The 57502-nt window shown below is 45.3% G+C and overlaps 3 long non-coding RNA genes and 5 other non-coding genes across 10 annotated transcripts; 4 read left to right on the forward strand and 4 right to left on the reverse strand.

Moving 5' to 3' along the window:
- Positions 1–2360: 2360 nt before the first annotated feature.
- On the reverse strand, positions 2361–2434 carry TRNAN-GUU (transfer RNA asparagine (anticodon GUU)). The gene has a single exon. It is a non-coding gene; the product is annotated as a tRNA-Asn (tRNA).
- Positions 2435–23989: 21555 nt separating this feature from the next.
- On the reverse strand, positions 23990–27016 carry LOC125096744 (uncharacterized). 2 transcript variants are annotated; one of them, XR_007126375.1, is made up of 4 exons: positions 26890–27016; positions 24654–24735; positions 24278–24347; positions 23990–24189 (listed from the first exon to the last, which is right to left on the reverse strand). It is a non-coding gene; the product is annotated as an uncharacterized LOC125096744 (long non-coding RNA). The 2 variants fall into 2 exon arrangements; XR_007126374.1 differs by having other exon boundaries at positions 23990–24347.
- Positions 27017–27306: 290 nt separating this feature from the next.
- On the forward strand, positions 27307–27470 carry LOC125099591 (U1 spliceosomal RNA). Its single transcript, XR_007127297.1, has one exon. It is a non-coding gene; the product is annotated as a U1 spliceosomal RNA (small nuclear RNA).
- A 1368-nt stretch (positions 27471–28838) lies between these two features.
- Positions 28839–28910, reverse strand: TRNAQ-CUG (transfer RNA glutamine (anticodon CUG)). The gene has a single exon. It is a non-coding gene; the product is annotated as a tRNA-Gln (tRNA).
- A 1300-nt stretch (positions 28911–30210) lies between these two features.
- LOC125099034 (uncharacterized) lies at positions 30211–35566 on the forward strand. Of its 2 annotated transcripts, XR_007127011.1 has the most exons (4): positions 30211–30697; positions 31483–31602; positions 33202–33335; positions 35303–35566. It is a non-coding gene; the product is annotated as an uncharacterized LOC125099034 (long non-coding RNA). The 2 variants fall into 2 exon arrangements; XR_007127010.1 differs by having other exon boundaries at positions 30211–31602.
- Positions 35567–40441: 4875 nt separating this feature from the next.
- On the forward strand, positions 40442–40605 carry LOC125099592 (U1 spliceosomal RNA). The gene has a single exon (XR_007127298.1). It is a non-coding gene; the product is annotated as a U1 spliceosomal RNA (small nuclear RNA).
- A 5457-nt stretch (positions 40606–46062) lies between these two features.
- On the reverse strand, positions 46063–48824 carry LOC125097922 (uncharacterized). Its single transcript, XR_007126646.1, has 2 exons — positions 47552–48824; positions 46063–47329 (listed from the first exon to the last, which is right to left on the reverse strand). It is a non-coding gene; the product is annotated as an uncharacterized LOC125097922 (long non-coding RNA).
- Positions 48824–48897, forward strand: TRNAN-GUU (transfer RNA asparagine (anticodon GUU)). The gene has a single exon. It is a non-coding gene; the product is annotated as a tRNA-Asn (tRNA).
- The last annotated feature ends 8605 nt before the right edge of the window (positions 48898–57502 follow it).

Raw genomic sequence — 57502 nt, forward strand, 5'->3', positions numbered from 1 at the left:
TCTGCCTCCCCAGTTTTCTTTGCGTAATACCTGCCAGGCCCTTGTTTTGGCACCTCTTAATTCAGCCTAACTGAACTACTTTCTCCATCAGGATTTCTTAAGCTCATAACCATCCCTGTTGAGCCATAATTATTCTGAAAAGACCAGATTTGATGATGCCCACTTGGGTGTCACTTTGATACACCTTTAACAGTTGAATATCAACTTAAGGTAATGGTTGTGAGCAACACAGAGGAAAGATAGCACAGGAAAGCCAACAATCTGAGGACAGCAAAAATATCACAATAGATACTTTAAATTTACTTTGCCTTGCTTGCCTCAACCAAACCAGAAGAAGTATCAGCTTCACTTTAGCATAGCCCAGTGGCTTTGAACTTTTTCCAACCAAGGCCTATTAAATATAAAGTACAAAACGTGGACCATTAAAAAGCCTTTACCAATATAAGCCAACCTGAATAAGCACTGATGTAGTACCAACTAAAGTTCAGAACATTAGCAGAGCACAGAAATCTTCCTCATGACTTTTCCCACCCAAGAACTCACGGAGTCATCTCCATCCCAAAGCCCCACAACCCCCCCCCCCATTTTATCAGTATGTATGTGTGTGTGTGTGTGTGTGTGTGTATTTGTCTTTGCTTTCACATAAATTAAATCATAAAGCATATATATATATTTTTTTTTTTTTTTTTTTTTTTTTGCGGGGGGAGACAGGCATGGTCTGAGTCCTTCACTCACCATTATGTCTGTGATATTTATCCATGTTTTCCATGTAGTGCTTGTTTTCATATTCCTTGTATGAATTATATTCAGTATACTTATTGAGCTCTTGGACATTTGAGTTGGTTCCAGTTTAGGATATTTTGAATTGATATGAACACTCTTTTCTACATCTTTTAGTGGACATATACATTTCTCTAAGACAGCCCGTTTCAATAAAAATATAATGGCAGTCACATATAGTTCTAAATTTTCTAGTAGATACCTTTTAAAAAGTAAAATGAAAGAGGTGAACATCTATTTAATATCGTACTAGACCTACTATATCAAAATATTGTCATTGCGACATGCGATATTAACAACATTTCAGGTGTTCAGTAGCTGCATGTGGCTTGACCTCTCATATTGGAGAGCACGGGACTAAGGTATGTAGCTAAAAGTAGAATTTCTGGGCCACAGTATACAACCATGAAGGCACGACCCTTAGCTGACACTGCCAAATTTTTTTCCCAACAGTTTTGGAACTTAATTTTTACCGTTTCCAGAATTAAGAGTCTCCAGTGCTCCTCATCCTCTCAGCATTTGGGATTGTCAGTCTTTTTTTTTTTTTTTAAGTCAGATTTATAGAGATGTAATTTACATACAGTAAAATTCACGAACATTAGATTATGCTACATTCTCTTCAGTGATACTTGTACATGAAACTGGATTTTGGTGGTTGCTGTGATAAAAAAAAAAAAAAACAAGCACCTTCCCCCCCACCCCAAAATCAGTGTGTGACAAGGAATGAAGCTTGAGAAGGTCTGAGAAACTGTGCAGTGCACAACACCAAGGCATACGATTTCGAAATGTCAGAACACTGAAAACAACAAATGATTCTGTTGAACTTTTGCAGGGAGTCAAGAGAACACCCAAGAATATCCACAGCACCACCCACATACCCTCAATATACAGAAATATATATGTGAACCACGCAAACAATAGCATTCCCCAAGTACATACCAGAAAATACCAACCAGAATCCTCAGGACAACAGACAATCTTAAGAGTCTCACAGGCTATATTAGTTGTCATTTACGACCTAACAGGGAACAGAGATCCCTGGCAACTACCACTCATCAGAGATTAGTCCCAGGAATTCACTTCATAAAATTAAACCACAATCACACACTGATGCCCGCGGATAGGGGAACATAATGATGCACAATGAGAGGAAGAGAGAGAAAAAGAAGAGTTTTCCAATCACCCCACTTAGTATGTAAAAGGCAAAGAGCTCACTTTCTGCCCATGAGATTCAACAGAACTGAGCCAACAGCACTAACGGTCCAAGTGTGCAGGAGGAGTCGGTCAAGGGCAGGATTCTATTGGCTCCACTGAGATGTCTGAGCTAATTTTCATGGACATAGCAGAAAACAACAACAACAAACTGTCATGGAATACTGCAGTTATACGCATGCCAGATGATAGGCCAGCCCATACTCTAAAGAGAATCAGGTTGGGGAGATGGGGCCGGTGGGTCTTATTTAAGAGCTGATGTAAATTAGATAGGACCCGGAATCCAGTAACATAGATTTTATGTGAGGAAACGGGCAGGTGGTAAACAGCAGGAAAGACGCTGAACTCAAGTTAAAACTTAGGCACGCCGTCCCTGGGTGGGCTCGAACCACCAACCTTTCGGTTAACAGCCGAACGCGCTAACCGATTGCGCCACAGAGACACAAGCTCCCCGTCCTCCCCCGCCTTCTTAGGTAGTCAGTAGCTCCTTACCTCTCGACGTGCCGCGCACTGGACAATAGACGTTCCAAAGCCTTGGAAAACCAGAGACTAGGATCGGAGCGGATGCCGCGTGCTCATCACGTGAAACCTCGGCGCCGGGCGATTCTGAAGACAAAAGGGCACCCCAACGGCCTCTCCCCCTTTGCTCCCCACCCGGTGCCTTAAACGCTAGGGTCCTCGTGGTCTGAGGCGAGTGGGCTCCGCGGGACGGTGCAAGTCGGTGGGCTCGCCTGATGGCACTTGCCGTTTCTCCGCCTTCACCAGACCGCCCTTCGTCGCCACCTGTCCTCAGGGGTGCGGGGGACCTGCACCAGGACCGCTGTGCGGGCTGGAGGGGGTGGGAAGAATACAAGCGGTCAGAAGGAGAGCATCTGTCCACATTCGGGGATGCCTTCGGGGCGGGGGGGGTGGGGGTGGGGGCGCTTCCGCTGCCTTCTTCGGTTTCCCGTGCCAAGCAGGGAAGCTCTGCGCGGGCAGCGGTCGTGGTGATGGTCGCTCTAACGTCCCCACGCCGAGACTGGGGGTCACACACGCACCAGGACGCTCTCCTGGCACTTGTCAGATTCCACTGTCGTCTTTAGCTCTTAGGCCCTTCGTGAATGGAAATCCTGAAAAACTTTTCAAATGGAAATTTCTTTTTTTCCAAACTCCTCAAACTTCTAACAGTTCATGGTGCGGCATCCCCAGCGGACGCCCCAGAAAGGGCCTACGTACGGCGGGCCGTCAGCTCGCTTCGGCCGCGCGCGCCCAGCCCCTCCCCACGCGCGCCGCGGGCTTTCCGTGGGGGCGGGCGTGGGCGCCTGCCGCCGGAAGGCACCGAGAGAAAGGGGAGCGCCGGGGGTGGGGGGCGAGAAGCCGCGGAGGCACGTGTCCGGGGGCAATGAGACTTCCTAGGCGGCCTGGGCAGCGGTGAGGGCCCGATCCTGGAGAGAGGAGAATGCTGCTTTTATCCTAGCCGGATAAGGAAGGAAGGAAAAAGAGAACCCGAAAGAAGGAAAACCGCGTAGACCTGTAGCTCTGTTTAAAAAAGGGGGACGGGGAGCAGCAAAATACCATCGAGGCTGTTAGAACGACTTAGAACACAGCGGTTGCCAGCCGGCCCACGGCTCTCGGTCATCGTACAGTGCTCAGTACTCTGCGTTGCACTCGGCTGCAATCGCCTCAAAGCAGAGTCTGGTCAGGTTGTGGCGAGTGTTAAAATTCTGCAGAGTCGCGCCACTTACCAGCGGCTCCGGAGCACGGTTTCCCGAGACCCCCGCGCTCTGCGCTGAGAAAAGGGGAAACCGCACAGTGCGCGCTGGACTTACAGGCATCTCGAAATGCTGGACTGCCCCACGTCTGGAAGGAGGTGAGGGAGGAGTCACCTTGTATTGATATCTTTCTAAAAATCAGTGGTGAGGCTACAGCCATTTTTCTGGTTGAGGTATTTCAAACATCAGTAGGGCCTTTTTAGACCAAAATAGGAACGAAATGAAATGAGACTTCGCACTTTAGCTGGATACTTTAAATAAAATCCAACGAATAAAATGAAATCTTAACATTTTTTTCTTCGAACAGTAAATGACTGAACATAGAGTGCACAAATCTGAAGCGCACAGCCCAGTGAATTTTGCTTAAAGTAACTGGTATCTCGATCAAATTAGGGAAAATTTATCTTAGTCCAAAAATTTAGAGTTCCTTTCCAGTTGTTAAAAAAGAATCTGAAAGATCGAATGAAATGGGGCCTCTTGCGTGAAGGGGTTTTAAAATGAAGCCGGGGGGGGGGGGGGGGGCGCCTTGGTGGCGCAGCGGGTTAAGCCTCTCTCTTTGGCTGGGGTTGTGATCTCAGAGTCCTGGAATCCTGGAATCGAGCCCCACATCGGGCTCTCTGCTTGGCGGGGAGCCTGCTTCCCCCTCTCTCTCTGCCGGCCTCTCTGCCTACTTGTGATCTCTCTCTCTCCCTCTGTCAAAATGAATAGATAAAATCTTAAAATAATAATAATAATAATAATAAAAAGAGAATAAATAAAATGGAGGCAGGAAGCCATTAAGGAGATGGGCTTTTACGCATGCCTCCACTGGGTAGAATCAGGAATTTTTGAGTTGAGCCAAACCCCAAATATTACAAGGACTGAGCCCGAAAATATGTAACTTGCCACAGGAAGAGACTTTGCTTAGTGATAACCCTAGCAATCAATCATAGTCAAGATTAGCTTTCTGCCATCAACCCCAGTGGAAAGTCTGCTAGGGTCGCTCTGGCGGCTTGATGGGTTAAGTGTCAGATCTGGGATCTCAAAGTCTTGAGTTCAAGAAGCCTCCTATTGGACTCTGTACTCCGTGCCACTTGGGACTCTACCTGGAAAAGTTTTTAAAAGGGGGTGGGGTGGGAGTTCTCGCTAAGCAACTCTTTAGGTTGTTATTCAAGTATGTGTGCCGAATTGCAGTTCTTTGATCCCAAATAAACAGTCTTATTAACCATTGCCTCCTGACGCCTTTAGGTTGCATGCCTGCTGTCAGAAGCAGGACCTGAAGCGACTTCACAGCAGGGCCAGTGGCTCCTGGAAGCCGCTGCAGTACCCATAGGAGACTTCTGTGCTCAGGGACAGTGTATGAAGAGCCTTTCACTTGTACTGAGTCCTCTTAAACGTACCAACCTCTCTGCTTCCGGTTGGGGTCGTTGTCTTTCTTAGGGATCGGGTGGGTGGCTGCCCAGAGAGAGAGAGATGCTCATTATGCCACTGCAGGGTTTTCACTATTGAGGAGTACTCTTTGTTTCAAAGGCTTGCAAAACTTGTGATGCCCAGGGTTTTACAACAACTGTTGGATCATTTAAAATTGCAGTGACCATTCCAGGAAACCTTTGGGAGCACCCTTAAAAAAGAGGATTCCAAACCTCTCTGAGACAATGGAATGCATTCTTTGAATAGTATACAAAGGACAAAGTAAGTCCAAAACACCTCTGAAACTTTCCTTACACGGAATGCATAATAATGATAAAATCTTAATAAAGACTTTGGTCATCAGAGCAGGAAGCCTTAAATTAGTCCATCTGCTAGAAACGTAATTTGGATCCATCTATTCTCTTGAGCTTTCCCCTGAGACATAGCTAAAATTAAAACAAAACAAAACTATAAGATCTCTGTGTTTGTGTGCATATATGTATGTTACAGATATGGTATGTTTCTACCTTAGGATGGTATCGCCAAATTAATTTTAAAACAGTTCTGCTTGGGCGCCTGGGTGGCTCAGTTGCTTGAGCAGCTGCCTTCAGCTCGGGTTATGATCCCGGACTTCCAGGATCGAGTCCCGCATCGGGCTCCCAGCTCCTTGGGGAGTCTGCTTCTCCCTCTGACCCTCTCCTCTCTCGTGCTCTCTCTCACTCATTCTCCCTCAAATAAATAAATAAATAAAATCTTAAAAAAAAATAAAACAGTTCTGCTTAATTGGCTTAGGGAAAATTAAGTGTTTATAAATTAAGTATTCCTAAAGTTCTCAGAAATAGAATAAAGGCTAACCCAAATGTTTTCAAGTTCATATAATTTAGGATAATCTTCGGTAAATAAAAGCTAATTCAGGTTTGTTGATTTAATAAAAACAAGAGCATCTTCAGTTGTCTGCATTAAATATAATGCAGATAAACAACTTCTTCTACTTGGGTTTACTAATCAAATAAGCTTGTGTTATCTCTGTGTTACAAAATTTGTGAATGAAAGAAATAAAATGATTAGTTTCGGGCCCCTGGGTGGCTCAGTCAGTTAAGCTTCTGACTCTTGATCTCAGCTCAGGCCCTACTTTGGGCTCCAAGCTGGGCGTAGACCCTACTTAAGAAAAAAAAGAAAGAAAGAAGGGTGATTAACTGTTCAATGTCGAATCCAAGTATAAATTGTTAAAAACAAATAATTTAAATAAATATGAATGAGACCGTTTGTACTGTTAAACTAAATAGTGGATATTCATTGAATATCTAAATCATTTCCAAAAAAGATGAACATTAATTGCTAAACATAGTTTATCTAGCTTTGGCTTTTTAATTTTTACCAAAAAATTATTATGAGAAGGAATATATCTCTAAAAATTTTGAAATGTTTTTATTAAGTTTGCTAATATACTACAGGATGCTAATTTATAATGGACAGTTGCCTGCCTCTTTTTTTTAAGTTTTTAAAATTTTTTTATTAACATGTAACGTATTATCAGCCCCAGGGGTACAGGTCTGTGAATCGCCAGGTTTACACACTTCACAGCACTCACCATAGCACACCTTCCCCAAAGTCCATAACCCCACCACCCTCTCCCTAACCCCCTACCCCCGGCAACCCTCAGTTTGTTTTGTGAGATGATCCCATCTTGTTTCATTTATTCTTTTCCTATCCCCCATAACCCCCGACGTTGCATCTCCACTTCCTCGTATCAGGGAGATCATATGATAATTGTCTTTCTCTGATTGACTTATTTCGCTAAGCACAATACCCTCTAGTTCCATCCACATTGTGGCAAATGGCAAGATTTCATTTATTTTGACGGCTGCATAGTATTCCATTGTGTGTGTGTGTGTGTGTGTGTGTGTGTGTGTACATACATACATACACCACATCTTCTTTATCCATTCATCTGTTGATGAACATCTAGGTTCTTTCCATAGTTTGGCTATTGTGGACATTGCTGCTATAAACATTCGGGTGCACGTGCCCCTTTGGATCACTACATTTGTATCTTTAGGGTAAATACCCAGCAGTGCAATTGCTGGGTTGTAGGGTAGCTCTATTTTCAACTTTTGAGGAACCTCCATGCTGTTTTCCAGAATGGTTGCACCAGCTTGCATTCCCACCAACAGTATAGGAGGGTTAGTTGCCTGCCTCTTAATAGTCACTAAAAAGCAAAGATTACAAGTGGTTAAAAAGGTTGGAAAAGGAGCTAAAAATACAAATGAATCAAAGAGAAAAATGTCAAAACACTTAGAACAGTAAGCATACATGAACTCTGCATATGTCATGTGCATTGATGTGCTGAGAGAATGCACACAAGGGAGCAGGTGTGCCTTTGGAAGAGGAAGAATCCGTGAACTTTCCTAAGAGCTTTCTCCTACTGTGGAAGGATTTATTGTAAATTCTGTTTTTTCAAACTGCTGTCATAGACCATTAATGAGTTCTGATGAACGTTTATTTAAGTAGAAAATACAAATATTATCTCTATCTGCTTATGTAGTTGAATGGATGATATATGTATCTTCAATTTTATCTGTAATTTATAGATTTTATTATAGGGGTATTTATCCATATAGAATAAAAAAGAAAAAATTTTACTTAAAAAAGTAGAAAGGAGAGTACATGCCTGGCCTATATGGAAAATAAGCAACACATGGCAGTTTATTAAACTTTTACTTCAGTTACTTATATGGTTTTATACGTGTATGCGCTGAGACATAATACACAGACTATTTCTTGCTGTGAAATGATGCAACATGTTTGAAAGCCGCTGCTTTTGTACCGCAGTAAACTGAACGACGAAGGTTCTGTGTGGCCAGTAGAAAAGGCCAATATGGGAGCAGTCATCCTTTCTGTCCTGTACATGCACCGTGGTCACTCCTCAAAGCCAGGCTACAGCCGCTCTTTGGTGGATTCATAACTTTGTTGCCTTGTCTTTTATGATTTATAGCCAGGCAGCAACCTTTGTTTGAAAGAACTTCTCCTTTTTCAATCTTAAGCATGAATGCTGCCTGACATAGCTTTACATCACACTTCAGTGAACCAGTGGCATCTGGAGCAAGGAATCCTTACGCATCACTTCTTCCTTGTTTGGTTACACAGCTGTGCTCGAGGACCGCTTTCTCTTCTTGGGAGCTTTAGGATTAGCCTGGCCTCTGCACCAGTCTTGGACCTCCCTCCTGGGTATTCTGCTGGGTGCAAAAGCCCCGCTGTGCTACCAGGCTTCGCTCGATTTAGCTACTGCACAGATCCAGCTTTCGAGTGTTGTTGCCCCAGTACAATGAAAGGGATTCTGAATGGTTTGTTCCCTGTCTAGATCCAGGCTCACCCACTTCTCTTCAATAAATGGCATACACATGAATTTCCACCAGCGACTAGGGTCTTAGAAGAAGTACTGGCGAGTCAGCCTTTAGTTATCCTTCACCTTTAATCCTTTCTTCCCTCCCAAAAGCTGGAACAACTGTCTGTTCTGAATTTATTCAATCCCTAGTCTTTACTGATGGTTACTTATCCTACCCAATGAACCAATCAAACACTCTCAGGACCCCTTTCATGCAATACCATCAGTGCTGACGCACATACACCACGCACACGTGCACATACCCACTTATACACATAGGTACATACGGTTCCAGTAAAGCCGAGAACACGATAAGCATATTTTTCACAATTAATTATCATTGTTCTGGAAAGTCAGTGCAATTAGGTGGGAAAACAAGACCAGCAGTATAAATATATTTGCAAAAATGAGGTCAAAGTATTTTATGTAATAGATCTATAAATGCAAGAAAATCAATGGTAAACTATAGGAACTAGTAAGAATTAATTAAAATCACCATTTATTGCTGAGTGGAACACATTTTAAAAACTGGATGAATATTTTGACCTCCTTTTAATTATTTGAAATGATGTCTGTGCATGTGTGCACACGTGTGTGGGTATATGTGGTGTGTAAGGAAGAGAATGTTAAAATGGTGACAGTGGTTCTCTCTTTGGGTGATAAGATTATAACTACTTGTTTTTTTCCTTATCTATAGTTTCCAGATTTTCTATAATGAACATACGTTTTTATAATAAAAAGGTAAGTTTTAAGGGGCGCCTGGGTGGCTCAGTGGATTAAAGCCTCTGCCTTTGGCTCAGGTCATGATCCCAGGGTTGTGGGATCGAGCCCCGCATCGGGCTCTCTGCTCAGCGGGGAGCCTGCTTCCCCCTCCTCTCTGCCTGCCTCTCTGCCTACTTGTGATCTCTGTCTGTCTGTCAAATAAATAAATAAAATCTTTAAAAAAAAAAAAGGTAAGTTTTAAAATGGAAGAAAAAAAAAAAAAAAGAACCTCCCCCACGTTTTAAAACTACTTGCAAGGCCGGGATTCTGGTGATGGCTTCTTTGATATTGATACCCTCTGCCGTCTGTTGGGAACCTGTTCCATCTTTTAAATCTTTATTCTGCCTACTCAGAGCAACCCTCTTCAGCAATATGGGAATCCCGTTGTGCCTCCTTGTTCTGTCATTCCCAGTCTAGCAGAACAATGTCAGGATGAACCTATAAAAATTAATGGATTTCAAGAAAAAAAAAAGAATGGGTTTCATACTGTAATTTACTTATGTAAGACAGAAACTTAATATCCTTTCATTTGCTAAAAGGACAAAGATTTCCTGTACTTTTTTTTAATATTTTATTTATTTGACAGAGAGGGAGAGAGGGCGAGAGATATCACAAGTAGGCAGAGAGGCAGGCAGAGAGAGGGGGAAGCGGGCTCCCTGCTGAGCAGAGACCCCCCCCCGCCCGACCCCCGATGTAGGGCTCCATGTAGGGCTCGATCCCAGGACCTCGAGATCATGACCTGAGCTGAAGGCAGAGGCCTAACCCACTGAGCCACCCAGGCGCCCCATTTTCCTATACTATTGGTCTGCAACCTGAGAGGAGATTTAAAAAGGAGCAAAGATTTCATGTTTTATCAAAATAATTTTCTGTGCTTTATCAGGTCTTTTATGGGTTTTGCTCAACTATGTAACCTCCTGGTATTGGCCTTTAAAATCTTTTGTTGTCACTGTGGTCAAATACATAATTAAGTATTGATTCACAATCTGTGATCCTACTTAGTCTGGTATCTAAAACCTTTTGGTATTTTTGACAAACTTGCATCCACCTTGGCCACTTTCCTTCTTTCTTTTCCTTTTTTTAAAGATTTTATTTATTTATTTGACAGAGAGAGATCACAAGCAGGCAGGCAGAGAGAGAGAGAGAGAGGAAAACAGGCTCCCCGCTGAGCAGAGAGCCCGATGTGGGGCTCGATCCCAGGACTCCATCCCAGGACCCTGTGATCATGACCTGAGCTGAAGGCAGAGGCTTAACCCTCTGAGCCACCCAGGCGCCCCACCTTGGCCATTTTCAAAGTTCTTGGACATTCAAAATTAGACTCAGGAGAAGCAAAGACAAATTCTTGGCTGATTAAGCAGCAAGGACCCCCTGCCTTAAAATTTATCAAAACCGAGGCCCTCATAGGCAATTATGTCCTGAAGGAAAATCTGAAAGTCCTTTTTAAGGATGTTCAATCTAGGACATCCCACAAAGAAAAACCTTATTGGGCTGACCACAGTTGTAGTATCAGTCCACTGACTGATTTATGGTACGGCCCAAACAAGAAACCTGTCTTGCCACAGTCCATGAAAAGACCCCTCATGAAAATGACTCATCATCAGCTGACCCACTGGGCAGCTGATAAACTTAGAAATCTCGTGAAACAATATGAGAGGAGCTGTATTTCTAGGACCACCAATGAAGCACAATTAACTGGTACAGTATCTTTTTTTTTAAAACCAATAACTTGTTATTTTTTTTTAAAGATTTTACTTATTTATTTGACAGGTGGAGATCACAGAGAAGCAGGCAGAGAGAGAGAGGAGGAAGCAGGCTCCCTGCTGAGCGGAGAGCCTGATGCGGGGCTCCATCCCAGGACTCTGGGATCATGACCTGAGCTGAAGGCAGAGGCTTTAACCCACTGAGCCACCCAGGCGCCCCTGTAATTTTCTTTATAACACTTTTCGTAATCATTTTATTGGGGAACCTCCTTTGTCTATTTCTCTATGAAGTAATATGGCAGTATTTGTAATGTGTCCTTATACTCCTTGTGGACCTCTCTGCAGGAAATGAAGAATTCCACGAATGGGCTTATACTTGGCATTTTAACTTGGAGAACACCCTTCAGATTCTTTGGGGAATTAATCATGAAGGACTGTTGGATTGAGGTATTGGGGCTGTTACTTGTCCTAATAAGTATGCTAACTCTTGTTGCAATATTACACAGTAAGTAAGACTCCTTAGTTGGTGGTAAAACCCTGTAATATTGAAAAACTCACTGCTTTCATAGGTTATTTGCTGTACAGACTGAATCTCTTACTTGTTCATTCCTCTATCCTGCCTGAAACCCATATAGTAGCCAAAATACCTTACTGACTTTATCTAAGTTCTTCTTACAATGGCCTGTTATCAGGAATAAATCGTAGCCCCTGGGTTAACAATATTTTTTTCTTGTGACCCTCATTGCCAATGGTCAAGCCTTACCATATCTTTTTGCCCCTACCCTGCAAGAAACCATCATCTGACTCTACAAACCTGACTGACTGTTGATTTGTGCCAGAACAAACCATACTCGTGAGATACCTGAATGAATAGCTTGGCCTCTATCCCAAGAGAGATAGAAAAATTTTATTGGTAAGAATGTATAGTATTCTCTGTGTCCTTAAAAAATATTCAACCACTTTTTCTTTAGCTAATAACTTCCTTGCCCTACCCTCCTTCCTATAAAAACCTTCCTTTTTAAAAACAAAAACAAAAACAAAACAAAAACAAAAAACCTTCCAAGGCTCAAAATGCGTCTCCTTGGAGCATCTCTGCTTGCTACATGGGATGCTGGTTTATGGATGGCCTTAAAAAGCCAATTGGATCTTCATATTTACTAGGTTGAATTTCATTTCATGGGATATCGATATATATTTTTAAAGATTTATTCATTCATTCATTTATTTATTTATTTATTAGAGAGAAAGAGAGAGAGAGCGAGCCCGTGCATCGGGGAATGGCAGAGGGAAGGAGGGAGAATCCCAGGCAGACTCTGTGCCCAGCACAGAGCCAATGGGGTTCGACATGGGGCTCGATCTCACGACCCTGAGATCACAACCTGGAGATCACAACCTGAGCCAAAACCGAGTCATTGTTTAACTGACTGTGCCACCCAGGCGCCCCTGGGATTGGCCGTGTTGGGCTCTCTGCTCAGCGGGGAGCCTGCTTCCCTTCCTCTCTCTCTGCTGCCTCTCTGCCTACTTGTGATCTCTGTCAAATGAATAAATAAAATCTTTAAAAAAAAATTTTTTAGCCATTTTGATAGGTATGCAATGGTTTATCAGGGCATTTTAAATTTGTGCTTCTAAGGAGTGGTGGATGATATTGAGAATTCTTTCTTATGCCTCTTGGCCCTAAAGAAATCTTCTTTTGTGAAGAGATTCCAAGTGTTTTGTCCACTTTTATAATTGGCTTGACTTTTTTTTTTTTTTTACTTTTTACATAAACTTTTTTTTTAAAGACTTTATTTATTTATTTATTTGAGAGAGAGACAGTGAGAGAGCATGAGCAAGGAGAAGGTCAGAGGGAGAAGCAGACTCCCCGTGGAGCCGGGAGCCTAATGATGGGGGACCTAATCCCGGTACTCTGGGATCATGACCTGAGCTGAAGACAGTTGCTTAACCAACTGAGCCACCCAGGCGCCCTTATGTAAACTTTTTATATTAGAACAGATTTAGATTTATAGAAAAGTTGAGAAGATAGTACAGAAGATTCCCATATACCGTGCATTCAGTTTCCCCTACAATTTGCATTTTACATTAGAGTGGTATGTTTGTCATAATTGAATGAATACATTATTATTAACTAAAGGTCATATTTTATTCAGATTTCCTTAGTTTTTTACATAATGACCTTTTCTTATTCCAGGATTCTACCCAGAATATCCCGTTATATTCTCCTTATGCTCTTCTTGACTGTCACAGTCTCTCAGATTTCCCTTGTATAATGACCTTGAAAATTCTCAGGAGTACAGGTCACGGACTTTGTAGACTGTCCCTCAACTGGGATTTGTCTGATGTTTTTCTCACAATCAGGGGTTATGGGTTTTGGGAGGTAAAGCACCATTCTCATCACTTTGTATTATGGAAGTTGTTAAAAGAAAACCACAGGCTCAAAATAGCATCATTTAGGTTAAACCCCAAGAAAGTAAACCAAAACTTCATACCTAACCTAAACTGCAGGTTCAGCCCCCCAGAATGTAACCTTTAACCAGTCAACATGGAATTTCTTGGTCAATACTAGGGACTTTACTGGTACACCCCTTCCTCTCACCCTAGGAGGGCAACCTTGCCTAAATAACATATTCCCTGCTGATAAGTACCTTGGTCTTGTCTTGTCTTTCTTCTTCTTTTTTCCTTAAAGTCTTCTCTTGGCCTTTAAAAACTCCTTTTGGAGTCAGCTGAATGGTTTAGTTGGTTGAGCGTCCGACTCTTGGTTTCGGCTCAGGTCCTGATCTCAGCGTGCTGGAATCCGGCACCACGTGGGTCTCTGTGCCGAGCGTGCGGAGCGTGGAGTTGGGCGTGGAGTTGGTTTAGGATTCTCTCTCTCTCTGCCCCAGCCCACCCCTGTTCCCTTTCTCTCTCTCTCTCTCTCTCTCTCTCTCTCTCAAATAAGTAAATCTTAAAAAAAACAAAAAACCCTCCTTTTATTTAGCCCAGCAGAACTCCCCTCTGCTTATTGGTTGGAATGCTGCCTGACTCAGGAATCATTTTTAAAAAAAAACAACAACACAGTTTGATCGTCAAATTTATTCAGTCGAATTGTATTACTGTTTAAAAAGATAGATTTATTTATTTATTTATTTATTATTTATTTATTAGAGAGAGAGGGAGAGCACGTGTGAGCTCAGGAGCTGGGTGGGGAAGGAGCAGAGCTGGACTCAAGGCTGGATCCCACAACCCTGAGATCAGTTGAAATCAGGAGTCCGAAACTCAACCGGCTAAGCCACCCAGGCGCCCCAGAACTCTATTTCTTAACAATATGTACTATTACATTATTTATCTCTATTGATGTTAATCTTGATCAGCTGGCTGAGGCAGTGTTTGTTAGGCTTCTCCGCTGTAAAATCACTTTTTATCCCATTTCCATGGGTAGGGAAGTGAGTAGCCCACAGTTAGTGTAGTAGCTACATAAAATTTGGGATACTTCTGCATGGGACATTTGTCTATTTTCCCCTATTCATTTTTCTATCTATTTACTTACATCCAATATGTACATGCGGATATTTATGTATTTTAAAAGATTTTATTTAATGAGAGAGAGTGAGATCACGAGCAGGGAGAAGGGGCAGAGGCACAGGGAGAAGCAGACTCCCGGCTGAGGAGGGAGTCCAGTGCGTGGTTGGGGGGTGGGGGGGCGGGCGCTTCGGGGCTTGATTTCAGGGCTTGATCCCATCGCTCAATCGCAGGACCCTGGGATTGTAACCGTCCCTCAGGATAATATGCTGCTTAAAATATAACTATGAGGAGTGTATTGGTCATGCACGCAGGCTTAAAAATGACCTTGAGAAAAACCTGTACTAGCAGCGGGCCACCTGGGGGAGAGGATGGTACCTGTCCTTGAAGCCGGACAGCCAGGAACACCCAGCCCACTCCGGGCGGAATACCGTCGTCTGCTTCCCTTTTTCCGTTGTCTCCCTAGCCCCAGAGAAAGCTGCTGTGAAGGTAATCCCTTCAAGTGCGCTTGCCCTCCTACAAATTCCAAGCTGCTCGACCAGGCACACCCTACTCTTCTTCTTGTTTACCTACAAGATTTGTGACCTATGTCTTCTTCCTCTTTGTTGGTTGTTATCTTGTATCTAATAAATAAGTGCTGACTGGCCTGTGCTTCGTTTTCCTCCCCTGCGCCTTTAGGAAGCGGCAAGTGGCACCCAAAGAGGACCGAAAGGAACAGGACAAGAAGCCCAACGTGAGTTTTTGCAGGGCTGTGCCTCACCCTCCTCCCCCCACCCCCTGCCCGAGAGTGGTGGGTACTTGCCAGGGTATGGCCAGTGCAGTGTGTTCAGAAGTTTTACTTCGAACTCTCTATCTGGTGTTGGGGCAAGTTAGGGCCCCTGGGGTCTTGACCTTCAGGGAACAACTGCCACAATAGGGAAAGAAAGTGGAACTAAACTTCTCTGGTTATTTCCAGGGCAGAAGACATGGAGGAATTAGTGTGCACAGGGACTTTGGAGAGGCTATGTCCTTCGGGTGGTAGGTGTGTTGATGGGTCTTTGAGGTATTGCATATTTGGGTCTAAAACCAGTGTTAAACCAGTGTTAACTTTTATTCTTTCTCCTGGTGGTCCCTGGAATCCAGAGTCATCATGTCACTGATTCCATGCTAGACTTGGACAGACCTTTGGGCCACGTCTCACTATGCAGTGGGGATCAAGAAATGAATTCTCAAACGGAGAGACATTGCAGGGTTGGCAGACACCCTGGTGGAGGGGAAGGAATTAGGGGAACAAGGAAGGGGGGGGATACCTGGGGGGAAGAATCCACAGGGAGATGAGGGGAACTCTGTAGAGGTAGGCCTCAGTCTTTGGTGGTTGTGGTAAAATCAAGAATGAGTTCCCACGTGTAGAGCAACATGTACAGTGAAATAATTTCCGTTACTGTTGTGTTATAGTCCATCAGGAAATCTTCTCTTTAGGGGATCACTTTTATACTGAGGGATGGGTAAGCCCCACTGGGGTAGGCCATGACAGTCATCAGCCCTGCAGTTTTGGAGAAGGAAACTCTGGCAAAGAACACCCAGGGATCATCAGGCGTGTCTACACCTGTTTCACTCAACAAAGCTTATGCGGGTCCCAGATATCAAACTGCACGCCACATTGGCAAATTGAGTAAGTGCTGCCAGTAATTCCTTTCTTGAAGGAATAAGAAATGATTGAGCCAGCGCCATGGGAGTGAGACGCAAGGTCAGAACCTAAATGATTTTCTCCATCTTGTAGCTCTGCTCCCTCTGAACATCAACCACCTGCACACACCAGTTCACAGTTGCCTTCAGTCTCTGTGGAGGTTTATAAATTTTCATAATTTCTGTAGTCCTGTTTCTTCCTTCTGTAATTCTAACATGGTAGCTTTTTGAGTTGGTCAACAGCCCAGACCAGTTCAACATCCTGGATCATTCGTCTGGTTTTGGTATTGTTAGAGTAGGCGGTCAGTTGGGTTTGGACGGGATAGCTGGAGGTCAGCAATGAGGAAGTCATCACCAGCTATCTGGGAGGTCAGAGGCCTGTCTGGGCAGCACTCCACAAAAAGCTGGATCAAACCAGACAGGCCCAAGGTGGCCAGTGCCAGGACAGGAAACCCTTGACCAAATTAAGAAGGGAGAAAAAAAAAAAAAAAAGGGAAACCCAGCCTCCCACCGCAAAGGTAGTAAGCTTGTTGATACCGATCATCAGTGAAGGACACCCTACCCCCCCCACCCGCCATCCAGCTCCCTCTTGCTCTAGCTCTACCTGTCCCTCTCCCTTTCTCTCCTCTCCCTCTCTTCAGGACTGGCTGGAATGAGGCCTCAGGGTCCGGTGTCTCCCCAGTTCACCTGGCACAGTAGGTTAAAAAGAAACCAGGCCCCAAATGGTACCACTTAAAAAGACCCCAACCCAGTAAGAAAACACTTACTACTTAACCTAACTGCAGTTTCAGCCTCCCAAAAATGTCACCTTTGACTAGTCAACGTGGAATTTCTTGGTCAATAGTAGGAACTTCACTGATAGACCCCCACTCCTCCCCCTCTGAGGGCAACCTTGCCTAAACTATGCATTCTGGCTCACAAATTCCTTTCCTCTTTTATTTTTAAGCCCTCTGCGTGTCTTTAAAAACCTTTGCTCTCGGGGCGCCTGGGTGGCTCAGTGGGTTAAAGCCTCTGCCTTCGGCTCAGGTCATGATCCCAGGGTCCTGGGATCGAGCCCCGCATCGGGCTCTCTGCTCTGCAGGGAGCCTGCTTCCTCCCCTCTCTCTCTCTCTCTGCCTGCCTCTCTGCCTACTTGTGATCTCTCTCTGTCAAATAAACAAAATCTTAAAAAAAAAAACAAAAAACCTTTGCTCTCTGTAAACTCAGCAGAGTTCCCCTGTACTTGCTAGATGGGATGCTGCCTGATTTGTGACTCATTTAATAAAGCCAATTAGAGCTTCAGATTTCATGGGTTTGGTATTTCTAAGAATTGGTGCAGCATAGGAATTCAAAGTGAACTTCTAGTGGCTTTCAGGGATAATGAAAAGCAGGCATGGTGCCTCCTGAGCTCAGTCTGTCTTGGTCTTTCCAAGGACTATTGGTAAGATTCTCTTGGTTTGAGCTCCCCTCTTTTTCTCCATTGGAGCTACTGATCTAATTGGCTTCTCAGTCCAGGGGTAATGGGGGTAGACAAGACGGACGGGAGGCTCTGAGAGAGCTGCAGTCCTTAGCCCTTGGTTCAGTCTGCTCTGTAGTTCCTTGTTGGGGTCCTTTCCCCATTTCCAGTCCATGGTTTCCATTTACTCGGATTCGCTGGTTGGTCCTTTCCTCATTTCCTGCGCACTCTGCATGTACCGAAGTCCGCTGGTTGAGTCCATGCTGGGAATTGCTGGTGGTATGCGGGGACTTCTCTTTGCCAGTAACATCTTTTGGTTACTGCTGTTGTGTTGAGGTGCCCTTGTTTGTCTTGTCTTGTGTGAACAGAGGCTTAGGTAATGGGATTCTGAAATTCTAGGGGCAAGCGCGCCACCTTCTGGCCAGCCTGCTTGCTTTGTGTTGAAAAACTTGTGGGGCCAGGAGCTGTGAATAACTACAGAGATGGCAGAGTTTTACTCGAAATACAACTTGGAATTACAATGGCCATGATGCGGGACATTGCAAGTACCTAAGATAAGTGAAGAAGTGTATTTAAAAGTAAGGGCTTTCAAATTTAAACAGATACCTGTTTAAGGGATACCTGTTTCAGTTGGCGAGCCACAGCCTCCAGATGCCTTCCAGTTTATTGAAAGACTCATTGCAAAAGGCTCATGGAGAATTAAAAGACTATAACTTTGATGTAACTCCTGTTGAACCCCTCTATCGTCTGAGTACCCATTCCGATAATCCTCTGAATTGTTTTTCAACTCTGAAGAGACGACACCGCTGTAAACAAAAGTCCTCCCAAGACGATGGCCTTACAGACAATTCCATACCTACCTTCAAGAGAGGGCCCCATATGGGCCTCTCCCAGAGTTGATGAACACGAGAGATTCTCTGGTAAACTGCTGTATTATTCCTTTAACCAGACAAGGGGTAACTCTGGTAAATACCAGAGCCTGCACAGGGGATCCTGGAAAAACTGGCAGAAGCCAGTGAAGGGTGGAAACTCTCACCAGAATCAGTTCTGAATTTCTTTCTGTAGCACCCAGTTGAGAGAGAGAAAAAAATTCACATTGTCCCTTTCTTTTCGGATCCAAGCCCATTATATTGATCCTTTCTCTCCCTGGGATAGCTATTGTCGTCTTGTTTGTCTCGTTTTGCATTACTGGGCTAGGTGTTTGGTCTGCCTGGGGCGTCCAACTTGTGTTTCCTTTTGGTTGTCAGCGTGATTTTGGATTTTGGAAAGGTGATATCCTTTGCACCTTCTTTGGGGACCCAGCTTACACCCAAGCAGGGTTATTCAGTAATGCCAGAAACACTTGAAACTGAAACTGTACCCGGAGGGAAAGAAACAAAGCAGATAATATAGTTGGATAGGTGGCTCAGCCGAAGTTGTCATTTAACTTAAAACCCAAATCTTTCAGAAAGTGACAGCAGCTATCTTGATCTGACATAAGTTTTGCAGAAGTTAGCTCTAGAGGCAATTCAGAATTCACCTATTCCCTTACTGATCCCCAAACCTCCCCTGTTTATCTCCAAAAGACTTGTAAATTGTTTTGGCCTTAAATAAATTTGGCCTTAAAAAGAACCAAAGTAGGGGCGCCTGGGTGGCTCAGTGGGTTAAGGCCTCTGCCTTCGGCTCAGGTCGTGATCCCGGGGTCCTGTCCTGGGATCGAGCCCCGCATCGGGCTCTCTGCTCAGCGGGGAGCCTGCTTCTTCCTCTCTCTGCCTGCCTCTGCCTGCTTGTGATTTCTGTCTGTCAAATAAATAAATAAAATCTTAAAAAAAAAAAAAACAACCCAAAGTAACTATAGTGTCTCTGCACCCGTGTGTGTGTGTGTGTGTGTACTGTAATGTCAATATTTTTCTACCTGGATGGTACTGTTGAAATTAATTTGTAAAAGAGTTTCATTCATTTGGTTTGAAGGCAAGTGCTTGTAAGGATTGGGCACTCTTAAAACTCAGAAAGAAAGAAAAACTGGGGCACCTGAATGGCTCAGTCAGTTATAAGCATCTGGCTCTTGGTTTCAGCTCAGGTCTTGTGAGATAAGCCCCACATGAAGCTCCAAGCTAGGCATGGATTCTCTCTCTCCCTCTCCCTCTGCCCTTCCCCCACTTCCTCTATTTAAAAAAAAAAAAAAGGAAAGGAAAAGAAACTACCCAAGTGTCTTTTAAGTTTGTATGCTCTGGGAAAATACGGAATTAATAAAAGCTAGTTTAAGGGGTGCCTGGGTGATTCAGTGGGTTAAGCCTCTGTCTCAGGGTCCTGGGATTGAGCCCTGCATTGGGCTCCCTGCTCAGCAGGCTGCCTACTCCCCCCCCCCACCCCCCATTCCCCCCCACCCCTCCACCTCCGCCTGCTTGTGATCTCTGTCAAAGAAGTAAAATCTTTAAAAAAAAGAAATTTAAAAAACTAGTTTAAGGTTGATGGCTTAATTAAAACAGACACATCTTTAGAGTTACCAGCATTAAATATAAAACTTCTTTTTCACTGGAATTTACTAGTAGTTTCCCCAAATCCTTTTGGCAATCTGAAACCTTAACAGTTTCGCTAAGTTAGTTAAACGGTAAGTTAAATTTATTAAATATCTAGCTTATTTCCAAATAAGACAGAATATTAAAACATTAATTTTTGGCTTCTGATTGCAGAGAAACTAAAAGATATTTAAGTGTGTTAGTGCCACACTAGAAAATTTAAAAAGGCGAGTGCTTCTAGAAATTACAAAATATACTCAGAAATTTGCAAATCTAAAGAAGCTCGTGATACAGGCAGACTGGGTCTGAGCAGGACCAGCCAAGAGGGTCCTTGACTTGACGCAGGACAGAAATGAAACACAAGCCAGAGAACATGAAAACAGAGTTTCCTAAATAGGGTGAGTGACAGGTGGAGAATAGCAGACCAAGTAGCTGGAAGACTGGGAAAGGAAAGGATAAGTCTCCTTGAGGCTAGCAGTTTATATTGGAGAGGGTGTAGGGTTGTGTTTCTTCAAGAGTGTGGTAGGATCCAATCAGAGGTGTCAGGGGAACAGTAGGTGTTACTGCATAAATTAGGGAAGGTAGGGATATTGATGCCAGCGTTAGCAGAGGTTGGTTTGAAGCTAATACCCTGAACCATGTTTGGGATCTGGCTCTTCTTAGGTGTTAACGGGTGTTTGGGGTCTAGGACAGAACTCAGAGTATGATTAACTTCCTTGGTCCCCCTCGAAGTGGGAACATAGCTGCTTTGGCTGATTCAGGGGCAAAAGATGGAGTGTGTGTAAATGGGGCCTAGCAGAAAAACAGCAGAGATGGACACTTAGAATTTCTAAAACGGAGTCCCTTCAATTTCCTACCTCACTGCTGTAATAGTTCACAAGTGCTTATTATGACTAGACATTAAGGTTTCTAAGAGTTAAAAATTCTGATACAAGTAACTAAGACTACTGGAAATAATAAGGGAAATGTTTTCATATACAAGGAAAGTGAAATACGTGGTTTTGGTAAGAAAAAGGAGGAGGGATGGAAATACATTTTTGTTGAGGGAAAAGAAAGTACTTTTGTGTTAGTGACTAAGGTGAGACTGATAATTTTAAGAAGGAAAACATAGGACAACATCAGAATTTTTTTTTTTTTAACTAAATTCTACCCCACGGGGGGATCAAGCTCACAACCCCAAGATCAAGAGTTGCATGCTCCCCAGACTGAGCCAGCCAGGCGCGCCCCCAAAATCTGAATGTAAAAAGAAAGTTGTAGGTTTGTAAAATACATATGTGTGTGTGTGTGTGTGTGTGTGTGTGTGTACGTATATATGTATATATTTTTTTTTGAGAGAAATTTTAATACGTGATCAAGCTGGCTGACATACAAGGCAACAGCAACAGATTTCTATAAAGATAATGATACATTTGGATAATGTCCATTGTGGTCCTGCAAAGAATGGCCCCTTGTTGCCAGATTTTTGCCATCTTAAATGTCCTATACCCATGGCAAGCAGTCTGCTCCTGAATCAGAAAAACTAAGGTGGGTAAAGAATGGCTGTAAATTAAAGGAACAGCTGGGGCCAGTGGAAAACCAAGGTGGTCACTTGGTTCTTCCTGGCTCCCTAACAAACCCCATTTTTTGGGTTTTGCACTCTCTAACGTACCATAGTACATTTAAGTGGACTCAGATGATAAATAGACATTGGTGGAAAGACTTTACATAAAGTTACAGAACACAGTCTACCAGCAAAGTCTGACCTGTCCGGTCTATAATCCTGGGAAAACTCCCTTTGTTCTAGAAGCCTCAAACCTCCCTCTGGACCCTTCGAACACGTGCAGCTGGACTTCATTCAGTTGCCACCTGGTAGTAGAGGTTATCAATATGTTCTTGTTACTGTATGATATGTTTTCCAGATGGGCTGAGGTTTATCCTTACTGCAAGGCTGATGTCCTCACGATAGTGGAAAAACTGTTAGAAAGTGTGTTTCCCACTTGAATTATACCTTCCACGTTCTCCACATCCCTGGACAAATACAAACCCTGATGAAAACCTTGCAGACAGACTTTTTGGAATTCTCTCCCTTGTCAGTAATAGCAGCTACTGGAAGTGTGTAGTGTCTTCGCTCAGGGCTGTCGTCCACAGGTTAAAGAAGCCTTCCGAGATGGGCGTTCAAAGGATTCTGTCAGTCACAGTCTGTCTGGCCTGATGACTGGGTATTCTGGAAGTGTTGTCAGAGGGAGACAGCCCTTGAGCCTCATGCAGAGGAACCTTACCAAGTGTTCCTGACCACAGACACTGCTGCAAAACTAGGAAGCGTTGATCCTCAGGTCCACATCACACAGCTAAAAAAAGTTGCACGTGACACTTGAGTCGGCACAGATGCTGGAGACCTCCAAATCAGGCTGATGAAGAGAAGCAGCTGACATGGAGATCGACTGCTTCCGCCCCAGACGATGGATCAAGACTTCATACTTGAACTAATCACGAACCCCTTACTCCTCCTTTTCCTTTCCTTTCCCCTGGCATTGGCCTGGAAAGAGGAACACCTTCATCTTGACCCCCCAGGCCATTGCTAAGTGGGGGTAACCTCCGGAATTTAGAACAATCTTATTTCAGGCTAGGGAAAAACACAAAACACAACACAAAACAAAACAACCCTGTAATTCTGCCCCCAGCCTTTCACAAGCAAAAGAAGGCAGGCACCTCATTGGTGGAATTGCCATTTACATTGTGAGAGAGGACCTACCAGGAGGCTTTTGTGATTCGGGATTCACTCCTGTTGGCGGATCCCTTCTTCCTGGTAAGGGATAAAAGTAAATAAGGCGATGATCAGGAACTTCTTAATTTCCTTAGTTTTTAAAGATTTTTATTTATTTATTTATTTACTTGACAGAGAGAGGGATCACAAGTAGGCAGAGAGGCAGGCAGAGAGAGAGGCAGGGAAGCAGGCTCCCCTGCTGAGCAGGGAGCCCGATGTGGGGCTCCATCCCAGGATTCTGAGATCATGACCTTAGCCAAAGGCAGAGGCTTAACCACTGAGCCACCCAGGCACCCCAGGAACTTCTTAATTTCTTTAAGTTATTACAGAATCTGCTGCTGAAGCAGTAGCTGCCAGGCAAAGATCGGTGAAATCTCTGGCCACAGTTGTTCTGGATAATGAAATAGCCCTCCATCCTCTTCCAGCTGCAGAAAGACGGGTCTGTGCTGTGGCCACACCCCTTACTAAACCTGGATTGACACTTGAGGAAGTTAAAAGCCAGGATAAGTTTTCCTCAACGTCGTCCCCGCGCCCCCCCCCCCCACCCCGCTTCCTAAAGGGAGGCCCTGTGAGCGAGCACACAGCGAGAGATGGGGGCTGATGTAAGCCAAGACAGGACGCCTGAGAATGAAGCTGCAGAAGAGGCGAAACTCTTCCTGGGTTCCCTTTAGGGTCTCTGGGCCTGAGAATTAAGTTGGCTGTAAAACAGACTTAACAGGAGAAAAGCACGGATGTATTTTACACGTATGTGGAAGCTGTCAGGGAAAAATAAAGACCCCAAAAGTGCTAAGGCCTAAGTGCTTGTGTACTAGGTTGAGCAAGAGTAGAAATTTTGAAAAAGTAACCAAAACCTAGGAGGAGGCAAAAGACAGATAAGGGTTATTTTAACAAGGTCCATTTGCAGAGATTTCTCTCGGCCTCAACTTCCTGTCTCTGGCAACAAGAATGTTTTTTTCCTCCTGGTAGAGGGAGGGCATCTTTTCACAGGGGAGCTTTATCTTCCTCCTCTTAGGAAGGAGGAGGGAGGTCAGAGCACCCTTCTTGCATCTGCTCTTTTTCAAGTATGTTTTTAGCTCAAAATAATCCTTATGCCAGAGTGGCATATTTTGGGGTGCCCTATTTGGCCACCCCTACATTGGTGGCGCCTGAATCTGGGACTTCCCAACATCCAGAACTGTGAGAAATAAGTTGCTTTTATTGTTTAAGCCCCCCAGGCTGCGGCATTTCGTGATAACAATGTGAGCATATTAAGAAACCCATCCATGATGCCAGGACTTGGTAGTTGACAATTTCCGTAGTTCTCATTCCTGCTTCCCACCTGGGATCCACCGGAGAGAGCCAGATGTGCGGTGTGCCCCAATCAATCTCACAGGATACCTAAATGCAGTTGGTGTGAAAAATGATAAAGGGAAACCTCACTAAAATAGAGGCCAGAAGGGGGAGCCATACCACCAGCATCAATTACAGGAAGAATTGTCAGTTGGAGACTCCCAACAGAAGAATTCTCAACAGGAAAGAATTCACAGTGACAGGTCCTAAAAGGAAAAAGAATGTGGATTGTATCTCCTGCATGAAACTGACTACCCCCCACCAACTCAGCCTGTGAGAAGCCGTCATCACCCTGAACTCTTGCTTTTCTCCAGTGGATTTTTGTTCAAAGCAACCCCTCCCAACTTCCTCCTCCATAAAAGGACATTTCCTTCCTTTGTTTACTCAGCCTGCCTGTGGTTTTTGCCACAACATGCATGTCCTGAATTTGCAATCCTCTGCTGCTTCCAAATAAGCCCATTTTTGCTGGGAAAATAACTTATTTTTAAAGTTAACACCTGCCTATAGCTTACCCGTGCCATCAGCCTCCAATCACGGCACACACGAAGCCTTCCCATTTTCTGCTCTCCCACTCCTCTGCCTTCCTTCCAGTCTCTGCAAAAACACAAGCTGCAAGCTCTGAATAAAGAGCATCCGCTTTCCTTTACTCGGGCTCCTCTCAGCCCTCCTGCATTAGTCCTAGTCCTCGGCCCTCCAGGCCCAGCCCCAGCAAGAATCCCCTCACTGTTGATGTCTAACCCAAGTTTCTGTGAGTAATTTTCCAATCACTGACCCACAGTTGTCTTTGCTGTTTATTTGGGAGTTGCCGTCAGGTTTATACCGAAGTCTCTCCCCTACTGCAGTAGCTAAAGCAAAAAGTCGGCCTTGCATTTTTAACCAGTGGCTGCACATTCCCTGACAGGACCATGCCAGGTCTTTCCACTCAGGCTGATCGCAAGTCCAAGCTCCTCTGGCTCCCTCCCCATGCCAGGCCAGTAAAGAGGCAAGATGCTGGGGCAGGGAAAGGGACTTCATACAGAAAGCCAGCAAACCAAGGAGATAGTAGGTTGTTTTTTTTTTTTTTTTTAAGATTTAAAAAATTTTTTGTTTGACAGACCGAGATCACAAGTAGGCAGAGAGGCAGGCAGAGAGATGGGGGAGCAGGCTCCCCGCCAAGCAGAGAGCCGGATGCGGGGCTCAAACATGACCCGAGCGGAAGGCGGCGGCTTTAACCCACTGAGCCACCCAGGCACCCCGGAGACGGTAGACTGTTAACCCAAAGAACTATTTCCTCTTGGCAAGAAATTCAGGTTTCTTTTATGTTACCAAAGAGGAAAGCGGGAGGGGCTCAAGAGCTGGATGATGTGTGTGTGTGGCATCTGAGGAAGGTCCTGTAAGTTTTTTGTCCCTGGTCAGCTGATCTTTGCATCCAGGAATCTGGTCATGTTGATCCTGCAAATCTTTAAACATAGCATAGGCATTTCTGTACCTACTTCCTTACCTTCTCAGGTGAGGTGGAGGTCAGGTAAAAAGCAATCTTCGCAAAACTTCGCTGTCAGATGCCTACAAGCAGAGCTACGCAAGCCAGTATTCTGACGGTATAGGTCATAGCAGCAAGGGAAATAGAAGCAATACAGAGGAGGACATGCTCTTTCTGTTACAAGGCTGGTCAGATTCCCCAGAAAGTATTCCTCACTGCCGCCTGGACAGTGCGTCTGGCTGCCAGGATTCAAGGAATGGGACCTAGATCAAGCGTTCACGTTCACTGGCTCCACTGTCACCTAATCCCTGTTGCCGTGTCCTCTCCTACCCTGACTGGCCAGAGACACTTCCTTTACCGTCTCCAGAGGAGAATCCTCCAATGAATACATTATGACAGGAGCAACAGAATAGAATCTACTTTTAATGTTAAAATTAATAGCCTTTCAGTTGGGTTTCCCAGGCTAGAGCGCCACTAGCGGTGAAAACGGAAGGTGGGGGGAGGCGCCTGAGTGGCTCAGTTGTTATGCGTCTGTCTGCCTTTGGCTGGGGTCATGGTCTCAGGGTCCTGGAATCGAGCCCCATATCGCGCTCCCTGCTTGGCAGGAAGGCTGCTTCTCCTCCTGCTCCCACTCCCCCTGCGTGTGTTCCCGCTCTAGCTCTCTCTGTCAAAACAAAACAACACAAAAACCCAGAAGCGTTGGTTTTCAGTCACCTGTTGTCTCTAGTTTCATAAATTCAGCTGCTTTCGGATACTGGATAGCTTTAATTTTTTAAAAAATTTATCTGTTGGAGGGACACCTGGGTGGCTCAGTGCGTTAAGCCTCTGCCTTCGGCTCAGGTCATGATCCCGGGGTCCTGGAATGGAGCCCCGCATCGGGCTCTCTGCTCAGCAGGGAGCCTGCTTCCTTTCCTCTCTCTCTGCCTGCCTCTCTGCCTGCTTGTGATCTCTGTCAAATAAATAAATAAAAATCTAAAAAAAAAAAAATTATCTATTGGAGAGTGCGCATGCACGGGGGGGGGTGGGGGGAGGGGGTGGTGGAAGGCGCGGAGCACATGGGGAGACCGGGAGACAGTTCAGGACCACTGCGGTGAGCCGCGAGTCCACTCGGGGTTGATTCCACCACCCCCACCCAGATCCAGACCTGAAGTGAAACCAAGACTCCAGTGCTTAACTGCACCACCCAGGCGCCTCTGGACAAACTTCCATTGAAATTGAAATCCTGGATCACAAAGTTAAAACTGACTGGATCTAAAAGGAACCCCTTTCTTTTGCTCTGTTTTACGCACCGAAAGGCATTATTTTGAAGAAAGGTATAGAGGCATGAACAGCCCGCCAGACAGGTTCCCCGCAGGCCAGAGGTTCAGACCCTACGCCCGCCCGCCGCACGGTTTCGGGGTGGGAAGGACAGGGGGGACAAGGACAGGGGCGGGGCGTGAGCCGGAGGGAGGTGCTCCTGTGACGCCACACAGAGGGCGTGTGCTATGTAAATATGGCAGCGCAGGGGCTGATGATTCCGACCGCTGCCGCCTAAATACAATGGGATCTCCGGGGCTCCGGGAAGGAGTGCGGGGCGGTTGACGGAGGTTCGTTGTGCTGCGTGCGTGGAAGGCGTCGGGAGGCTCAAGAGTGGTGGGGAGAGAAGTGGGCGTGTGTGAAGAGTGCAGGGCGTGTGCCGCTGGTGTGGGGCGTAGAGCCTGGAAGTCATACTTACCTGGCAGGGGAGATACCATGATCACGAAGGTGGTTTTCCCAGGGCGAGGCTTATCCATTGCACTCCGGATGTGCTGACCCCTGCGATTTCCCCAAATGTGGGAAACTCGACTGCATAATTTGTGGTAGTGGGGGACTGCGTTCGCGCTTTCCCCTGTTTTTTGGTCTGGTTGAAAAACAGGACGTTGGTATGGTTCTGCCAGTATACGTAGGGCCTGGCATTCTAGCGTGGCGCCGGTATGCTTAGGCATGGCTGCTTGTGCTTGAGTTTTATTCTCTTGCTTTGCTTTCTGTGTTGTTTTAGGCCTTACTGAGATTACCCACGCGCACGCGGTTATTTAAAAAGGTGAAGAAGGAGGACAAAGTCTTGCTTTCGGAATTAGACGTGTTCGGGTTGGAGAATCTGCAGAAACAGTGGTTCTACGAAGGGTGGCCATGCTGTGTAGAATAGTTTCTTGCTTGTGGCATGAATTCTCCAAGGTCTTTTTCCCAAAAGAAGTACACAGGCTTAATTTCCTGTCGAGTAATGCTACTGTTTCTTTCTAAGTTAAGGGGAGTTTAAACCCAGCGGCTCTGAGCTTCTCTTCTGGGAGCTGGCTATCTTCGGGTTCAATTTCCTGCTTTCAAATCCCGCTCGCCCGAGTGTCCAGAGTGACTGCACAGATTACCTACCCTCTCCTCTCCCTATCTCAGTGTTCTATTTTATAGGAAATGAGGACTATGGTATGAGATAGGCCTGTCGAAGGAGTCCGTGAGTAGCACATTTAAATTTGTAGATTAGGCCTGGGACCCAAGCACTTTACCTATCATCATTGACTGTAGGTCGTTACTTGGGGCGCAACACTGCAGAGACACTGGACGTGACGAAAACTGATTTTATTAAAGTTACACCAGGAATCATTGTTCAGTGGCTGTGGACCCCCCAGGGACTGTGAAGTAACGCTTTCTGTGGTCAGAATGACTGTAATCTCCTGGGCTGGAAGCATCTCAGAGTTAATACATTAGCCCAGCCGACCGGCTCGGTAAAAGCGGAATAAGGATTCAAGGCCTTGCTTCAAAAACAGGCCCGGGCACTTCCAGTTGAGGTCTCCGAACCATCGACCTCAGAACCACAGCACCCTCCAGCAAAACCTGCCTGACAAGACAAGCGGTGCAACGACAGGTCGCGCGGCGAGACGCCCTCGGGGTACAGCATTTAGTGGTCACAGACGCCAGGTTTTACTCGAGGCCCGAGGGGGTGGGGTGGGGGATGAGAGGCGCCAGTGGCCCGGAGCCCCCGCTGTAGCTGCAGTGTCCGTGGCGCCGGGTGGAGGTGGGGATGAGAGCCGGGGCCACTCTGAGATGCGAGTTTCTGGGTTCCCGGTTCCTGAGGAGGCTGCGGAGCGCGGAGGACGCGGCTGCGTGGGGTGGGGGGCGACGTCCCGGGAGTTTCCCTCCGCGGGATTGGGGGCGGGGTGAAGAGCGGGAAAGCACTTGTGCCCCTTGAAGAGTTTTTTAAAAAACCACCCTGTCCACTTAAAGGGAAAGGTCCCACCGAGATTTGAACTCGGATCGCTGGATTCAGAGTCCAGAGTGCTCACCATTACACCATGGAACCCCTACAGAATTTGTGTGCTGTCCCTCGCCAGAGGTGTCTAAGTACTGATCCAGCCTCCACACGCCCGCCGGCAATCCCAAGTATGTTCTCTGTACTGGGGGGGCTAGACTAGACTACGGTTGGCCCGCGTCGGTGCTCATCCGCCTTGCTTTCTCTCTGTCCGCCTCCTTTGATTGACTTCTATCCTGTCACTTCCATCTCAGAAAATAAGGGAAATCCACTCTGGGCCTAGGGTTAGGGAAGAGTTCATAAACCACAGATTCTACCCCAGTTTTATCCAGTTTTCTGTCCAGAGGTGAAATTTCTGTGAAGAGTACAGTTACTTTGCTTTTCCTTGCCTTCACACTTTTCCCATTCCCCAGAGAAAAGGCAAGACTTGGGACTTCCTGGGTCCCTTGGTCACAAAGCACCCCTCACCCTCCAAAGCCACCAACTGACTCCTACATGTAAGAGGTAAAGGTGTGTCAGCAGTGGAGTGGGACTGGGAGGCAGGGGGATTTTACCTTTTTTTTTTTTTTTTTTTTCTTCCCCCATACACTTCTGGGTTTTGTTGTTGCTGTTGCTGTAAGCTTTTCTTCTGTTTCTGTTTCTGTATTTGTTAGACCTACAGTACAAAGTAATCAGCCATGTTTAACATTAACATCAAACACTCTGACAAACCAAACCAAACTTGGCTTGCGTTGACTCAAAATCAACAGCATACCATTAAAGCCACAAGGCAGGGCTCTGACTCTTAAGACTGTTTTCGGCGAGTTTGGCCAAGTCAGTTCCATTCCAGTTTCTCAATATATCATAACCTGGAAACTGCACGCTTAAAAAACAAAACAAAACAAAACAACGAACATATATCCATGTACCCAAGAGCACCCAGGACTGGGCCACAGGGTATGTGTACCCAAGGTGTCTTACAGTGTGTACGTGACTTAGGTACACAAAATACCACCACACTAAATATACACATAATAGATGTAAATCCACATTACATTCAAAATAGCCATCTGTGTACTTAATTTCCCCTTTACCTCCTCATTTTAATTTTTTTTATTTTTTAAGATTTTATTTATTTATTTGACAGAGAGAGAGAGAGAGAAAACGATCACAGGTAGGCAGAGAGGCAGGCAGAGAGGCAGGCAGAGAGGCAGAGAGGCAGGCAGAGAGAGGGGGAAGCAGGCTCCCCGCTGAGCAGAGAGCCCAATGTGGGGCTTGATCCCAGGACCCTGAGATCATGACCTGAGCCGAAGGCAGAGGCTTAACCCACGGAGCCACCCAGGCGCCCCTCCTCATTTTATCCCAAAGCCATTCCTTCCCTTACTCGGTACACAGAAGAGAAAAAAAAATTGACATTGAAAGAAAGAAGCCGCTGCCTGAAAAACAACGAAAGATGCCCGGTGCTCTGGAAGAGGTATTTTGTTCCTCGAGACTGGATGAGGCTTGAATGGAGGCAGAAGGCAAAAGGTCTACTTTGTTATGAAGAAGAAAGTGTTCTCCTCAGAGTTTGAGGAGAAGATGAAAGTGCCTTCTGGAAAACGAAAAAGTTGAGCCGTAACATCACCAAGTATTCCTCCAGGAAAGCTTGAAGTGAGTCAGGCTTTATGACTGCAAGGAACAGAAATGGACTGTGACTGATTTCAAAAGGAAAGAAGTCTGTTGAAAGGATGTTGAGAGATCACAGAAAGGCCGGGAAAGCCAGAGAACCAGGCTCTGAGGAGGAGCGGGGAAGAGAGAGCAATGAGGTTGGAAACTGCGATGGGTGGAGAGAGTGTCCTTGTGGGGTCTGAGAGCCCAAAGTGAGAGATGGGGATGTGGTGGTGGTGGGGGGGGGGGGGGCTGTCCTGAACAGAAGGGCCCCAGGAATGTAAGTCCTCCTCATCCTCTCTCTGCTTCTCCTCCCATTCTGCTGCTGCACCTCTCATCTCTCCCCATCTTCCTCAACTCTCTTTCTCCTCAGCCCCTTGCCCCAGCCCGTTTCACGCCCTTATTGAGGCTGACCTATACTTGGAAGCAAGGGTTGGCAGGGTTTCTCACTCTAACATCAATGGCAGGTGACTTTTCTTACAAATGAGAGAAGTGACTGGGTTTTGTGCCTGCGGTAGCTGATCCTGGTCTCTGTGCCTACACCACTGAGGCACCCCAGAGTCCTTGCTGTGCCCTGTTCTAGTTGGAGTTGGGGGTTATATTAGGTCAGATTTTCCAGAGGCAGTAAGAACCCTTGGCAGAAGCCTGAGGCAAAACAGCTGATGGGGTGCCCGGGTGGCTCAGTCGGTTAAGTAATCTGCCTTTGACTCAGGTCATGATCCCAGAGTCCTGGGCTCGAGCCCCACATTGGGTGCCCTGCTCAGCGGAGAGTCTGCTTCTCCTCTGTCCCTCTCCCCGTCTCTTTCTCAAGTAAATAAATAAAATCTTGGAAAAGAAAAAAATCCTGAAAGACAGGCAAAACCCCACCTTACATAGGAGCCTCTGGGATTGTAAACTGTCAACGATAGCTTTGGCTTGTAAGAAATGGTTAAAATTGCAGTTATTTTCTCCTTCACAACTTCTGTGGCTGCCGTCTTTCCTTTTCACTCTCTGCCAGACAGGAAATGGTTCATGTGTACGCCCCTCCCTGGAGTGCTTTACTGGGCTTTTGGACTTCAGTCTACCCAGTGGTCTTGCAATCTCAGCTCTCTGTTGGGCTCAAAAGAGGAATGATTCGGTAGATCATCCAGCTTTCTCTTGTCCGAGTGGAAACTCCTTCCTCTTACAGCTTCCTGTCTCTTAAGCACATGTGGAATTGCACTTCGGTTTTATGAAATCTTTATCTTTGGTCTGGACTAACTTCTTTAGTACTGTTTTAATTCCTCTAACGGAAGACAACTTCTCATGAGGCCTTTAGGTGGCGCAGATGAGCACCCTGAGGATCCAGGCGAATTAACATCCGCCTGGGCATTTATTTGGTGCTGAACAGCAACCTCGGGATAGGCCTGTGGAAACTTGTAACCATCATCCGCAGCTATAGCTGAGTTTTTGTAATGGGGCTCTTTCTCCTTAGTCACCATACCTAATCTCTGTACAAGTTGGAGACGGGGGTTTATAATTAGGTCAGATTTTTCAGAGGCCGTTGAGAGTTGTTGGGATTCCAGTTTGTGGTCAGATCAGGGCTAGCAGAATGAAGAGGAGATTTCTGGATATAGAAAAAAGACAAAGAGACATTACAATATTACATCTCCTTATCCCCCTTACATGTGACATAATGTTACACCACAGCTTTATAACCCTTAGAATGGTGCTCTCAGTGGTAAATGAAATACTTGTTTCTCCAAGCACATGAGGAGCAAGTTGGAAAAACTGGCTCAGTTGCTTAAGTGACTGTGTATTCAGATTGAATCCGAGGGTACCTAAAGTGCAGACTTCGATCTGTAAGGTGATGAGAGGATGCAGTCATGAAACTTTGTATCTTTCCCCCTCCCATTTTTACCCCCACCCCCCCCATTTTGCCTGTGTTTCTGTGGTCCTTGCCTGGGGCTTCAATATACGTGTAACTAAGGAAGGCACTATCAGTGCAAAAGACACGCAGATATGCAGACCGTGAAATTGGACAGTGCTTATTCCAAAACAACTTTCACTTCCAGTTACGTAGCCGGAGTCAGGGAATGCATCCTGATTACATGCATCCTGCTTGGGCTTCAATAACGAGGTACTGCAAGTTGGGTGGCTTAAACAACAGACATAATCTCACGGTTTCAGAGGCCAGAAGACCAGAAGTTGGCTTCTGATGAGACTTCTTTCCAGCATTTGGAGAAGGCTGCCTTCTCACTCTGTCCCTGAATGGCCTTTTCTCTGTGAACAGGAGAGAGCTTTGGCGCCTCCTCCTCCTCTTGTATGGACAACAGTTCTGTTAGATCAGGGTCCCAGCTTACTAACCTCATTTAACGATTATTACTTCCTTAAAGGCCCTACCTCCAAACACAGTCACATGGAGCGTTAGGATTCAACATAAGAATTTGGGGTGAGGGTAGGGAGCACAGTTCAGTCCCTAACACCAAACAACAGGGACAGTCCTGTGCTTCTTTACCTGTCAAATCCTGTGACACTTGCCTGGTGACGGGGCTAAGTTAACGTTATTTAGCAAGGCTGTTGATAAACTGCCGGTTCTAGGATTAGAAGAGCACACCTGAGCTGGAAAGCGTGGCCATACAGGAAAAAGTGTAAGTCAAACAAGAGAGCAAAAGGCTGCAGGGACGGGAAGCAAAGGTTTTGCTAGGGTCACTAGAGGTCCTAGTGAACGATATCACTCCTGTTTCTACTGTTGGAGGCCTGGACCCATGCATCCCAGCCATGGGAGAAACAGCACCACGTCTTGGACACCAACGCAGAGCATATATGCGGCCTCCTGGAGAATCTCGCTCAGCCCTTTGAGGTGTTGCAACCCAGGTGGCAGTTGGCACTGTAACTAAGTCTTCAGGAGGCCGTCCCACTGGTTTCTCCCGCTAGCTGCTTCCGGATGGTGGGGATCATGGTCAGACTCGTGAATTCCACAAGCGTGGGCTCCTGCTGCACTTGGTATTCTGTGAAGTGACTTCCCTGAGCAGAAGGGGTTTATAGTCTGCTTGGGCGGTCATAACGAGATACCATAGCTTAAACAACAACAATTATTTCAGAGTTCTGGAGGTGAGAAGTCCAACTTCTCATGGTGCTAGTGTTTTTTGGGTGAAGACTCTTTTCCTCAGCTGCCTTTTCTCTGTGTCCTCATATGGCCTTTCCTCTGTGCTTACGTGTACGTGTGCGGGCTTGTGCGTACGTATACACACACACACACACACACACACACACCCTGCTAGCTCAGATGCCTCTTCCACTTCTTACAAGGACACCAGTCCCATTGGATTAAGGGCCCCACTGGACCGCATAACCTGAGTTACCTCCTTAAAGGCCCTATCTCCAAGCAGGCACATTGGGAGTTAGGCGCACACCTATGAGTTTGGTGGCCGGGGAGGCAAAATCCAGTTCGTAACCAGAAATAATGCTGTGTGGCATGCTGTAGGGGTGGGTAAGGCATTCTACAAGTGCACGGACAGGAGTTTTGGTAGAAGCGGTGTGTGCAGGGAAGGCAAACCTGTGCTCAGAGTGTCTGTTCCAGTGAGAACAAAAGACTGTGCCATCCGTGATGGAAGTGGCCCGATGTCACGGATCTGCCACTAGGGAGTTGTCGGTATTTGACCCAGGAATGGTGCTGTCTTGGTGACTGGTCTGTGCTCCTGGCAGACTGGGCACTCAGCAGTAGCTGTAGGCAGGCCAGCCTTGGTGAGTAGAGATCCCATGTTGCCGAACCTGCCCATAACCTCCATCCTTGTCACCATGACCACTTTGTCCAGGAACCCATTGGGTGATGCCAGAGTGGGTGGCTGGGGAAAGAAGGACTGGTATCCACAGAACAGGTCCTCTTACCCACACGACTATTAACATCCTCATGTCTGCGCTCATTCTGAGAAGTCTATCCACATACTTCTTCCCCGGGCTCCCTTGTCACCGATCAACATGATCAACATGTCGCTTCTGAGTAAGATGAAACACCAGGTATACTACTCAGAGTTCCACTCACTGGAAGGGCTGCCCCAGAAAGAGCTGTCATGCTAAGGTTGTCCCCCTTTGGGCGATGCCTGCATATCAGGCAGAACCATATGCAAACGGGGCTCCAGTCTTCTCTTTCTATGTGAATTGTAGGGAATGCCCCATGAGGCCCTGGGTGCAGGCCATGAGAGGGGTCGTGTAGCAGGAATGGGGACCATAGGCATTCGTGCCCCTTCTTCATGTAACTTCCTTGTACCTTCAGGGCCTGCTTGGGCCCTATTTCGTATGTACCATTTCTATTTGATGATGGGGTGAGCCAGTCTCCTTTGTTAGTTTGACAAAAATGTTCAAGTATCATATACATAGTCCCCCAAATCCCTGCCTTTTCTAGGTGCTTGAGCAGGAGTATCCGGTGATACTTTGCATATCTCTATTGCCACGTTATACCATGGACTAGCAGCACTGTTTTTACTACTGGAAATAGAGTTTTTAGTGTCTTTCAATCGAATCAGATCAGAGAGCCAATTCCAGAAACCCCGGACCCATTAAAAGACATTCTGAAGAGTCTGTTCCTCTAGAGCAACTCCTGGTACCAAAATGGCTTATGGGACTGTGGAGGCTTGATGAGTCCCATCTGGTGAGAGAGCTCAGCAGGCTGGAGACTCAGAGAAGGGCTAGATAGAGCTGGTGTCTAACGGCAGTCTGCTGGCTGAGCTCCTCCTCGCTTGTTCTGTGGAAGCCTTCAACCTACTGGAGGAGACCTGGCAGCAGTATAGGGAGCATTCCGCTTCAGTTAAAATCCACTGATTGAAACATTATTCTCATCCAAAAAACTCCCTTCACAGAAAACATCCAGAATAACGTTTGACCACATGCTTGGACTCCATGGCCCAGCCAGGTTGATACATAAGATTAACCATCACAGCATATAATACTTAAAGTGCACAAAATCAAAGACACAGAGCACATCTTGAAAGAAGCCTGAAGAAAAAAACAACCTGGTTATAGAATAACAAGGATTGAATATTACATCAGAATTCTCTGCAGAAACCATACAATCAAGAACAGAGAGTACAGTGAAATATTTAAAAGTGCTGTAAAAAAATCTCCACCAACTAAATAAAATGAGAATAAGTGAAAATAAAATCTTACTAACTGAGCTAACAGATAACAATTTGTTCACAATGATAATACAGCAAAACTATATTAGATAATTATATTGGGCGCTGGGGTGGCTCAGTCGGTTGAGTAGGTTGTCTTCGGCTCAGGTCATGATACCAGAGTCCTGGGATCAAGTCCTACATCTGGCTCCCTGCTCAGGAGGGAGTGTGCTGCTCCCTCTGGCCCCCATCCTGCTCAGGCTCAAGCGCTCGCTCGCTCGCTCTCTCAAATAAAACCTTTTAAAAATAATGTGTGTGTGTGTGTGTGTGTTAGATGATTATTGCTTGTGGAGAAATTAAATGAGCAAACAGCAACATTCTAAAGGGCAGTCGAGGGAATTGGGAATGCTCTGTTACAAGGACCTGCACTGTCTGTGAAGCGTTAGAGTGTTATTCGCAACTTGACCCAGATGGCTGGGAAATGTATATTGCAAACTACAGGGCAGTCACTAAAACATTTTAAAAAGAAACAGAATTGATATTCTAAGAGATGAGAAAATAGAGTCATGTAAAGTGCTCACTTAAGACCATAGAAGGCTGAAAAAGAACGGAAGAGAAAAGGAACAATGAACAAAGGCAGTGAATAGAAACGGTTGCAGATCTGGTAGGTACTAGTTCAACTATGTCAGTAATCACTTTAAATGGTCTAAATACATTAGTTAAAAAACAGACTATCAGAGTGGTAAACAGGACCCAACTCTATGTCGCCTGTAAGAAGCTTACTTTAGGGCGCCTGGGTGGCTCAGTGAGTTAAACGTCTGCCTTGGGCTCAGGTTAGGAACGTAGGGTCCTGGGATGGAGTCCCACATCAGACTGCCTCGCAGGGAGTCTGTTTCTTCCTCTACCCCTGCCCCCCTGCTCCTGATCTCTCTCTCTCTCAAAACATTTTAAAAAGCAACTTACAAACACAGGTAAATTAAAAGAGAGAGAGCGAAAGTATACCATACTGATACTAATTAAAAGAAAACTGGAGTGGTTATATTGATTTCAGACAGAATATACTTAAGAGCAAGAAAAACTACAAGGAATAAAAAGTGGTGTCACATAATAAAGGGGTCAGTTATCCAGACGGTATAATAATACTCGATGAGTAAGTGCCTAAGAACAGAATACATGAGGCAAAAACTGACAGAAACTGTAAGGAGAAATAAACAAATTCACTACTGATTGGAGTCGGAGATTTCCAACTAGAAATACAATGCACGCTCTCAGACCACGATGGAACAAAACTGGAAATCAGTAACAGCTGGAAAACCCCAATTTGGAGATTACACAACACACTTTGAATACTACATGGGAAATTCTCAAGAGAAATTATTTTGAGCTAAATGAAAATGAAAATACTGCTTATAAAAATGTCTGGGCGGCGCCTGGGTGGCTCAGTGGGTTAAAGCCTCTGCCTTCTGCTCAGGTCATGATCTCAGGGTCCTGGGATTGAGCCCCGAGTCAGGCTCTCTGCTGGGTGGGGAGCCTGCTTCCCCCTCTCTCTCTGCCTGCTGCTCTGCCTGCTTGTGCGCTCGCTCGCTCGCTCTGTCAAATAAATAAAATCTTAAAAAAAAAAAAAAAGTTTGGGATGAGAGCACCTGGGTGGCTCAGTTACGTGTCTGCCTCCAGCTCAGGTCATGATTCTGGGGTCCTTGGATGGAGCTTCTCCCTCCCCCTCTGCCACTCCTCCCCACCTGTATACACTGGCTCACTCGCTTGCTCTCCCCCTCTCTCAAAACCTTTTTTAAAAACGGGTGGGATGTAGCAAGAGTAGTTCGTTCGTGGAAGTGCGTGTGTTAGCAAAGAAGATCTAAAATCAATAAGATTTCACTTTGGGAAATTCAAAAAACAAAGTAAGATGAGAAGAAATAAAAACGAGCAGAAATCAATAAAAATTAGAAACGAAATTAATAGAGAAAAATCAATGAAATCCAAAGCTAGTTTGTTTGGAATGATGAATAAAATTGATGAACCTCTAGCCAAACTAAACAAGAAATAGAGAACATAGAAATTAGTACTACCAGAAATGGAAGACCCTTAGTACTGATTGCGCGGACATTAAATTACCATAAAGGACTATAAGGAACAACTGCTCCCAGATTTGATAACTTAGATGAAATGAACCAGATCTTTGAAAGACACAATTTACGCAAACTCTCACAAGGAGAAATAAGGCCTAATGGACTCAATAAGCTTCTGAAAACAAAACCAGACCTAGTTTCACTGCTGAATTCTACCAAACGTTTAAGGAAACAATACCAATTCTCTACAATATCTTTCAGAAAATAGAAGACAGAACATTCCCTGACTAATTCTAGGAGGCAAACTTTACCCTAATACCTGTTTAAAAACCGAATTCAGAGGCATCTGGGTGGCTCAGTCATGAAGCGTCTGCTTTTGGCTCAGGTCATGCTCCCAGGTCCCAGGGATGGAGCCCCATGGGGAGTCTGGGTCTCCCACTCCCCCTGCTTATGTTCCTCTCTCTGCGGTCAAATAAGTAAATGTTAAAAAAAAAAAAATATTCAACCAAGTACATTTAAAAATCTAATTAGCTTTATTATTAAAAATTCATGAATAGGGCCGCATTCCGTCTAGCAAGTAGAGGAGAGCTCCACTGAGTTGAAACAAAAAGGTTTCAGAGGAGGAGAGAGGGCGTTAAAGAAGGGAAGGGAGTGGGGGAGATGAGGAGGAGGAGGGAATTCATTAACAAGGAATGTAATGTTAGGCAAGGGGAGAAAAAGGGGATCTATCCGAAAACTTCCTAGTATTGACCAGGAAACTCCGTGTTGACTGGTTCAAGATTACATTCCTGACGGGACAGTGTGAAACTTCAGTTAGCTTAGGTATTAAGTCCTCCTCCTCTACGGATTTGGCATCTCAATCTATGTGAAGCCATTCTGGGTCTGCGGTTTTCTTTTTAGCAATGCCCTTCTTTGGATCAAAGTCAGTTTAACTGAGAGATGTAATTAAAAACAACAACAGCAACAACTGAAGGCACTAGTGCCACTCTCGCTTACCACTTTGTAGTTCTCTGTAGCTTCCGTTGATTCTTTCTTTGACATTCACAGGTTCAATTAGATTGGGAGGTTGACCTCCAGAACACTTGCTAGAAACCAAAGTAAAAGCAAGGGAGTCAAAAACAGCCATTTAGGGGCTCCTGGGTGGCTCAGTGGGTTAAGCCTCTGCCTTCGGCTCAGGTCATGATCTCACCGTTTTGGGATTGAGCCCGGCATCCGGTTCTCCGCTCAGGGGGGAGCCTGCTTCCCCTTCTCTGTCTGCCTCTCTGCCTACTTGTGATCTCTCTCTCTCTCTCTCTCTGTCAAATAAATAGATGAAATCCTTAAAAAACAAACAAACAAACAAACAAAAAACTCCAGACATTTAGTTCAGGAAAAGAGGGATGAGTTCAGGAGGTCCAAGCACGAGTTGGAACCAAACTAACATGACTTCCCCTCCTTGGTGAGTGACAGGTAGAGAGACTACACCAGGTGGAGTTGCCCCACAAAGGAAACTTTGCAGCAAGTAAGGATATCATGGGAAGGGGAGGGGGAATAAATTCTAAAGCTGCGGCTCCCCAAGTAGGTTCTTTCTACCTAGGGTTAGGATTCTCAGAAAAGGGGGATTTGGTCATAGCCTGTAAAGGCAGACAGAATGTTGCAATCCCACTTAGAAAACAGGCCTCTAAGGTGCATCTGATGTTATGTTAATGAAGCTGGTGCTCCTCCTAGGGCCGAGAGTAACACTTTGATGCAGCAGAGGTAGTTGGCCAGGGGGAAGAGGGGCTTTGGGCATGCTGGGTGGGGTCTAGGGCTCCTTATCTCTGGTAAGGAATACAGGGTCTTGTTTACTTTTGGAAAAGGTACTGGGAGTTTTACCATTGATTTATTGTCTCTGATACGGTTAGGCTAATTCCTAGCCTTGGTAGAGACTGTTAGCTTTTGCACTCTCTTGAATTCCCTTAAAATTCTTAACTAAAGGTTTTGCATTGCTTTGTAATTCTGACACCTCTTGGGAAGTTTCTGGAGAAGTGTGCTCAGGCGAGGAGCGAGGTAGGGCATCAGAGATCATGGAAAACAATCGGGCCAAAAATGACTTACCCTGTGTCCCGAAAGCGACGTCTAGGCTTTGTTTGAGGACCCTTAACTCTTTCTGCTTTCAGAATAACGTGTGTTCCAGAAAAGGACTAGAAGGAAAAAAAAAATCCAAAACTTTCCCATATCGAAGGGTTAGAAAGTGAAATGAATGAGATGTTCCGTGCATGCAACTGAACTTTGAAGAACGGACTAGATTTCGCCACCAGTTGTGATGCCTCGTGAGTGTTAATAGATGTACACACAGTGCTGCAATCACAAAGCTGACTGACTGGATCTGAAAGGAACCCCTTTGCTTTGTTCTATTTTACACACTGAAAGGCATTATTTGAAGAAAGGCACAGAGGCAGGAACAGCCTGTCAGGCTCCTTGCAGGCCAACAGAGGTTCAGAACCCACGCCCGCCGCCGCGGCGGATGGGGCTGGGAAGGAAAGAGAGGACGAGCGGGGCCGGGGAGGGGTGGGTGCGAGGGAGGAGTTAGGCCAGAGGTCAGGGTTGTTGTGACGTCACGAGGAGGGCGTGTGCTATGTAAATATGGCAGCGCAGGGGCTGATGATTCCGACGGCTGCCGCCTAAATACAATGGGATCTCCGGGGCTCCGGGAAGGAGTGCGGGGCGGTTGACGGAGGTTCGTTGTGCTGCGTGCGTGGAAGGCGTCGGGAGGCTCAAGAGTGGTGGGGAGAGAAGTGGGCGTGTGTGAAGAGTGCAGGGCGTGTGCCGCTGGTGTGGGGCGTAGAGCCTGGAAGTCATACTTACCTGGCAGGGGAGATACCATGATCACGAAGGTGGTTTTCCCAGGGCGAGGCTTATCCATTGCACTCCGGATGTGCTGACCCCTGCGATTTCCCCAAATGTGGGAAACTCGACTGCATAATTTGTGGTAGTGGGGGACTGCGTTCGCGCTTTCCCCTGACGCTTTTTGTCTACGAGAAGATTTTAGGTTTTTTCAGGTTGCTTTATCGTTTTTTTGTGTGTGTGTTGTTTCGGTTGTGGCTTGTGTCTTCACGTGGTTACTTTAGCGTTATTGTTTAGGTGCATGTCGTATTTTTTATTTCTTCATATTTAGAGTGTATTTTGTGTGTTAACTAGTGTCAGTTGTTGTGCTAGCGGTTATTCTCAGGCAGCAGGCAAGCCGTCGTGGTACAGTTTTATGTCGTTTGGCATGTTTATTCAAATCTGTGTTTTAGTGATTTTGGATAATTGGTTTTAGTTGAGGAGTTATGTGGTTTTTATCTGCTGGTTTTTTTTTTTTTTTTTAAAGATTTTATTTATTTATTTGACAGAGAGAAATCACAAGTAGGCAGAGAGGCAGGCAGAGAGAAAGGAGGAAGCAGGCCCCCTGCTGAGCAGAAAGCCCGATGCGGGGCTCAAACCCAGGACCTGGGATCATGATCTAAGCCGAAGGCAGCGGCTTAACCCACTGAGCCACCCAGGCGCCCCTATCTGCAGGTTTTTTAAGAAGCATTATCTCAGGAATGTCCCAGGATTTCAGTAGTAAGAGGGGTTTTGTGTAGTATATAGGGTTTAACAAAGCTAGCTTTAGTCAACAGAATGGGACAGTAAACCCCAGAACAGAGGGTGAGGTAGAACCTGTCTCAGTACTCCAAACTTTCAATTTTAACAAGGAGTATTTAGCTGGTAGTGTCAAGGAGTTAAACGTCCACCAGTGCCAAAGAACAAAAGAAACCCCGAGAGATAGGGCAAGAGTTGTTAAAACAAGCCTGCCTACTGCCATTTGCCCAGAAAATAAATCAGCTGATAAAGTTGCATGTGTGAGCTGTCCTTCTCAGGGTTCTAAAAGGATATGGTAGCCACTTTCATTTCCACCTTCCAAATTGATAACGTTAAGCTAACGCAGAACTGTGCACGGATGGGAATTCTGGAAAATGTGCTTCCAGTTTAGAATGAAAATTAACACAAATCCACCACAGTCCACCTCTTACAGACTTGGTGTCTGTGTGGTAGTCCTCCTGCTCAAAATCATTCTTGGGTGGGGGGCGCCTGGGTGGCTCCGTGGGTTAAAGCCTCTGCCTTGGCTCAAGTCATGATCTCAGGGTTCTGGGATTGAGCCCTGCATCCGGCTCTCTGCTCATCGGGAGCCTGCTTCCCCCTCCTTCTCTGCCTGCCTCTCTGCCTACTTGTGATCTCTGTCTGTCAAATAAATAAATAAAATCTTTTTTTAAAAAAGTTTAAAAAAATCACTCTTAACTTTCAGTATTAAAGACAATAGGAAAACCATGCTCTCTTCAAATAGTGAAAACATGCCAACCCCCCGCCCCCTGCAAAGAATAAAATCCCTTGTCTTTGAATGATGTTCATTCCTCTTCCAGTTGAATCACCGTCATTCCCCCTACTTAGATTAAAAGTTGAGTACTATCCACACATATTTGTTAGCTCGTAGTGGGATGGAAAAGGAAAGAGGAAAATATTGGTTCATACATACGCAAAAATATTTGTATCAAAATAAGGAAGAAATACTCATACATACTTACCTCATTTCTGCAACTGCCACTGGTATTTATAACTGTCTTCTTATCACTGTCTTCACTACTAATTCCATATTTCTTTTGCCCTCAGCAAGCACCACACTTCTGTGTTAGCAGTTATCTTGCCTGGTGGAGTGATCCATAAATCCTCATTCCTAGAGTCTCTGGACCATTCTCTGTGTTACCTGTACTGGATTGTTGCAATTTCCATTGACTTTCAATCAGAGAGCAATGAGAGTTCCAAAGGGTCTTCTGAGGGCTTTTCTGCATTCCTCAAATTACTCCTCCTTACCGCCATTGTGTAGTAGCAGCCCAAGTTGCCCTTGGGAACGAAGACTTGGGAACTAAGACTGCTGGATCAACAGATCAAAGTTACAGAGGTAGATGGGAAGCAAAATGTTCACTAGTATATCCCTAGGGGTAATAGTGAGAGGAGTCACTCCCATTTCTACCACTTGGTTCCCAAACTTTCAAGTAACAGCATCATATATTGGTTGCTAATTTAGAGTATATGCAACCCTGTGAAATACTTGATTCTTTTTATGACTTTCATTTTTTTGTGTCAGTTCCTTTATTAGAATACAAAAACGGGGGCAACTGGGTGACGCAGTGGGTTAAGTGTCTGGCGCACGTCGTGATTTAAGGATTGTTAAATAGCCTGCATAGGGCTTGGCTCTCAGCCCAAAGTCTGCTTGAGAATCTTTCTCCCCTCCCTCTACCTGTCTTGTTGGTTCTCTCTCTCTCTCTCAAAATGAATTAATAAATCTTAAAAAAACAAACCAGGTGGGTGCCTGGGTGGCTCAGTGGGTTAAAGCCTCTGCCTTCAGCTCAGATCATGATCTCGGGGTCCTGGGATTGAGCCCCACATTGGGCTCTCTGCTCGGCGGGGAGCCTGCTTCCTCCTCTCTCTCTCTGCCTGCCTCTCTGCCTACCTGTGATCTCTGTCAAATAAATAAATAAAATCTTAAAAAAAAAAACAACAGGACACTCAATGATATTGTATATTCCTTTTGTTCCATGTATATTACTTACAAATAATTATATAAAATATACATATGTAATGTATACGTATATATGTATTTTGAAGTCTGCTAAAATTAATACCCTGGGAGCTGGTTTCTCTTGACTGCTGGGTTTGTTTTTTTTTTTAAGTACGAATTAAATGGGCCTCATTTTGTTGTTTCTTTGTGTGTCTAGTACTTTTTATTGTTTATAGCACATTTTGAATGATACATTGTAGAGATTCCAGATTCTGATAACTTCCTCCAAACAGTATCAATATATGTTCTACTAACCAATTTGATGACTAATGCATGACCTGGAGTTTGTGTAGCACTGGATTTACGTTTTGTTTAGGTGGATCTTTGGAAAGTCCAAGGGGTTTCCTAAAGCTCTCTAACTTGGTGTGACTCAACCTGGAAACCCCGGCTCCTCCCTCTGTTAATCTTATCAGGGCTTGGTTTTAATATTTGTTAGGGAGGGTCAAAAGTAAGCTTGACACTAGGGTGTAGTCTTCACACCTAAAACAGAGCAGTTCTGGTGTATCACCTCAATACTCAGAGTGGTAGAGTTGTTAACAGGGCCTGAGTCCCAGTGTTGCCAGCAATGATCTCTAGGATCTGTTGTTTGCCATCTTGTAGCATCTGTCCTCTGGTAAGCCAGATTGGATAGTAGCTCTCTGCGCATGAGCTGCTTTACACTCAGCAAATGACCAGCAGGAGACCTAATGTGGACTTCTGAAAACTGGCATCTAAACTCTTTTCTCCTTTCTGATGCTCTGTGCTGAAGATTCCTGTTACTTCAGCTGCCATAATTTTGATATCTGCCTTCACAACTCAGTGTGAACACTGTATTGTCCTGGGATTCCAGATTGCTGTACCAACCTCAACCCTCTCTCATGGAATCACAGCCTTGCACTACCTCTGTCCAGTGTCTGTAAACAGACCCTTCACATATTTTGTCCATCTTTGTGGTTGTTTAAAGTGAGAAGACTAATCTGGTGGTATTACTATGTTAGAGTTGTGGGTAGAAGCCCTGAATTCTTCCCAGTGCCTTTAAGGTGAAGGTGCCTAAAATGACTGGCTCAGTTTGTGGAACATGAGACTTTTGATCTCGGGTCTGTAAGTTCGAGCCCCAAGTTGGGTATAGAGATTATTTACAAATAAAATCTTAACATAAAAATAAAATGAAAGATTTTAGGGGTGCCTAACTGGCTTACTCATTAGAGCATGTGACTCGATCTTGAGGTTGTGAGTTCAAGCCCCATGTTGGGTGTAGAGGTTAAAGAACGAAACTAAAGAAAGTGCTTTCAGAAACTTTTTAAAAAGATTAGATGAAGGATTTTTACATATATTACTGGTTTCTATTTTTTATTTTTTTAAAGATTTTATTTATTTATTTGAGAGAGAGACAGTGAGAGAGAGCATGAGCGAGGAGAAGGTCAGAGGGAGAAGCAGACTCCCCATGGAGCTGGGAGCCCGATGTGGGACTCGATTCCGGGACCCGGGATCATGACCTGAGCCAAAGGCAGTCGTCCAACCAACTGAGCCACCCAGGCGTCCCTGGTTTCTATTTTTTAAATCCTTGTTTTATTTATTTATTTATTTATGAAGGTTTTAGTTACTTATTTGTCAGAGAGAGTGAGCAGCACACAGCAGGCAGAAGGGAAGCGGTCTCCAGCTGAGCAAGCCCTGGGATCATGACCTGAGCCAAAGGCAGATGCTTAACTGACTGAGCCACCCAGGAGTCCCTAGATTACTGATTTCTAAATAATTTGAATACTATCTTCCACATTTATAAATGACCTAGGTGAAGGGTTTTGTTTTTACTTTAACAAATACTAAGTAAGATCTGGGCCTTCTGGACTCACTTTCAGCATGGTGACCCCACAGTATCACAAGGAGATCTGAACTAACTGTGCTGTTCTCTGGGCATATTCCCATGCTTGAGCTTGAAGAGTGGCAAGATACGCCACCCCAAAATATGACACTTTGACATAAGGATTGTTTTGAGCTAAAGGCACCTGGAAAACAGCAGGTGCAGGAAGAGTGCTCTGACACCTCTGACAGCAGGTGCAGGAAGAGTGCGCTCCCTTTTCCTTCCTGAAAGCAGGAGATACGTGTGAAAGATGCCCTCACTGTATCAGGAGGAAAGAAGCATTCTTGTCATGTGAGACAGGAAGTCAGGGCCCAGAGAAATCGGTACAGACCTTGTTAAAATAATTTATATCCTCCTTTAATCTTCCCATATGTCTTGCTTTTTTATAATTGCCTCCCTTTGTTCAACCCGGTATAAAAACATTTAGCCTACCCACTTCTTTGGATTTTCATTTTCCTATTGGACCTCCCATGTTGGTGTAAAAAAATCAATGTGCTTTTCTCCTATTAATCTGTCTTGTGTCAACTTAATTCTCAGGCCCATATGGAGTCCCTAAGATGGTAGAGGTAAAGTTTTGCCTTACCCACAGACTCTCCTAGGACTACAAAAGAGAGGAATAGCAAAAGGACAACTGTAAGGTTCCTGGTGCTGGTAGAACGAACTTTATGTAGGCCTAGTAGACCTAGTAGAAAATGCCAGAATTCTCAGAATCAGATAGTGGAAGAGTGAGACAGTGGAAGAGTGAGAGGCTGCTTTGAAAGACAAAGGTTGGAGGGGAGGCCCAGAAAGACAAGCTGTCTTTAGTGGGGACCAGTCCCTAGAATGTATCTCCTTTCTCCTCTTCCCCAGTTCCATAGCTCTTAGTTCTGAATCTTCTCCCCATTCTCTTTCCCAGCCTCACTCCTGGATGCACCGGGTCTTTTCTCCCAAGCATGCAAATTTCAAACCTTTTTTCTACAGAGGACTCCTTTTGTGGTCTGCTGAAACCTGCACATGCTTCTTGGAATAAGGCTTTTAAAGATTTACTTATTTGGGTCGGGGGGGCGTAGAGGGTGCACATGCTTCTTAGAATAAAGCTTTTAAAGATTTATTTATGGGGGGTGGGGTAGAGGGAGAAAATGTTAAGCAGACTCCCCTCGAGCCCAGAGCCCCATACAGGGCTCAGTCTCAACCACCCTCCCAGGCTTAACTAACTGAGCCACCCAAGCATCCCAGGAATAAGACTTCTTAATGCATAGAACAGAACATTTAAAATTACAGAGGATATCAGTTACTTTCAAAACCAGTTGTCTTTGAGCCTTTTCCTATAGTTTGGTAGCCGCAGAGGGAATGAGGTAGCTTCCAAGCTGGGGCCGCTGAGCTTATGCAACCAAACCTCCCATGCCGCAACTCAAGACCATCCTACAGTTGGGGTGGTAAAGAATAAGAATCTTGGTTTGTGCCAGTCTCAGAGAAAGTGAAACTGGACATCTTTATTATTTACCATCCAAACTGGCGGGGGGGGGGAGTTGGATGAGGGAATGAAGTGGTTCTGGGAGCCGAGATCCAAGGGGAAGGGACGGCGCGCCCCCTCGTGGCTACCTCGGGGATCCGCACGGCCCTGGCCACGGAGGGTACCCAATCGGGAGACAAACAAATAAAATTCACTGGACGCTGGGCGATGCTCAGGACCCTAAAATTAGAAGTCGTGAGCGCTACGAACTGAGCTAGCAAGACGGGAGAAGGTGCGCTTCTTTTTTCCCCTAGCAGCTTGGAATCGTTGCTCAAATGTAAGATACCTGAGCCAAGACCTCGGCGTGTGGCTAATCTGGAAATAGGTTTGTAGAGAGTTTAATAGATTTCCTCCGGCCCACGGCTGATGGGCACTAAATCACAGTCCAGGCCTAGGATCTTCCAACTTCTGAGTTCAAGGAGGGGCCAGCGTACCGGATGAAAAGTGCTGCGTGGAGATGGGGTTCGGCTGAGGGAGCAATGCCAGCCCCCGCCCCGGGCCTTTTAGAAGGGCCTCTCTCGGTGCTAGTTTCCGTCCAGATTGAACCCCAGACTTCCATGGAAAGGACCTCCAGGATAAAGGGATTTTTAGTCCATCCCAAGGGGTCCCACCGAAGCTTACCACGGATCCTCACCTCCTTAGCCCTGTTACTGGAATTTTCCAACCGTCCACGAGGGGGCGCTTTTCTCCAAGTTCTTTAGGCTCAGGTGAAAGTTGACGTGACGCCAAGTGCATTTTTCTGTACCCAAGCCCCGCGTGTTCTCCGCCTCTTCTTGGGGGGCTGTTGGGAAAGTAAATTGAGACTCAAAGGAACGCACATGTTAATAAATAGAATATTTTTAGCTACGTTTATAAAGAAAAAAAAAAAAAAAACCGTGAGTGCCTGCTTAGAAGTAGCCCTCAAATGGCTACAAAGCTACAAAGCTGTAGGGAACTTTCAGCTCTATTTATGTGGGATTAAAGCTACAGCGGTCATCGTCCGACTCAGTACAAGCATTCTTACTTTACTCCAGTAATAATAATAAGTTCGCTCGGACACCCCTTTCTTTAGAATTCTTCACCAGCCTCTCCTCTGGTTGTCTTTGAGAGTGCACTTCCGGGAAGTACAGACTTCAACCATTGTCCACATTCCTCTGCAGGGCGCAGGGGCGCGGAGGAGCGCACTGCCGGTTTCGGGCGGGGGGCGAGGGGCTGGGGCCGGGCCAATTCCCCCCAGGGGTACGGTTTGCAGCCATGAACAGGGACTGTGGCCCCCCCAGCAGCTCCGATGCCCGCGTTTGGGAGGTCGCCAGGTCCAAAGGGTGACATCTCACGGCGCTGCCGTCTGTAAACCAGGCATTTAAAGGAGGAAAACTGTTTTTCAGAGTTGAGAGCACCAACACACAAGAGACGGCAAGTGGCGGATGATCGAAATTAAGGAAAATCGGCCTTTTGTTCAGAGGCTGTATGCTCGCGCCCTCTCCCCCACCCCCCACCAGGCTGCCCACGCCTCCTCGCTGCTTCTTTTGTCCAGTTTCCTGGGTTCAACCCTCCACACCCCGGCCCCGGACCGCCGAAGCCATACTAAGCTGCTGCGTGGCGGTTCAGGGTGGGGACTCAGGTCCACCCTAGGGCGCACGAGTCCAAAGTCGGAATTTTCGCCGCATTCTCGATCAGCTCTGGGAACCAAAGCTCGTCCGCTTCGGAGAAACCTTTGCGGTCTTCCCTCTACCGAGACCCTCGTAGGACTCAAATGCCCACACTGCAATTCTTGGCTCCCCTAGGCCCCCACGGCGGAATGGATCCGTCACCAACCATTTAGGGAGTGCCTACCAGGGCCCGGCCCGCTCGGGGGCACCCGGTGCATCGCGAGCCACGCCCGTCCGGCCCCGTTGAGTCTACCCTTGCAGCGAGCTGGGGGCTTTGGGGGTAGCGTCCAGCTCACGCGCGTCCGCCTGGTCTTGCGGGGACTCCCTGGGAGCGCCCGGAGGAAATCGGAGTTAAGAATGGGAAGGTGGATGACTTCAGCCCGAGAGGCTGCGGGCCACTTCTGGAGCCAGGCGGCGATGAGGCTTCGAGGAGCAGGCGGAGGGGCGGTGGGTCGGGCAGTGGGCTCTCCGAGTTCCCCGGGTGTCTGGCCCGGTGTCGATGTTCACACGTGCCCAGTGAGACGACCGGTGGCCTCAGTGTCTCCCGCTCCTCCGGTTTCCGAAGTGAGAGAATGAGATGTCCCCAGCCAGAGGCTGGAAAGCAATTTTTGAGATCAGGAAACGAGTTGAGGAAGGACAGTTTCCGTGTCTCTGTGGCGCAATCGGTTAGCGCGTTCGGCTGTTAACCGAAAGGTTGGTGGTTCGATCCCACCCAGGGACGGTCTCTTTTTCCAGCAACTTGGAACCTTAGGTTACTTGCTAGTGAACTTATTTATCTTCCGAGTCTTCTGAACTTCTGTCTACTTTAAATCAGACTCCAAAATATCCTGCCCGAAGACCCAAGTTGCATCAAAGTACCTAAAAGAAGGAATTTTTCAGCAAAGGTATTTCTTTCAGTAGTCTGCGTCTGGGCCTTTCTTTATCCCAGAGGCACTGCAGAGAGCCTCACTTCCCGAAGCTGGGTTTTTACAACTGCACATCCTGGAAACTAGAAAATCCCAAGAATTGAGAGCAACAAAACCTGTCTTCACTCGCGGGGAAGCCTCTAGTTAGGGGTGCAATTGTGGTTCTTCCACCATGTGGCTTGAACAAATCACGAGTTTTCTGTGCCTCGATTTCTTTGTCTATAAGAGGGGGCGAATAAGAGTACTTCCTCCATAGATTGATTTAAATTTTTATGAGATGCGCATATAAACCATTTGACCACTTAATGTTTAGTAAACATTAGCTACTGTAACTTTTCAGTGGCATCTCGTCACCATTTCTGTTATTTGCCTCATCTTCTTAAACAAATGGCTATCTTTCCATGGATGGGTTATTGTTTTGTGGTTTGCTTGTTTGTTTGTTTGGTAATTTATTTTTATTTATTGATTGATTTTTGGATGGATTAGTGTATAGACAAACATGCCTTAATTGTTGGACGTGACATTGATTCTAATGTTTACTGTTATAAATGCTTGTTCAAAGAACATCCTTACACAAATATCCTTATCACTTATGCATGGATTTCCCTAAAAGAGATTGCTGGAAGTGGACTTTCCTAATCAAGGTATTTGTCATTGCTAATTTTGCTAATTCCTGACTAATGGCCCTCCAAAGAAGTTGTACCTAGTCATATTGCCACATTCTTTTCTTGGCAACCCAAACTGACATTTACCAGCAGTACAAATCCATCACTTTTGCTTGGGGAATGTTATTCCTTGTTGGTCTCACACATTACTGTGTCTTGTCCGTGAGGGGCTGGTGCTCCCTCAGTCTCCTTTTTTCTCTTGGCCCCTGGGGATCCTGGGGAAGTAGTTCACAGGGTTGCATTCATAGGACAGTAGAAGTCCAGTTCCCAATGTTCCTGTGGCAGAGAGCCCAGTCTTTTGCTGCTTGAAGAAGAGCCAAGAACTCACCCGTCAGAGTGGGACCTTCATGGGTGGTCCTGAGCCAAATAAAACTTCGTAAGGAGAGAATTTTAAAATTTTCATCAAATTAAGACTTCAGATGTTGGATATTTTTAAATGTTTTCTTACGGCAGCGAGAGGAGAGACTGCCTTCTCAGGACTTTCTTTGGGGAAACTTAGTAATGGTGTCCATTCTGCTGATCTTATGGAATTGCTCCCTCGGTGCTAGTATGTGACACTTGTTAGAAAACCTTGTCTGGTGAGCTGAGGTGAGCAAGTAGCTAAAGGAAACTTCTCATAGAAAGCAGAAATAGGGGCATCTGGGTGGCTCAGTGGGTTAGGCCGCTGCCTTCGGCTCAGGTCATGATCTCAGGGTCCTGGGATCGAGGCCCGCATCTGGCTCTCTGCTCAGCAGGGGGCCTGCTTCTCTCTCTCTCTCTCTCTGCCTGCTTCTCTGCCTACTTGTGATCTGTCTCTGTCAAATAAATAAATAAATAAGTTCTTTAAAAATAAATAAATAAATAAAAGAAAGCAGAAATAGGGGATACATTCTCAAACAGATTGCCAAAGTCTTAATTTTGATCTTTTCAGAGGTTTTGGGTGGTATCCTAGCTCAGGCTGCTATAATGAAATACCACAAACAACAGACATTTGCTTCTCAAAGTTCTGGAGGCTGAAAAGTAAAAAATCAAGGTGGTGGCACCACTCAGTTCTTGGTGAGATCCCTTTTCTGGCTTCAGATGACTACCTTCTCAGTGACCATCATATTTTTACAAGGTGACCTTTGTCTTTTCACAAGGTCCCATCATGGGGTGCCACTCTCATGACTCCATCTAAACCTATTTACCTCCTGAAGGTTTCACCTCCTAATACCAGCACACTGTGGGTAAGGGCTTCAACATTTGAGAGGGACAGAAACATTCAGTCCACAATAGGTACTAACATTAAGAGGCATTTCCTGAATGTTTAAAATACCCTTTATATGAAATGACCAGATTGCAGACTTCAGAACAGTCGTGCGCAGGTGGGAGCAGAACTTGTCCTATAGTTCTGTGATCTTTTCCTCCTAGAGGAATTGTGTGTATGTGTGTGAACAGAAAATCGAGGGATTATAGAAAGATACATGAAAAAATTACTTCCTCTGCTCAAGCTTCCAGTTCCCAAAGGCAAAATACTAATGTGATTGTTTTTGATAAACAACTTTATTTTTAATAAAACAGTTATATTTTTCAGTAAAGCCAACAAGCATGGCTTTATTACTTTCATAACAAAGTAACTACTCCCTTTATAAGTATAGATTAAAAACTTCCGGTGAACCAGGCTATCTTCACATGCTATAACTCAGACAAGCCTCTAGGCCTCTCAGCCACAGGGCAGGCCATTAACCCACAATAACTACTGGTCCCCTGACAGTGTGGGCAAACCATATTCTCTGGGAAATTCTTAAAGCATCATGATCTAGAAGTTCCACAGGATTTTCTTTCCTTTCTTTCTTCCCTGATCTGCTTGTATGCTCTGAGCTAGAAGCTACAGATACTAATACCTCCTCCCCGCCAAAACAAAAACAAAACCAAACAAATGCAGTTAAAAAAATTCCTGCATTTCAAGGTTCTAGTCACATTACCAGTATTTTTGTGGAGAAGAGAATCCAGGTATGGTATGAAAAACATACATCAATTACAGAACATTGTCTTAATGAAGTTGGAGAGTTCTGATAAGAAAATGGGGTTCTGGGGTGCCTGAGTGGCTCAGTGGGTTAAGCCTCTGCCCTTAGCTCAGGTTGTGATCCCAGGGCATTGGGCTCTCTGCTCAGGAGGGAGCCTGCTTCCTCCCTCCCTCTCTGCCTACTTGTGATCTCTCTCTCTGTCAAATAAATAAAAAAATAAAATCTTAAAAAAGAAAGAAAGAAAGAAAGAAAATGGGGTTCTAGGGGCACCTGGGTGGTTCAGTTGGTTAAGTTCGGCTCAGGTCATGATCCCAGGGTCCTAGGATCAAGCCTAGCATCACACCGACATCAGGCTCCCTCTCCCTCCGCCTGTCTCCCAGCTTGTACTCTCTCTCTCTCTCAAATAAATAAAATAAAATAAGATAAAAAAGAAAGGCAATGGAGTTCTGACAAAGATGAGAGGAAAACCTAACCTAGGGTTGAAAGGGTCCGTGGACAAAAGGACGAGACTGATACAAAGCAAAGGTCAAGCAAAGCTTTATTTCGCGCCAAGCATCAAGAATCAAACTGACCGGCCAGGGCTGTCTCTTGCAGCGAGGCGACCCCTCCCAGCCTCACAGACTAACTTTTATAGAGTAAAGGCCATGTGGTTGAGCCTGGCCACATACAGGTGGCCAACTGAATTACAATTCACCCTATAGTAGCTATTTGAACTAGCCTATCACTCTGGTCAGAATTGGCGCCCAAAAGGCAGGGCCCACATTCTTGGATGGTTAGGGAGGTGCTTTCCTGATTGGATGTCTCCACCTGGCTTGGCTCATCCTTGGCGGGTAGGGAGGTAATACGTGCGCTTTCATTGATTGGACGTTTCCACCTGGCCGGACACGTCCTTGTATCTGGGCTCTGTTATTTTTGCCCAGCCTGACATGTCCTGGTATCTGTGCTCCGTTATTGGGGCTATTTGGCCGTATTTCACCAGTTCTGTTTCTAAGCTCTTTCCTCTTGGGGGGAAGGGGCAGGTTCAATCTAAATTTACTACATAAACAACAAAATGGCTCGCTCTGGCTAAGTAGGCCCTTACAGGGTCTATAATGGTCTGGGGGAAAGAAAGATTGAACCAAATACTTACACAGCTCCAGTCCACACATCACACAGGTCTAAAGACAACAAGCAGATATGCTCAAGTCTGTGAGATAATTCAGGAAATGCAAAATCTTTTTGAAAAAATTTGATACGAAAATGCAGCTAATGATGAAATTATTTTACAGTGAAAATCTCAGAAATGTAGAACTGTACCACACAAAGCATGAATCCTAATGAAAATTATGACTTCGGTTAGCAGTAATGTATCAGAACTCCTTCAGTTGCAACGAACGCACCAAACCAGTGTTGGGGGTGGAGGAGAGGGAGTGTATGGGAACTCTGTACTCTCTGTTCAGTTTTTCTGTAAACCTAAAAGTACTCTTAAGAACTAAAGTCTAGTAACTTGTTTAAAAACCTCAAGAATGTAAAGGCCATCTTTGCTTGGTATTCTGCATTTGTTGCTCCAGATCCATTCTCACCATAGCCTACCTTACTCTACGCCCTGGAAAGTTCATCTTTTTGAACTGCCAGAAAGGGCTTCCCACCTCAGCTTCCTGTTAGCTGTGGCCCATGGGCTGCAATTGATTGGGGTGGGCAGGGTGGGCAGAATATGAGGTCAGGGTAATTATTTTCTGCAGGCTGACAGTGACTGTGTTCTTTGCTACGCCTCAAAGCCACAGCTGTTTTTTGGTGGCACTGAGCTACAATTACGGCTTTTCCAGCTTCCAGAAACATCTCTCTCCTCTTGCCCCATCAGGCCTAGTCATAGGTCTCCATTGTTGCTACTGCTGGGATACCACAGCATACATTCCCTTCATGGGGCCCGGGAATCTTGAGCTGGGAAGTTCCAGGAAACCCCCCTAATCCTCAGCAGCGCTGGCCTTTGGAGAGCCTCAGAGAACATGCCACAAAAGCTTTGGAGGTCACCGCATCTCTGGTTAGCACCTTGACTTTAATTCTTTTAATCAGATTGGCTATTTCCATCTCTGAAAACAAATATTGTTAATTCTTCATTTTCTAGTTTTAGGTACTTCATCTCTCTTCTACCTACTCCCTCTACAATTACCACTGTGTGTGTACGTGTGCACACACACACACTTTCCCACTTCCCTATCTTCCCAACTGTGATGATTAATTTGATGTGTCAGCTTGGCTAGGCCATGGTACCCAGATAATTTGGTCAAACATCATCTAGATGTTCTTGTGAGGGTATTTTATAGATAAGATTAATATGTAGGGGCGCCTGGGTGGCTCAGTGGGTTAAAGCCTCTGCCTTCGGCTCAGGTCATGGTCCCAGTGTCCTGGGATCGAGCCCCACATCGGGCTCTCTGCTCAGCAGGGAACCTGCCTCCTCCTCTCTCTCTCTGCCTGCCTCTCCGCCTACTTGTGATTTCTATCTGTCAAATAAATAAATAAATAAAATCTTTTTTTAAAAAAAGATTAATATGTAAATCAGTAGACTTTGTGTAAAACAGATTACTCTCCATAATGAGAGAGTGGCTCATCTAAACAATTGAAGGCCTGAGGGGAAAAAAATCAAGGTTCCTCCAAGGAGGGAGGAATTCTGCCTCCAGATCCTGCCTCAAGGTTAGAACTACAATATCAACTCTTCCCTGGGTCTCCAGCCTGCTGGCATATCTTGAAGATTTTGGATTTACCAGCCTCCACAATCATGTGAGCTAATTCCTTAAAATAAAAGTTTCTCTTTCTCTCTCAATAGATAAATATTTTATATACACACATATTTATGTCCTAGTTATGTATATAAATACATCTTCTGTTGGTTCCACTTCTCCAGAGAACTCATTTTTATTTTTTATTTACTGATTTTTTTTTAAGATTTTACTTATTTATTTGACAGAGATCACAAGTAGGCAGAGAGGCAGGCAGAGAGAGAGGGGAAAGCAGGCTCCCCGCTGAGCAGAGAGCCCGATATGGGGCTTGATCCCAAGACCCTGAGATCATCACCTGAGCCAAAGGCAGAGGCTTTAACCCACTGAGCCACCCAGGTGCCCCTTAAACCTTTTTCAAGAACTCTCTCCTGGCACATTCCAATCTCCTCCCGTCTAGACCACTTTACCTATAGGCCTTCCCTACTGCTGTCATCATAATACCTCTCTTTACCATTATCTTGGGGTTTCCATTGCTTCTTTCTTTTATTAGGTCACCTTCCTTCCTTCCTTCCTTCCTTCCTTCCTTCCTTCCTTCCTTCCTGTTAATGGTGTATATCCTCCAATAACTTCTATAGAGAATTGCTTAAAGAACTAAACTCTTTGAGACACTGCATGTCTGAAAATGTCTATTAGATCCATATCCATTAATTGATATTTTTACTAAATAGAGAATTTTAGGTTGAAATCACTTTCCCTCAGATTTTTCAAAGCACTGCTTCATTGTTTCCTATTTCCTAGAGTTGCTGTTAGGGAAGAAAAAACAGCTCTTCACTGCTGTCAGCTTAGAGCCAGCCTGACTGAAACACCTGGGCTGTGATGTTCTCCTGTTAAAACTAAAATATTTCCCAGAACACCAACATCAGACGAAACCACTCTCTAATCATGATGAAACAAAAGAAAGAGGAAAAGAAGAACTACTACATGATTGTCTGAAGGCAGAGGAACATCGAGGATGCTTGACATCCCCTGAACTGAGAAGGCACTTTGAGATGGGGAAACAAATGAGAGAAGCAATTGACAGAGAGTTTTTATATTGGGTAACTTACTGGCGGGGAGGACTGGACCATGATCCAGTCAGCTGCTCAGCTATTCTCCACAAAAATCCAGACCTTAACTCATAAATTGTGTGAGGAGGTAGGACCTGAGGAAGAGCATAACAGTGAGATCTAAGTGTACACGCAAATGTGATTAATAGCTAATATTAACAGACCCATCTGTGCACCAGGAGGCCAAAACCATGTTACCGAAGTTTGTATCTTAATGGACCTGCTGGAGGCCGTACCGAAATCTTGGTGCTTTTGTCTCCTCTGTGATCACAAGACACGTACAGTAATCTGTGGGGGCGGGGGCAGCTTCTGAAGAACATAACACTAGAATGAGCACCAAGCAGACAAGTCAAAACGCTGGCCAAAAATGGGGTCAGTGTGGCAAGCATTCCTACGATGATCGTGTTTGAGCATGAACAGAATGCAGTCCAAACCACAAAAAATGACCAACTAACAGTAACTGTTGCTTCTTCGCCAATTTCACATTTGGCTCTGTTCCACTCCTCCCACTTTTGGAATAAAAAGTACTAAGATTTCCAAAGGTAGAATTGCCCCACAGTTCCCCACGAAGTATGTTATCTCTTTTGTTGCGAGAAGCCAAAAATCCAACTTTGTTTGAGTACAAGTTTGTTCCTGATGGTTATACACTGGAGCCCATTGACACTGTAGAGAAGGCAGATGCCATTCTAATTCTTGGCTGTTGACATTAAACTGTTCTCTCACTCCCCTTCCCAAAAGCTTTCAGGATTTCCTCTTTGTCCCTACTGTTTCCAAGCTGATCTATTTTTACCCACTATACTGGGCACCTAATGGACCCTTTCAGTGGGGGAGTTTGGATTTCTTGTGTATCACTCCAGAGATGTTTATGTATATACAAGTAAAAGTGTCTATCTCTTGGAACCACCATTACCACTTTGATACAAATGATTGCACATTATAAGACTGTTCCTTTGGAATCTTCACTTGATTTATGTCTCACTGAATTTAAGTTAGCTTTTGCTGTATAACAAACCATCCCAAACTTACTGACTTAAAATAACAATAATTTATGATTTTTTAGGGCTTCTGTGAGTTGGAAGTTTTTCTCTTCTGGGCCAACTCATTTGGGGCTGGTTGGTGTAGGATGGCTCAGTCACCTGTCTGGGGCACAGCTGAATTGACTAGAAGAACTGGATGGATCTTTTTCTCCTTGTGATCTGTCCAGCAGACCAGCTTGAGGGTCTTCAGATTATGGCCTCAGGATTCCAAGTGCAGCAAAAGGAGGTTAAGCCCCAATGTGCATTTTTCAAGCCTGAGCTTTTCCTCAGGTTTGCTAAGGCACCAGCATTGGCCAAAGCAAGTCACAGAGCCAGTCCTAGATACAGACCGGTGGACAAATAAGCTCCACCTCCTGATGGGAGGAGCTGCAAAATATTAACCACCATTTCTGTTCAGTCAAACCATATTGGAATATCAGGAGCTTCCTCGTTCTTTTTACAGCTAGCTGAACCGTATTTCACTGTATAGTTGCAAATGTAGTTACCCACCCCCAAATGGTGGAAATTTAGAGAGGTTTCCAGTCTTAATTACTTAATGAAAAATGCTCCATGAGTAACCTTGAATATGTTTAATTTCACATGTGTGGGGATAATGGGATAAATTTCTAAATGTGGATTTTAAAAAGTAAATAAAGGGGCACCTGGGTCGCTCAGTGGGTTAAAGCCTCTGCCTTCAGCTCGGGTCATGATCCTGGGTCCTGGGATGAGCCCTGCATCCGGCTCTCTGCTTGGCCAGGGGCCTGCTTCCTCCTCTCTGCCTGCCTGCCTCTCTGCCTGCTTGTGATCTCTCTCTGTCAAAAGAATAAATAAAATCTTTAAAAAGAATAAAAAAAGTAAATAAAAAGTTTATTTGATTATTGATAGATGTTGTTAAAAGGGCACCCTCTAGAACTTGGACCAACTTACCCTTTCATATTTAACCTCTCCAACAT

Source organism: Lutra lutra, chromosome 4 (assembly GCF_902655055.1).
Source record: "Lutra lutra chromosome 4, mLutLut1.2, whole genome shotgun sequence".
NCBI classification, from domain to species: Eukaryota; Metazoa; Chordata; class Mammalia; order Carnivora; family Mustelidae; genus Lutra; species Lutra lutra.